Raw genomic sequence first — 60249 nt, 5'->3', positions numbered from 1 at the left:
AAACAGCAGTTATTTCAGCATTTGTGGTCTTTCTGTTAGCTTGAAGGAGTCTGCCCTCTCTGACCTTTCATTTGGGTCTTTTAGCCTACAGAACTACCATTCATTGGATGTTTTTGTTTATCACACTTCTCTGTAAACTGTAGAGGCTGTAGTGCATGAAAATCCCAGGAGGACAGCCATTTTTGAGATGTTGGAACCACCACGTCTGGCACCAGCAATCATACCACCGTCAAAGTTGCTTATATCACACATCTTCAGCCCATTCATATGTTTTGTCAAACAACAACCTCAACCAATTCACCATGTCTTCTTTATATATTGAGTTGCAGCCACAGGGCTAATGTTTGATGGAGCAGGCCATTTGTGTTAATTGAGCAGGTATATCTAATAAAGTGACCACTGAGTGTAGATAACTAGTTGTTATATTTCCAGTTTAAAACTCTAGATTTTATATTTCAACAAGTTATTTAGGGGTCTGATTATAAATAGATGGATATGGATAGATCATTACATTTATATCGTGTTTTTTTTCTAGACACTCAAAGCAGTTTACAGAGATGACAGGGGAACTCACCTCAACCACCAATGTGTAGCACCCACCTGGGTGATGCATAGCTGCCATTTTGCACCAGTACACTCATCACACATCAGCTGAAGTAGAGAGGGAGAGAACAATGTTTTTGCCAGTTGAATCCAGGTTGAAAGAGCCAGGTTGGGAATTTAGCCAGGACACAGAGGAACCCCTAACCCCTAACTCTTTGCGAGGAGTGTCATGGGACCTTTAATGACCATAGTGAGTCAGGACCTCAGTTTAACATCTCATCTGAAAGATGGTGTCTCCTACAGCATTGTGTCCCCATCACTGCACTGGGGCATTGGGGGTGATTTTACCAGAGGGAAGATCGCTCCCCCTTCTGTCCAACACCACTTCCAGCAGCAACTTCAAGTTTCCCATTCAAGTATTAAACCACACCCACTTAGCTTCAGCCATTTGGCAGGAGCTGGGTGCATGATGGTATGGCTGCTGGCCCTACCAATATATCAAATATAAAAATTATACTCATTAAAATTACTCATTGGTGTGTTATAAACTGTCCTCACTTAAGCTCCATATCTCCAGACAAGGGCAACAAAATAGCTGATAATAAATTAACAATGAAGCTAAGCCATGAATGAAAAAACATTATTCCACTCCTTATTTCTATATGTATGTTTCTATATAAGTATGTTTCCTCTGGGTTTGCTGCCACAGTCCAAGGTTAGACTAAATGGTTAGACTAAATGGAGATTGTAATTGACCTAGGCTATATTCCTACCTATATTCCTACCTATATTCCTATTCCTTTTCCAATACATGTTGGGATATGTTGGGTATGCACTTTGTTGTACGTCGCTCTGGATAAGAGCGTCTGCCAAATGCCAATAATGTAATGTAAATGTAATGTAATGGGATAGACCCACTCCCCCTCCCCCACATAGTGACCCAGACAGGTCTGTGTCCCAATCTTAACACTTACCTACTATCTTGTAAATCAATTGCTAAATGATGACGGTCAGTTATTTACGTATGAATAATTTCTCAGTTCTGTATATGGTTTTTCACACTCCCAAATCATGCAATAATGTTATTGAAGTCAGCTTCTAAAGGTAAAAATTGCATTGTACCAAATCTAAATCGTTCCACTGAGGATAAATACAGTATATTGATAATGTATGTCCTTTATTATGTGGAATAGCCAACAACTATATTGCAACTATTGAATAATTTGTATAATGACATAGATTGGAGAAACACCTGGGTTTTATGTTTTGTTACAAATAAGGTACATTAGGTGTATTTTGAGGTGCTGCACAGATGTTATCCAGTTAAAACAAACCTTATGAAAATTTCAATTGATATATACACTATACGCTAATTTTGTAATGATGCTGATGAAACAAAATTCATGTATTTTGGGAAAGCACATTGCCATATTTTATTATAATTATTTAAATATTTGTTATAAATGGTATAATTAATTGGGTTTGTTTTACTAAAAATGCAATGTGTGCTTGCTGGTGTTTCAGTAAATTAAGGTAAACATGAACAAAATTTATTTTATTAAGCTTCTCTTAATTTTAGCTAAATAAGAGCAAATTTGGAACACATGTACAAGAAATCCATTCCTGCAAATTTGAGGCCAAATTCTGTAGCATTACAGGCCTTTTAAATGTCATACTTGGAGCATAGCCCAAATTCTAATGCCATTAAGACCAAGACATTATGGGCCGTTTTTACAGACACAGATTATGTGTATAATAGTGTATAGTATACTAGGCTGGTGTCTCCAAAATTGGCTCATGTTTTATGATGGAAGGAACTCTTAAATAACTTTTTTAATTTCTAGAAAATGTGTAAGTAAGTTAAAAAAAAATCTGCCCATCTACTCTCCAAAGAAATTCAGCTTGACCGCCATTATATTCTCACAAATAGGGTTTCATACCAATCTGGCAATTACAATATTTTGCAGTTCGGTTTCTGTCGCATTTGCAATGGAGCGAAATGGCCCCAATATCGCCACTGGCGAACAAGCCAATGAAATCAATCTTCATCCTACCTCTGTCCAATGGAATGAATGTTGGGGAAGCAAAACCGATGAAACCCGCCTTTTTTTATCTTACAAGGCGAGTTAAAGGCGGGCACTGAAGTTCAAGTGACGTGTTGACAAGCCAATGGAATTTCAGAATGAGTGGCCCCAACTCTGAATGATGGCGCGCTACTGCAATCAAAAACCTACATTGGTGACCACGTTAAAGTATATAACACATTTTCACCGCGAACTCACCCTTTGTGATAATGTCGGCAGATTATGAAGAGAGGTAAGGAACGCATCAACTTTTAAATTAATTTTACGTTACATTCCCCGTAGTTCATGAAACGAAATTCAGTGTATATGTATATCTCGGATGTGAATATTTCCCGCCGAATCTTCGTGGTTTCGATCATTTCACATTTTATTTCAGCTCATTTTTAGACTTGGGTGACTATCTAGATGGCTAACGTTAGCTAGTTACCGAGCAGGTCTGCATTCTTTAGCTAGCGCTAACTAGATGGCTAACATGGTTTAGCATCCATTATTTCAGATAATCCTATGTGCGTTGAGTAACGGGGTTGTTCGCTTGGCAAGTTAACGAACTGTAGTTAACTAGCTAGTTCCGTTTTGCCGTCTCGTCTGATATTAACATGACATTCAAAGATTATGATTATCTAGGTTGCGGGGGAAAGCCGCATTTGCCATCTGTTTCGGTTAAATGGCTAGCTAGACAGGAGGTAAAGGAATAGCAAAATTGTGTAAGGCATTTAAATTTGCTAGCCTGTTTATCATTACTTGATGGTTAGGTATTATTAGTGAGCGGTTTTGGTTTGATATTTTAAGGTTGCGTTTATAGAACGGCATATTTTGGAAGTTCTCGGCGTAGACTTTGTACTACTTGTACTTGTAGAGACCATGTCCGTCGGGTGGGTCTTTTTATGGCTGTGTTACAACGGCATTTTTTCAGCCAAAGAATCGAGCTAGTTTGTGAACGTTAAATTAACGTTGTCCCAATTCTCACTATTGTACCACGTGTTGGAGATATTTGTACCTATTGCTAGTCTGTTTTTTGCTAGCTAGTTGAACATACGAGCCGTTTTATCGCTAACGGTTAGTCACTTCTGGCAAATGCAGTCACGACCACCTTTCGAATTAAGCAAGCTAACGTTAGCTACGTTGGGTAGGCGACCTCACTTGGTTCAGAAAATGGCATCGGGTGGAGCACATGGTCTGTAAGTTAGCGATAGCTTGCGAAACAAAGACGGAACTCAGACATAATGTCAGCTTGCTATCTTGGTTCCATATCTGTGAAATGATTTTGAGCGATATACCCAAGTAGATGCTTTTGTGGACGGTTATAATCGCTCTGACATCTCGCGGAAGGATTTATCTAGCTAGATGGATAGCTGCGATGGCGTGATACGTCGTGAGGTTCCAAATTGGGCCTAGTGAAATCTTTGTGCCCCTATTTCCTGTTACGTTGCTCTGGCTACGTTACTTGTACTTCCTATTACGTTACGTTGGTTCTTTTTTCTATTTTTATGCTGTGTCCACAATCTGTAAAAAATACGCGTTGGCAGAACACAATTGACGCTCGGGTTAGGCAATATTTTAATGTAGTTTAGTCATTATTTGGAAACGTGAATGTACGTTTTAAATGCGTTTAGATGGCAGTCGTTAGCCTTGGTACCGTGCCTTCAATATGAACATGCCGAGTATGCAATTTAATTCTGGTTAACTTTGGCTAATTATTCCCCGAAGATCTTAAAGTACCCATTGAGTTAACTGGCGTTCAGCATTCATGGCCCGTTTATATTATTTGGTTTTAACTTTTGAGAACAAACGTAAACGTTTGCTTTGTAAATACAGTAGGAGGCCAACTCGATTGTCGTTCTTTTCAGACCCAGAGACAATGGCCCCGAGGGCATGGAGCCAGAGGGAATCATTGAGGTGAGTCCCTGAAAGTGAAAATTTTGTATTGTAACCATTGTGGATTGTATGTACAAAATTGAGACGTGTGTGTGTGTGTGTGTGTGTGTGTGTGTGTGTGTGTGTGTGTGTGTGAGTGTGAGAAAAGCAATTCACATTCTATTCATTCTGGAAAGTATTGACCGTTTGTGCCCAATAAAGTTTTGCTGATTGAGGAATTAATAGTTTGTGCCCTTCACCCCTGTCACTGGGCAAGGCAGTACCCGTGATTTGGTTCTGAGTCTTATATCTGACAGGGGTATAGAAAGCTGTCCATATTCATCCCAGCCCACTCTGAACAGTGAGCAAGGGCTGGTTCATGCTATGGGCACAGAATCTTTTGGCACAGTTTCTTACTATAAAATGTATTGTCTGTTTTGGCATTGGCAAACCAACCAATCCAGTGCTGTGCTGAAAAGTTGCAGTCGTGATAATTTTCACATGGTGAAGTATCATGTGAAAGTAATTTGGATTTCCAACCATAAGGCTTTGGTAATTACAGAAAAGTAAGACTCATTATTTCCCCCCCACCCCTTGACTTACCTCAACAGAGCAACTGGAACGAGATCGTGGACAGCTTTGATGAAATGAACCTGCGTGAGACTTTGCTCAGAGGAATCTACGCCTATGGTTTTGAGAAGCCCTCTGCCATTCAGCAGCGGGCAATTCTCCCTTGTATCAAGGGTAAGTGGCCCTGGCTCTAAACCACCACAACCTGGCTAATGTGTGCAGCTACTGGTAATTAACATGGTAACTATGATTCACTATTGTTGCAGGTGATTGTATTGACGTTGGCGGTAAATGGGCATATTACCAAAGTTGATTGGAAACTTTCTGGCTGTAGTTTTCAGCTCTCAGGGTATTGGCCAGAGAAGTCGTGCCTTCCAATTGCTGTGTAGCTTTTCTGTGGGTTGTTACCAGTGTACTTTGTATTTTGTGCAAGTTCTCTGCTTTTCTACTACTAAACTGGTGACTGTCAGAACTTCATAGCTTCTTAATCCTATCCCTTTTTTATTAAAATGTACAAGGCTCACTGCCTTCACCCCCCTGTCATTGGGCAAGGCAGTGTCTGAGTGGCACTGAGTCTTATATCTGACAGGGGGAGAGGAAGATGTCCATATTCATCCCAGCCCACTCTGAACAGTGAGCAAGGGCTGGTTCATGCTGTGGGCACACGACTTCATGTCAGAATACACAGCAATGCACAGCAGAGTTTTGTAGCCAGTAGTATTCATATTAATTTTGTCATGGCAGTTATTTACATTTACCTAAATTGAACAGTAATGATATTAACTACAGTACAGAGCGACATTAAAAGCGATGAACTTTACAGGTTAGACTGCGACCGCAATCTGACCCCTTCCACCCCTTTGGATTGGTTGACTTGTGGTACTGGATGTGCTGCCCCTCCTTGTTGTGCCATCATATGTTCTAATGCTCTGTAAACCTTGAGTGAAACGTTTTATTCATAGATGGGCAATAAGTCCACTGCACCTTGATTGCCTGCCTGCTTTATCAGAGATTTCCAGTATTTAACCGCTTAAGCAGTGCAGCGTTGTGGTCCTGTTAACACGACATCAATATGTACACTTCATAATGAAAATGGCTCTCTAGGCTTAGAGACTGCGGCCAAGCAGCTCGACTTGATTAATAATCCGTCCTGTATCTGATCAATTACTTTTTAAAGAGCCACATGACAAGGAACTGAAACAACCTTTAAAAAATATTGCAAGTATTTGTTATTTTGAAAGTGCTGGGTGTGTGTTTCTACCATTGTTTTGAAAGGAAATGTATTTATCCTGTTAAGTTTAAATATGGGGTGGTTAAAGGGGCACGTATCACATTAATGTACAAGTATTCATAAACCTATGTTCCACGCACAATGCAACATTGAGTGTTTTTTTTGTACATAGGCTCTATCTTGTAGATTCTGTTAGACAAATACAAAATTTCCATTTACTCATGTCTAAGCTGTTTGGAAGTACTTGTAAATGGTCCCACACCTATTCGTGAATGCCTTTGATAGTATTTTCTATTCCAATCTGTGGTTTGAATGGATACCAAAGTTTGTGATATTGAAATTGGGTTTAGTATCTGGATGGTCCATTCCCCAGCTCTAATTGTTTAATGTGTTTTTCCGCAGGTTACGATGTGATTGCACAGGCGCAGTCAGGCACAGGGAAGACCGCCACCTTCGCCATCTCCATCCTGCAGCAGATTGACATCGAGCTGAAGGGCACACAGGCTCTGGTCCTGGCCCCCACCAGGGAGCTGGCTCAGCAGGTAGGTTGTCTGTTGGTTGTTTCTAATGTACTTTCTCTGCTTTGCTGCCACTAAAGTGCGGTCGCAACTTCATGGCTTATCCAGATTTTATTCATATGTACAAGGCTCACTGCCTTCACCCCCCTGTCATTGGGCAAGGCAGTGTCTCTGAGTGGCACTGAGGCTTATATCTGGCAGGGGGAGAGGAAGATGTCCATATTCATCCCAGCCCACTCTGAACCGTGAGCAAGGGCTGGTTCATGCTGTGGGCACACGACTTCATGTCAGAATAAACGGCAATGCACTGCGTATTGTAGCCGGTAATATAAATTTTGCCATGGCAGTTATTTACATAAACTAAGTCAACAGTTATGGATATGAATTAAGTAAGTGCAGTTGGCTGTAAACGCATGTTCCTCAAGCCTTGTTTTTAATGCGTTCCAATGAGTTGGGACTCCAGCCAGCCCTTAACCTGGACGTCCTGCTCCTCACCCCTGCAGATTCAGAAGGTGATTCTGGCCCTGGGCGACTACATGGGTGCCTCCTGCCATGCCTGCATCGGGGGAACCAACGTGCGGAACGAGGTGCAGAAGCTCCAGGCAGAGGCACCCCACATAGTGGTGGGAACCCCGGGCCGAGTCTTCGACATGCTTAACCGCAGATACCTCTGTGAGTACCACGGTCTGCCTGAAGGGCGCTGCTCTCGTACACCCGCCTGGGCTGCCCTGATCCCCCAAAAATCTGCTTGTGCTCCCAGTGCATAAAAAAGATGCTGCTATGTCTGTTCAACAGCGGTCTGCAGCTCTGGTGCTGGAGAGCCATTGGGTCTGCTGGTTTTCTTTTTCTCCTTTAAAATGTGTATGTACTTCAGCCCCAAAGCATTAGGTAAAGTAATTGCCTTAACTATTAGGAGCTGTTTTGCTTTCTGGGATAAAGGCTGAATATGGATGAAAACTAGCAGACTGTACAGCTCTCCAGGGCCCCAGCTTAGAAGCTGTGCCTACTGAATATTTTGAGTATTGCAGTGGTGGTTTTACTGTCATGCCAGTGGTAGAAAATCATTCTGAACCATATCTCCCATCAATAAACTTGAGAATTTCAGTGGTTTTCCAAGTTCTCACAATGACCAATTTCTCATTGCTGCCGCCTCTTGCCTGTGTAATGGAGGAATATCAATTTCTCTATCTGCATGCGTAACCTTTTGGATTTGTCTACGTAGGGCGGCAAGGCGACTGAAATGGCGCTTTGCCTCACAGGGCGGGTGGTCTGGAAAGGGAACTTGGACTGCCTCGTTGTGAAACTCTGCAGGCTGCCAGGTCACAGTGCGTTTTTTCACATCAACTGCTCTGAAGACCATGTGCCAAATCTCATGAATACTGCCACCGTACAGCAGACTGTGGTTGAAGTAAATTGATTGAAATTCTCTCTGCTTTATTGATAAGAGTAATCTGATTACCATCTTCCATTGGGTGTGAAGTAAAGCCACCATTAATGGCAGTTTGTTTAGGGCATTCCATGTGAGGCCACAATGAGTGCTCGCTAAACCCCTAAACTCTTAGATAGAGTGATACGGAATAAAGGCTATGCCGTTCACAACAAAACAATGGCAAGCCAGTCAAATTACTGTTTCCCTTGCCAGGGGAGTGAGTATATTTGTTTTGCAACAAATCTTACATACAGATTTTATTGAATCCTCAAGGTGATGGCAGACATGTTATAGTTTGTTAGAGCAGAACAGAATTGGTTAAAGTAGTGGCGTGTTGCCTGGTGACTGATCTGGACTGGTCTTGATGTCCCAATCTTGTCCTCTCCAGCATCACGGGCACTACCCAACCTTTGTAAGCATGTCTATAGCCCAGTGCAGCTCACATCCAGACCTGGTGAAGTGGATGCAATCAACATGTGGATTTACGAGAGATTTTTTTAAAGATGTGTGAATGTTGTCTTCTCCCAGCTCCCAAGTACATCAAGATGTTTGTGCTGGATGAGGCTGATGAGATGCTGAGCAGGGGGTTCAAGGACCAGATCTACGAGATCTTCCAGAAGCTGGGCACCTCCACACAGGTGCGAAACCTCAGATTTGCACTGGTTAACATATGTGAAGACCGCTTCAGGTGGATAAAGTCTTCAGCATCAGACATTACTGAAATGTTTTCAGTTTGACTTTTGTGCTGCGATTAAATGAAAGCCCAAGTTTTGAGTTTTCTGAAGGTTCCTGCTACAGTGAATCCTGTAATGTTTTGAAATTGCTTGTCAAACTGCAATGCTACCTCCCTGTCACCAGGTGGTGCTGTTGTCTGCCACGATGCCCATTGATGTGCTAGAGGTCACCAAGAAGTTCATGCGGGAACCGGTGCGCATCCTTGTGAAGAAGGAGGAGCTGACGCTGGAGGGTATCCGCCAGTTCTACATTAATGTGGAGAAAGAGGTTTGCTCTGCTTCTACTTTCACTTTCAGGCCATCATGCACACATTCAGACCTTACCAAGGTCCACAGTCAACTCAATTGGTGTCAACAACCAGCCTCCCGATACAGTAATACACGGTAACTACTACAAATGGATGGCTGGTCCAAAAGTGTTTTGCCCACCCCCCTGTCATTGGGCAAGGCAGTGTCTCTGAGTGGCACTGAGTCTTATATCTGGCAGGGGGAGAGGAAGATGTCCATATTCATCCCAGCCCACTCTGAACCGTGAGCAAGGGCTGGTTCATGCTGTGGACACAGATGCCTGCTGTTAGAAAAACCTTGTATTCCTCTTCGAAGACGTACTCGTCCATTTCAGTGCCTTTCCCTCAACTCTGAGCAACATCAGTTTGGTTTTAGGCTTTTTTCCCTTGCTTGCATTTGAATCCTACTTCTGGTTTTATGAATACATGCTAAATATTAACAGATTTTGATAAAGCTATGATGCATAATGGGGTGAAAGGGATTTGTCTAATTCTATGATGCAGCCAAAATGTAGTGATTATCCAGTGTGGCATTGATCAAGGTGTCACAGGACTTGGTTAATGAATCGTTTGAGTTGGTGCTCTTGTACGAACTGAATGTTTTCAGAGCTGTTTGTCCTGTCAGCAGTTTACTATGCCCATGTCAACCTGCAAGCTTAGTGGTCCGATGGTTTTGTTTAGTTACAAAGACAACCACACTTTTCTAGACCTCTGCCTTTGTGATGACCCCACAAACCAATTTCACGTAGCGGCTCGCCCGTGGAACAAAGGCATATTGCACATTTGTCTGGACGGCCTGTATTCTCTAAACCCCTTGCTCTGATTCCTCCCAAGAGAAGACCCAGGCATTCGGTTCATCTGTTACAACTATTTATTCAAAGTGTTTAGTAGATGGACTGGTTAAGGCCCCCTTGTGTGATAGCCTCTGTCGGGGACCTGATGCTGGGGCTGATGTCTTCCTGCATGTGTTTAAGGAGTGGAAGCTGGACACCCTGTGTGACCTATACGAGACCTTGACCATCACTCAGGCGGTCATCTTCATCAACACCCGGCGGAAGGTCGACTGGCTGACGGAGAAGATGCACGCCAGAGACTTCACAGTCTCTGCCTTGGTAAGAAACGCAAGAGCCTGCCATATTATTGAGGAAGAACGCGTTTGCAAAACCTAAATGTCTCTGTCTAGTAGTATTGGCTTTATTGTTCAAACTGTACAAAATTCTCATTTTCAGTCCCATCAACTTCAACTAATTAACAGAATCACACTTTACCCTTCCCCCACCCCCTGTCACTGGGCAAGGCAGTGTCTGAGTGGCACTGAGTCTTATATCTGGCAGGGGGAGAGAAAGATGTCCATATTCATCCCAGTCCACTCAGAACAGTGAGCAAGGGCTGGTTCATGCTGTGGACACAGGACCATCTCAGATTATATCCAGATATGTACAGAAGTGCTCTCATACATGCTGTGCTACACGGCAACCGTCTACAGTGTTTCGTGTGAAAGCAGCATTGGTGTCTGTCTTGAGCACGTGGCCCCATCCCTGTAACAAGCCCTCTGGGCTCTTAAAGTGAAGTTGTTCTTTTATAAAGTGCTCATCAGGTCCCGATCCCAAGACATTGAGCTGAAATGATCAGGAGCTGAAATGATCAGAACCTGTCTGAGCTGGCATGCTGTTGCATGTTTCTACCATCTGTTCATTGCTTTGTTGTAGCTGTTTTATGATCACCATGGACTACCTAGTGCATTTAAGTTGCTAAACCCCTTATGATTACTAATGTGTTGCTTAAATTGTCTGCTCAGATCTAATTCTAATTTGTTTTATGTGCAGGACTGAAATTGTTCTATGGATATGTACATATTCACAGAACGCATCTGTCATTTACATTTTGTTTATTTATACATTGTTATACGTGATTGTGTTAAACTAAACGGAGAAGTTGTAATTTATGAATGTGGAGTCAGGTGGTGTAGTAAGTAATTGCACTGTTACAATATTGGAAAGTTATTTTTATCTGAACCATTGCAGAGACGGTCAAAGATTAGTGGCTTAGCGCCGCACCAAATGGTTTTAGTTTAGGAGTAACTAAACAACGTGCGCCATAGTTGGCCCTAAATGCCTCAAAGGCGAGAAACCGGGTAAATGTTCGTTCTTCATTGGACATTTGCAGCTTGATGTCTGACTGTTAAATTTGACGAAACTCCGCTACCTTCTGCCTGCAGAATAGTGAGGGATCCGATCCTCAGCCATCTACCAAAGCTCTAGCCAGGTAGTGCCCCATTGCTTCCTGTGATGTAATTAGCTCATAGTGGGGCTTTTTTGTGTGCGGCTACGATGGATATTCCTGAAGTCCATTTTCTGAAAACCAAGGCATAGTCCTAATAGAAAGTAGGGCTGGGCGATAAAATGTATTGACAATTATGAAATGTGCCTCATTGCGGCGATTATTATTGCGTTTAAAAAATGTAAAAATAGAAAGAAATAAGAGGGGGTGGGTGGGGAGAACATTTGATCCTTGATATGGTTTATTGCCCAGCCCTGATATATTGCATTATAATATATAGTGTGTCTGAATGCATGTGCATGTGTAAGAGGGTGTGCATGAGGAGGACTGTGTGCAGGTAAATGGAGGATTGCTTTCAGATGGTGTTTGAGCTGGGACAGCTTGGTGCTCTCGGTGGGGTGTGGTACCTGGGCTCTCCTCGCGCTTCCAGTCTTGAGATGTAGCGGAAGGGTGCCTACGGGGGTCTCCCACGCCTTGGTGTCTTTGGGTTGTGTCTGCCTGGACCTGCGGTTGACCTTTTGTTTCCGTTGCGCAGCATGGAGACATGGACCAGAAGGAGCGTGACCTGATCATGAGAGAGTTCCGCTCAGGGTCCAGCCGAGTTCTCATCACCACTGACCTGCTGGTGAGTCCGCACCCTCTCCGGAACTGACCCATGACTTTTCGTCCCATGCAGACTGTCGGCTGGTGGGACACGGTTTTGTTAGTGATCCTGAGACCTCTGTGGGTCATGGGTTTAGTTTAGAGTTAGGTTTGGTAAAGGAATGTGTCACTTGAAGGAAACCCGATTCATTTCCATAGAATGTTGCCAATGGGTATGCCTTGACTTATCAGTTTCTTGGAAGAACCTGAGGGAGTTGTGTACACATTTGGCTCGATTTTACATGCTCCAGAGTACCCTGTCCCCCCAGCTTGTCTGTGCTGAAGGAGGAACGTAGATCTTTGGTAGATTAACTGTGCTGCTCTCCACAGTGTCTGGGTGTCTCTCTCCCCTCTCGCTACTATAACGCAGCTCACAGCCCTTAATTTAGGAGGCCCCTGGCTCCTTTAGTGTTCTTGCTGAATATGCAAAGCTGCTCTGTACATCAGTGCTGGTTCACTCCAGTATCAGGACACCCCAGCAGTATAAGGCTGCATTTCCTAAATGTCCTGTGAAATGATTGAATTGTCCAATTCAGTGTTAACCAACCCTGTACCTAGAGATTGACCTTCCTGTCGGTTTTCATTTCAACCATAATTTGGCACACCTCATTATTAACAGCTCAGTGCCGAGCTTTAGCTGTTGAATGAGGTGTGCTCTGTTGGGGTATGAGTAAAAACCTACAGGATGTTAGATCTCCAGAAACGTGGTTGGTTACCGCTGGTAATTTTAAGAGCAAAAGCTGGCATGACAACCTGAACCGGATTGGCCCTACAGCCGTGTTGGAATCCTATTCCTCGGAGGCTGTATTTGTTTCTGCATTCCATGAAGATGTTTGTTCATTCATGTGATCTGACATTTGACATTAATATATTAGTAAGCTCATAGGACTAAACTTGAGACTTCTTGTTCTTGAGATGTTCGACTGCAGGGATGGTCATATCATATGGCCTTTGAGGGCTGAGGACTCCCTCCCTCCCTTTTCCTGGGTGTTGGGTTTGAAGACTGAACCATTACTAATTCACTACCTGGGAGAAAAGAAATCCAGGGCTGTATTTTGGTTCAAGGGCCAGATTTGATCTCTGTTCTACGGTTTAAGTGAGCTTGCATGGGTGTAATTGTAAGTTCAATTTGCGTAAATGGTGATCAGTGTGTACCCTAAGAAATGTCATTTACCCTGGTTTACAGAAAAAAGGTTACACTTTACAGAGCTTGGTCTTTTACTTTAATTGATCGCTGTCCTTTATGAAATGGATGCTAACTGATCAACCTTTCGTCTTACCAGGCCAGAGGAATTGATGTGCAACAGGTGTCCCTGGTCATCAATTACGACCTCCCTACCAACCGTGAAAACTACATTCACAGGTGAGTTTCAGGTTCTGCTAATGTTGTGGTGAAGTCCATGCTCGGCCATGTTTTGTATGTACTTCTCTAATCTCCGCTCGTGTCTGTTCCCTCAGGATTGGCCGCGGGGGCCGTTTCGGCAGGAAAGGGGTGGCCATCAACATGGTGACTGAAGACGACAAGCGCACGCTTCGCGACATAGAGAGCTTCTACAACACCACCGTGGAGGAGATGCCCATGAACGTGGCTGACCTCATTTAGAAATGTCCACTGAACCCCTCAAAAGGAGGTCCCTCCTCTCCTGCCCCCCTACCCACCAGACACAAACATCCTTTAACTTCTCCAAAGACCTCCTCCCTTCTCCAAATTTATGCTCCAATGCAAATGCAGAAGCCATAAATGTCTCCCTTGGGACTGTGGATTCTATTGCACGCGGTTGCCGTTGAATAAAATCCACAGTTCTCCAGGCTGGCATCAGAACCTGGCCAGTGTGTTCATACATTACTCCTTAGTCACCTTGCCTGTCCAGGACTTTTCTTTCCTCGCCTGAAACTCTTCATCTCCATTTACCCCCTTCCTACGCATTAAGATTGCGCAATTTCCAGCACCCGACGGAGCCGTTTGAGACTCCAGGTGGTGAAAATGAAAATGGACACCCTTGTAGGCCAGTAAAAGTGGTATCGCTTCCCCATAATGGCTCTGATGGCCGCACTTCGGTGGATCCACTGCCCTCCATTTTCTCTCAACTTCCCCAACACTGAAGTGTTACTGTTGCAACTGTCTGGGGGCTGTTGTAATGGAGGGAAAAATGGGGTCCTTGCACAATGTTTTTTTTTTTTTTTTTTTTTTTTCCTTTTTTTTTTTTTCAATATACATATGAATGTTTTTACAGTATTCAATAAATGATTTAAAAAAATGAGCAGTGAGTCAGTTTGCTGTGCAAGATTATAATGACAAGCAAGTATCAGACTTGTGCATTCGCATGGTCCAGGTACCGTTTTCAATTAGTGTTTATCTAAAAGTTGTACAATACGATTAGTAGATTGGTATTGGGGTGGGGTGCGACTCAGAAATGGGGCAGTGGACCTGCAGAAATGTTGTCATCAGGCACTCATGGAGGAAATGCTGTTTGAGCTGTGTTTACGATGGTTACTTTAGTTTTGTTTACTTTAAAGTATGAAACGGTGACCGTGTAGTATTTCTGCTTTTGATATTGTATAGTTTTAAATAATGTCCCAAGATAAAAATAGAATTTAAACAAATTTACATTTGAAATGGACACTGCTCACTATGGAGGAGGCTGCTTTTAGTGGTCTTGAGATTTTTAGGGGTTGGGGTCCTACATCTGCACTGTGGAAGTGGTGGTCGTTTGACTTTGCAAGGTTGTTGGACTTACAGCAAACCCATATAAACATGCACACCGCCACAATATTCACATTTACATCATTTTACAAATTTGCGGGTGGGGTGCAACTTCAATAAAACTGCAATGAACAAATAAACTATGAATTGGTTTGTTTATATAACTCCATCCCCCCCCCCCCCCTCAGATCTGTGTGTTCCAGTTTATTACTTGTGCTGTTGTAATGTGTTTGTGTGTGTGTGAGCCTCAGGGGGAGGAGCTAAGCTACCCGAACCAATGAACTTTGGGCGGTGGTGTATAAATCCCATCAACAAATCTTGCTTGTGACCCTTGTTTTTGGAGTTCTTGTGATTGAATGTGTGTTCTGCAGCGATGATGAAGACGGAGCTCCAGTGCAAAGGGAATGGGGTGTGTCACCTTGGTAACCTACCTCAATATGACGACGTTGGAGAGCGGTCTGCTATTTGGACCAAACTGATTATTAGTATTGAGAATTTTTTCCTCTACAATTTTTGCTTTAAAAAAGAATGGGTGGGGACAGACAGAGTTTAATTTAATTTTTTGTGAAAATGTTTAACCATTTTTTTTCGAGACAGAAGCTATGTATTAATTCATTTTTCCTACATTATATTCTGTATAGTAGTTAGAGGTCTTACAATAAAAATTACATCCTCTTTTTCCTTTTTAGAGTTAAAATGTTTCTGTAACATCTTTGAGTCTCTGCCTGCCTTTACCCCCATTTGGTTTTTAAGACCAAATGCTATGATGCTGGCTGAGAGGAAGTTGGACCTAATTGGACGGGTTTTCAAGCAGTGTTTGTTAGGGTTCCCTCTCAGAGCAGTAGGTACCTGCACAGTGGTCTGGCTCCTGTTGAAATGCCTAAATCTACCACCTACTTCTTGCACACTAAACAGGTGAGAACATGTTTATTTGCTAACACTTGTAATGAATTGTGAAAACTTTTGATCCAAAAAGCAACTAGACATTTGGTATGGTGTGTCTACTGCTATCTTGGCTAGCTAATTGCCAGAAATCAAGATGGTACATGATCTTGGTAAGTGTGGGTTGTTTTGGTCACTTAACCCATCCTGTGGTCAAGTGTATAATTGCTGCCTCGGGGATAAATAAAGGCCATTCCCACAACTGCTTCGTTGAGTGGCCAAAATCATGAGCTGCACCTGAATCGTCATGCCAATGATGGTTGGATCATGCTCTTGTCTACTGTAAGTAGTGGCTTTGAAGGTGTAAACGTTAAATTCCTCCCGCACCATTGTGGTTCAGCTGTGCTCATTACAGCGCTGTGGGTACTCCTGGGAAGGTTGGCCAGGACCAAGGGCGACATTGGCTCAGGTGATGAGAGCAGTCATCTGGCAGTCGGAGGGTTGTTGGTTCGATCCCACCCTTGGTGTGTCAAAGTGTCCCTGAGCAAGACGCCTAACCCCTAAATGCTCCTGACAAGTTGGTTGGTGCCTTGCATGGCAGCCAATTGCTGTGAGAGTGTGTATGAATGGGTAAATGAGTAGCTTCAATTGTCCCACGCTTTGGATTAAGGCCCTATATAACTGCCAACCATTAACCATTAAGTGCCACAGAAAAGCCAGGCTTTTGAAAGACTTTTTCTAGCAAGCGTGATTTGTTTTTTGGCTAGAATCCACACATTGTTATCAATGTCTTAATTGGCTGCTGGTTCAAAGTAAACCACAAGTGCCTGCGGACACTGCTGCCCTCCGTGAGTTTGAGAGCCCTTTTCTAGCCTGTATCTGGCTCATGGCTCATATCTGCATGTGGAAAAGTAACACATGCAGTAGGTGCTGGTTGGCCATCAGTGGCAGAGAGATTCAGCAAGTGGGAGGCGAGTAAAAGGCCTGCCAAGGTCTTTCTGCCCTGTGACGGATGGCGATGAGGCCGCAGTCATTTACATGACAACAGCAGAGGAAAGGGAGAGAGAATGGAGTGGTATTCAATCAGTTTGTCAAGAACCTTCTCAACAACCCCCATCTGTTTTTGTTTTCTTCAGCTATCCCCTTTCTCTCTGTCTCCAACCTTACTCAGCTCATTTTGCCTTGTCTTCATTTTTTTTCCCAATCTATCATTTTCAGTCTCTGCGACTTTTTTTGTTCCTGAAAAACATGTATTCTCGTCTTTTTCTTCTAATTTGAATTTGATAGCCAAAAACTTTAGAAAGGAATTCAAAATTTTCCTTTTTTAAAGTGGCCTAATGAAAGTGGCACTCATTTCATACCTTGAAACATTAATTTAAAAATGCAGATATAAGATTTCCTTTGTCTATGAAAACTATTGACTGTGAATACAAGCAAAATATGTTTATGTTTTCAAATGTATAAACTATCGCAATGTATAAACTTCTAAATCATAAACTAATCTTGTTAATGAAATTAATCGCATCTAGAGATGCTTGAAGCAAGGGACATTTGAGTTTTATAAGTATAATTGTGCATGGCTGTTTTGAAAGGAAAAATGAAAATGGAGAAAAAGCTGAACAGATCAGACAGATGAAAACAAGAAAGTCAATGAGCGAGAGTCAGATCGCAGATCTCAAACAGATCTTATCACCAGGCTGTCATGAAAATAGGAAATGGGAGAATGCAGTTATGCAATCCCTTGGGTTGAAAGGCATTAGGGCATAACTGTCACAGAAAGATACACAGAATGCCATGTTCAAGCCTGAAACATGCACCCACATATACCTACCTGAGCACCCACACCTGCTGCTGTTCACTCACTCCACAGGAAGGGCAGCACATATGCAATGCATGCACTACAACTTTGCCATGTTAGTTGGAGATGGTTGTTGGACAGCAATTTTCATGTCATCCCACAGATCTTGAATGACATAAGTCTGGGATTTGGCTGGGCCATTCCTGCTTTTACAGAAAGCCATTCCTTTGTAGTATTTGCTGTGCGCTATGGGCCATGAAGCTTTGCCCTAAATGTGGATCTCTTGTGGACTCAAACTGGTTCTCTTCAATTATTTGGCTGTATTTTGGTCCAACCATTTTGCCTTTCATGGCAACAAGTTTACAGTTTAAATCCAGTAACATTTTTATGAACAAGGCCCCAGGTTTGACTATGTAAGCCAGGGGTGTCCAATCTTGTCCAGAAAGGGCCGGTGTGTGTGCAGGTTGTTGTTTTAGCACAGGACTAAGACAGCTGATTCTACTCATCAAGGTCTTGATTAAAGACCACGATTAGTTCATTAGTATAATCAGGTGTGTTACTGCTGGGTTAAAACAAAAACCTGCACCCACACCGGCCCTTTTAGGATAAGATTGGACACCTCTGATGTAAGCCTTTCTCAAAAAATTCCATCTACCCACTCTTCCAGAATCTCTGGACAGTTTCGCCCATTTCAGCCAATGACATCTGCAATTATGTTTTTATCTTTTTTCCAGAGCCGTTTGCCTCCAAACAACTTAATCTCAAATTCCACAACAGTTCCTTAATGTGCCTGTTTCAACTGTGAAACCTCACATATTGATTCTGAAATCATTCAGTGTGATCTCTCAAGAAAATGGAATACACCAAGCCCAAATTCAGTTGTTAATACAAAGGCGGTGAATATTTATTTGTGAAATAATTCAAATAATTTATATAATTCAGAGGACATGTATACTGTCTTTAATTTTCACATTATATAGTTACATACACTCACTGAGCATTTTGATTAGGTAGACCAGTACACCAGCTTGTTAATGCAAATATTTAATCAGCCAATCATACGGCAACAACTAAATGCATAAAAGCATGTAGACATGATCAAGAGGTTCAGCTGTTTTTCAGACCAGATTTAAGGGACTTAAATGATTGTTGGTGCCAGACAGGGTGGTTTGATTATCTCAGAAACAGATTTTCACGCACAACGCACAGTCTCTAGAGTTTGCAGAGAATGGTGCGAAGAACAGAAAAACATCCAGTGAGCAGCAGTTCTGTGGGCACAAATTCCTTGTTAATGAGAGAGGTCTGTGGAGAAGGGCCAGACTGGTATAGGCTACAGCAGCAGACCAATAAGTCTATAAAATAAATCTATTAAATACCTAAAATACCGAATTTAGTGCTCAGTGAGTGTATATAGGACCCAAAAAAAAAAAAAAAAAATCCAAGAAAAACCTGAAGTAATCAATGAGTGATGAACGGCACTGTATCTGTCTGAATTATTAATCCACAGATATGCCAGTCCTGAGTTCTGATATAGATAAGTCATGATTTTCATGTACTTTGTTTCCACCTGCAAAATACAATATCAGCTTGCCTATAGCCTTATTGCCTACTTTAATAGTATTATTAATTATATTAGTATTTTAACAAATTACTGTATATTCAACTCATTTTATTCAATGGTGGTATAGCAATGTTCTCTGAATGTTACATGAAAAACATCAGTTTATTTTTTTGAAAGTTGAAAGTGCTTCTTAGTACTACCTGAAACAAAACTTGAGCTTGTCCAGTCCATTCTTCTGCTTAATGGCACCTTATTTAAAGTGGAGAGGCGTATTGATGCCGACAGAAACTAAAATGTCTAACTTAATGACTCGCTAAATAGGTGTTACCAAGGTGCAAATCAGGTCTTGCCTTCTGAAGGCATACAGAAACTAGGCCTACCAAGCACAGAACTGTGAGAGAGATATTATCTCTTCTTTCACCAGCCCAGAGATACAGTACTTGCAGACATGTGGAATTATTATTGAATATATGAACCCATGAATGTGACAGTGTATTGCACACATTATCACATGCACAAGACACAAGCACACATTTTAATGTGCCGCAGTGGCAGCTACAGCATACATTTTTCTCGTTGGTATTATCCTTTTTTGCAGTTTTTTCAGAAATATATCTTAGTATGCACACAAAATTACAGGAAAATGTGTTGAAGAATCCGGAATATATCTTCGTAGTTATACACATAAAATTACCCCCATCACGGCCCACAGACCCTCACTCCAACTTAATTCTCCAGCTCCTGCAAACATGATTAGCTCGTTGCACTGAACATACCGTTGAAAGTAGCTTTCTACACTTGTTAAAGGGTAACATTATTTAACTGAGATATAAACACATTCAAATAACCACGATTAAGCAAATTATTGAACTGTGAATCAACGTTTTGCAGGTTGTTTCCCCTCAAAGCTAACTTCGTTTTAATTGTAATTGACCCTCAACTATTAAAGCACTGTCTTGATAATATATCACAGGCAGGATTGATCAGAATATAAGGAACATGTCGGGTAATGTTATTTTAATTTATTTTTTTACTTAAAATGTTTCTTACATCCTTAGTAAATTAATTGTGATAGCGGTGACGTTACTTGAAAACAGCAACAATAATCTATAAGAAATGAACTTTCCCCCAGTCTAAACCGAATGTTGCCATTCAGATCTCCCTTGATGGCCGGAGGGGGTACAAATTTTTCTTCCTCCCTCTTCACGAGCTCACCGCGCCCCTCCTTTAGTGATGCAAATGAGTCGAAGCAAGGCCATCGCGGGTGAATGGGTTTGGAGCTGAGAGGAACGCTGGACTATCATTTCTACGAGCCCCAGCAACACTGCGAAGGACTTTTTTGTTATTGCTGCTGTTTAGAAGTTTGAACAGCACAGGAATTTTGGTGAAGGCAACCTAATGTCATACAAGTTATCGCTGACAGAGTGAGTTAATCTGATCGAGTTTATGTTTAAGTTTGTTTTTGTAAACATATCATTTTAAAAAGTATTTTTCTACTACGCAAGGAAAGTGTAGTGCAGCCTAGTTGGTAGCCAAAGCTATGAACCCCATGCACAGCTGACGTATTTGAGGGTCAAGCTCCACAGAAGTGTTAGAACCAATATAGGCCTACGGACAGTCTTGTTTGCTATTTAGTCTTTGTTGCCTTTTTTGAAGTCCAGAGGATGTATAGCATGGCCCAATACGAAGTGAAATCTCCGGGTCCCCATCTCGGCCCGGGGATGACTCCTGTGAACGGGAGCGCGCATGGCGGAGATCAACCTGGGGCTAAGACACCTGCATGTCCAACTGGAGGCGATCCCATGGACAAGATTAAGCGACCCATGAACGCTTTCATGGTGTGGTCGCGCGGCGAGCGACGGAAGATGGCACAGGAGAACCCCAAAATGCATAATTCGGAAATTAGCAAGCGGCTCGGGGCGGAATGGAAGCTGCTCACTGACAATGAGAAAAGGCCCTTCATTGACGAGGCCAAACGCCTGCGCGCGCAACACATGAAGGATTATCCAGACTACAAGTACAAGCCCCGTTGCAAGAACAAGCCACCTATGAAGAAGGACAATCCAATCGGCAAATACCCACTGACGGCCGGCAACCTGTTGACTGCGGCAGGTGCACAGGGACCTGGCGGAAGCCCCCGAATGGAGAGCTACGGATGGGGGTCCGCTGGGGGGTATGCGGGGATACAAAGCATACAGAACGAGCCCCTGGGTTATAATCAGCATCTCCAGCGTTACGATTTGTCGGCCCTCCAATATCCTACTGCCATGGCAACCGCAAAGACGAATGGCGCCAACTTTTACAGGTGAGAAAATTCAGTTTTCATTCTCATGTTTATAGTGTCTCCATTTGAATTCGAGCCATGTACCAGATAGTCCATACGTGTACGATTTTATTTCAAGGACTGGGGAAGTAACTGAAGTATTGTATCATTATTTATATATCTGAGCAGCGCACCTGTTCTCATAGATTGTTGAATTATCAAGATCATTTATATCTGGGCAAGATTCATTTTGTTTAGAATAAACACCAATTTTGAGCCTTGGTAGCTTTTTCCTGTAAGCACATCCAATCTTATATGAAGAAAAACCAGACCTTTAATAATTTGTTCATTAGTCGAATCACATGTCCTTTGGGGCTAAACCCTTCTCATATGAAATTAATCAGCTCTGGTACAAAATAATTTGAAAGTAAGTTGAAATACCAGGGACCAATATTACTAATATTGCCACATCTGCCAAACTCATGAGAAATTATGAAATGTCTTATATTGCTGCTAATAATGGAATGATCAATAATTAGTGAGCAGTAGTTATTCGTAAGGCAGCACAGTTTTATGACTTACTTGTTGTTATGGTTTACACCAGGCAATAAACTGATGAGTAATAATGTCCCCCCCTCCCCACAGCCCCATGTCATACAGCAGCAGTGCCCAGCAGCCTGCCCCGGTGATGTCCATGGCAAAGGCAGAGCCTGTATCACACTCCCCCACGGCCCCCCCGCCTCAGCACTGGGGGGCCCTTCAGGGGGACTTACGAGACATGATTAGCATGTATATCCCTGGAGGCGAGACGAACGACTCACAGAGGGGGTACCCCGGAATCCAGCAGCAGTACATAGGAGGGGGGGTGTCCCACCCCCACATGTGATATGATGACGTGCGCCGAAAGATACAGACAGGAATGCTGAGACACCTGTGCTGGCACCTGCCTCCCTCACCCGAGTCTCTCGAGATGTGCTCCCTCTGCGCATCTCTACGGGGACCCCTCTGTCTTTTGGTTATATTGATTTGGTGATGTGTAAGAGGCGCTTATTGCTGCCGAACAGACCACTTTGTAGGGTCTATGGCAGTGGTTCCCAAATTGTGAGTCAGGACCCACCGGTGGGTCTTGGAAGGGAAACTTTTGGAAAACCCTGGTCTATGGTCATGGCCCTCATCCAGAAAGGGACATCTTAGCCCCTGGACCGGGGCTTGAACCCATCCAGCCTGATTGTATTTTTTATACTAGAATTATTTTCCAGAAAATCCTTTTGGTTTCTGTAACCTCCTCCCCTCCTGTCCTGATGTTTTATTTGCTTGTTGTAATGATTGAGCCCCCCCAAGAGACTCTCAATCAGTAGTTTACTTCCTAATCTCTTCTGTATTTGGTGTAAATTAGACATGTTGTATATTGACTTCTCTCTCTTTCCTACAGTGCTGGTGCAACTCCAGAAATGTTAGAATGTAGTTTATTTTCTTATTAATGAGTGGCAGTAAGAAGATGTGGGAGCAGTGGTTTAAACGCGCTCATCTCATCTTGGTCACCAGGGTTTAAAATTGGTATCTATCTCAACACCGAAATTACTCAGAGTACAACTGTTAATTCTCATTCCTAATAGAGAAAAAAAAAAAAGATTGTGACTGACCAAGTTTGTTTTGAGTAGTGTAACAATGCCTAAATCACTTGATGTTATTTTTGGAGAAAGTGTTTGTATAAGCTTGTTTTTCATTTAGTTGCTGGCTATCAGCATACCAAATTAAACCATCTCCAGTATCAGAAAAAAAAAAAACCTGAATCATGAATTATTTTTGTGCAGTTGCTATTTGTGGGAGGAATGGAGTATTGTGATTGAGGAGACTGGTATGCTATTATACCTACACTGAAACATAATAAAGGAGAGGGACACCATTTTATTGACAGAATTATATTGGTCCTGATGATCGCTCCTGTTGCACTCAACTCAAACGCTTCTTTCTATGTAAAAATGTATGTCCTTCTCTCTAATGTTCAAATCAAAATGGTCTACTGTAATGCTGTAATTTAAAATAAACAGTCAAGATGTTTTATTCTTTTTGTTTGTTTCCATTGTATCTTCAGTATATTTATAACATTTCATCATTATAACATATGATCAGAACAATCAATTAATCAATTATTGTATTGACACATAATGCACTGAAATGTGTGAGATGGATGTTTCTCTAAATTGTAATAATTAACAATAATTAATTAGCCACACATATTAACATTAACACCGTTATCTGATACATGGTCTATTTTTGCAAAATGTAAACAATGAGTGTAACAAACAAAATGTGATATTCCACATCTTCAAGGCATGCAGGTTGTACCTGTGACATTATTACTGGAAGATAAGAAGAAATACAGTATGTTTAATATTTGTTTTTAAAGATATTGAAAAGTGGAAAAGAAACAAGGCACATTTGGAGGGGGGACGGCAGCAAGAAATGAAAAGACAACTTTGCTGGAGGAAAGTTGCTGGCACATTGCAGGCTCAGCTATAATTTGATGGTGTATTGTCCAGTGCTTTAGTGCACTGAGGCACACACTATCAAGCAAAGTTTTTTGCAGCACCCCCTGGACTGCTTTGTCCCCCCCCCCCCCCAATTGGACAGAAAAGTAGAGCTTCTTGGTCTCCCTTTTTCTCCCGATCCATCTATAATCCTTTCCCCTGTTCGCTGCTATTCTCATGGAAATGTGGAGGCAGCACTGGCTAATCAGAGGCCTGATGGGGGGAAGGGAAGGCAGGGGAGGGGGGTCGAGGTTGAATGGTGGGGTGTCTTGAATGGGGTAGTTGTAAACACAGCCTTTGTGGCTGAATGTGGCCCCAGATGTGCACGGTATTGGGCAATCAACTTCTCACACTTGGCAGAGTTTCTGCAGGGAACAACACTTGGGCTCCTTCCCTTTTCCCACTTTATTATATAATTATTAAAATGTTCAGCATTAATGGAATTCTAGCAATGACCTCAGTACATAGTACAAGTGTTCGGTGTTAAATCAAGTCTTACAGTGTTTATGCAAGCCAACTATAATCAGAGTGGACTCATATAAACTCTGTTGGAGTTGAATTAACAATGGATATTTTACTTTATAGTGCTCAAAAATGGTCTGCAACAGCAAAATTACAGTTCATTTAACACTAAACACTAAATGTTTCTCCTGCTCCTATTTCACATCACATCCATGGCTCTGTTGATGACTGCACTTGTTATCTGAGCGAAGAATGTTGGTCAAATACATCCAGAATTGATGGACCTAGTCTTTTAAAAGTATCCCTTAATGCAATATCTCTTAATCCTAGTTCTACAGACCCCAACATATATTTAGGTTTTCACTCCATTTCAACTCTAAATTATAGTTGTTCAAATTCACCGAGCCATTCACTAAACACAACTGGGTTGAACGCAACAGCACTCAATTAAAGCTAATTAACTGAAAGCATGGTAGGCCATGGTTGATAAAGACCTGTCCTGACAGGGACTATGGCCTAGACCCATGTCTATCAGTAGGACATAGTGTATAATTGTCATTTAAGACCCCCATAATGCAGTAGTATGAGAAATACCTCATAATCCCATAAGGGATGGTATGCTTTTTGGCAGACATGACATAAATCATTAATGCGTTCAATGGAGATGATAGACAGCGTGACAAGTGTCTGTGGTTGAAAACTTTTTAATTCCACCCTTCCCTTTATTTCAGAATGTTATATTGGAGGCATTAACAAAACAATTGTATGAATATTAAAAATGCTAATGTTGATTTATGCGTGCCCCACAGTTGGCCCTCCCAAGCCCCTCTCCACCTCCCCCTTTCTCATGGCTCAGCCCTACCCCCACCCCCAGCACTGGATTCTTGGCCTCCTTCCCCCCAACAATTAGTCCTCCTTCTCTCTCCCCTCCAAAATGTACAGATAGGTCGACATAAACATATGTTGACAGATGATTGATCAACATCACGTAAACTATTTATCACAATTGAAATGCACTCATTATAACACTTTCAGTAAAACTTTGATTTAATTTGTGCATTCAAATTTTACATTTAAGGCCTTGATATCTTGGATATAGAGTTGTAGGGTGAATTACTTTCGGCAGTTCACTGGTTACATAAAAATTCCCCAAGAAATGTTCAACATGATATTTCCTTTTTTGTGGTATGGGCAAAGGACAGGTGGGGGAGGACTAAATCAGTAACAAGCCAACTCCACACTAAAAGCTCCTGACCAATATATATACATATATATTGTGTACCAACAGTGTACATAAGGGCACATCCATTTTGGGATGTAATGCCAATGACTGCACTGATATAGCAGTGAATAAGCTGCAACTGTTACATTCAGCATTGTAGGAAATGAAGCCAGAATAATTGGTTGGAACTAAAACCACTTTCAGGATACATACTGGCCCTCCAGGAGTTGCACACACCTAGTCAACAGAATGGCAGTAAGTCCTTGGTCCTGCATCTGGATGAGTGGGCTATCCATGTCTATTCTTCCTTCCCTTTAACAGAGGGACTACGGTTCCAATAACACAGGACCTGACCTGCAATGACAGCGTTACAGCAGGATGCAAGTACACAGGTCAGGGTCATCAGAGAGTCTCCAGTATCCTGCAGGCACATGAGGAGGGAAGACATTTCCATTACATTAAGCCCTTTAGATGTTCAGCAGGCACTCTTATCTAGATAAGGCAAAGTTTAGATATGATATCAAATTCTCAGTGCCACGACAACAATATGAGTCATTCGACAAACTATAAAACAAAGTGCACACATAGGTGACGCAGGAGATTGAAGATGTAGTGATTCCATTAAACAGCAAAATCTTAGTGTCAATTCAACTCTACCATAAGAGTCCCCAGATTTTGCTGCGTAGCAAATAAATGTGAGGGTGTAGAATGAAGATAAGTATAGCATAATTATGGGTAGTCAAATGGGAGTTCAGTGTTTATTGAACCAATAAACAGGGTAAACAGGGTGAAACCTGTCTGTGCGGGAAGATAGACAGCGACTCTACTATCCTGCCTGTTGTGGGAAGCTCATTACACCACTAGGGGTCGGAGTGGAGAATAATACAGGGTAATGTGACAGTAATAGCACAGACTCATGTTGCTAAAGCATAACTGAATATTTGACTCTGGGTTTCATTCCATGTTCAGCAAACAATGGAACCAGTCAGTTCTGGCCATAACGTTACTGCACTATAAACTGGAGTGATCACAGTGGCCTTGGGTTGTCTACCTTTGCAGAGATGTGAATGCGAGCCAAGGACCCGAAGAAGAGCAGGAAGACAGAAACGGCTGAGAGCTGGCCTGTGTGACCGTTGCGATAATTCATCCCTGACTGAATGAGCTGGAAACACAAAGGAGCTATGATTAGCAATAATAAAGGCACAGCACTATTCGAGTCCTAGCTTAAACACCTTATTTGAAAGATGTTAACCCAGGGGAGGGGAAAGAAGGCTGTACATTGACTAGATGGAAGCCACCCTTGAGTAACAGTTTGCCAAACAACATTTAAAGGACTCTGAGAGCATGAGGAAAATGATTCTCTGGTCTGATGAAACAAAAATTGAACTCTTTTGGGCAGAACACCAAGCACTATGTCTGGCAAACACCAGTCACTGCTCATCACTTGGCTCATACCACCCGTATGGTGAAGCATGGTGTTGGCAGCATCATGCTATGGGAGTGCTTCTCAGCGGCAGGCAAATGGAGACTGGTCAGAATTGAGGGAACGCTGAATGCAGAGTGCATGCGACCAAAACCAAAGCCCAGACTATAACCCTGTAGAATATCTGTGGCTAGACCTGAAGATGTTCACAGACGCTTCCCATCCAATCTGACGGAGCTTGAGAGGCTCTGCCAGGAAGAATGGGATAAACTGCCCAAATCCTGGTGTGCAAAGCTTGTAGAGATTTACCCAAAAGGATTTGAAGCAGTAATTGCAGCCAAAGTGGCTTCTACAAAGTACTGAATTTTATCAATTAAAAGTAAATCTACAACACAATAAATTGTGCAAAAAAACTGAAGGGGTCTGAATACTTTCTGAAGAACTGTATCTGTATGTAAAACTGGCTTGTCCACTTACAAACACCAGGGTTATTTATAAATTAAAACAATTATTGCTCTTCACGTCTCATCTCTGCACACTAGATGCCACCCCATAATTTCTGTTGTCACGTACCTGGGCAATTATAACAGCAGGCATATATGAGGACTCCATCAGTATGACAACTGACCAGGGGGTCAGAGGGGAGATGAGAAGAGACAGGAGGCAGCAGTAAATTAAGACGAAACCAACACCTGCAGTAAACACACAGGATAGATGTATCATATTGTTACCCTTATGTTTTAATATTTATATTTATTTGACACATATGACACAGTTCTCCCTCCTGACTGAATCCTTCCCTCATTGGGTGGTGCTATGGCCAATAACAGACACTGGAACAGTACCTTAACAGCAGCCCATCAGTATGGCTGAACTACTGCCACTCTGATGGGAAGAGTCACATGCAGCATATGTAACCAGTGGAACAGTAGAACAAGAATTGCCTGTGTGACAGTGCATAGTGTTCATGTACAAACCATGGGCCCCAGGGAAGACGTTGGGGGGCCAGAGGTAGGTGCTCACACAAGAGGGGGGCAGGCAATACCTTTGAGGGTGCTTCCTCCAAAGTGCTGAATGAGGAATCCAATGGTCAAATTCTGGATCACTATGAACAGACTCTCACCCCAGGCACTGTACAACACACAACACACAACACACAATACATGTATTACATACAGATTCATTTTTTGCTGCCAAATTAATATACCAGTAAGTCATTATTTGTGAGCAATTATTTAAGGAAAGTATTAAGAAGTGCATGAATTCAAATGTAATTTAATTGTTCTTGCAGTTTTAAGACTTGCCTACCACTGTCAGAACAGCAGAATCCCTCCCCCTATTTCGACGCAGACTCAAAACCCACCTTTTCAAACTCTACCTTAGTCCTCCCTCCTGATTTCCCCTGCCCCTCCTTTCTGATATCCCTATCCTTGTCTAACCCCCCCCCCCCAAAAAAAAAAATAAAAAAAATAAAGAAAATGCACTTATGATGACAACTATGTTTAGAACAGCATTTCATGTGTATTTTGCTAGTTCTGGATGTGATGCTTTGACTTATGGTAGAACCTATGCACTTGTAAGTCGCTTTGGATTAAAAGCGTCTGCCAAATGACTAAAATGTAAATGAACATTTTAGTCACTGGCAGTGGCTGACAGTTGACAGTCCAAATGTAATGTAAAGGCTCCTGGGGCCTTGAGGCATTTTTTATTCTCTGTACCCGATGGGAAAGTTGAGGCTGATGCAGTAGACCATGCTGCCAGTGATGGCGAACAGCTCGAAGAGAGAGGAGACGAAGCTCAGGCCTTCAGCACCCCCGGCCCTCAGCAGCTTACAGATCTGTGGCAGCTTCACTGCAAACACAGGCAAAGTGAGGAAGGGACAGGTAAACGAGGAGAGAGGGATTTACTTTCTGTTTGGTGATAAACACAGGAGAACCACTCTTCGTAGTCATGATGTAAATTCAAGCATTAAAATATAATTATGAATGAAATCACTCAACATACTATCACAATTAGACAAAAGGACAAACACTACTGCTAAAGAATACAATATAGGAAAAAGTACTTGATACAAAGAAGGCCCAAACGAAATCAAAAACTGATTTTGTCACTGAAGTATTGGGGAAATATGGTTTGGAAAGTTCATGCAGAAAAATCTGAAAGTGTGTATGAATTGTTCATTAATCCTTATTTTCCACAATTAACTATCTGCTTTGCGTAACTGTTTTTTAGCCATATAAATAGCAGTCCTGTGTGGTGAGGTATATGGTTCTTTGCCTTTCCAATAGTTTTTCCCCATAGGATTTTCTTCCTCTAGTATGTCCATCCATCCATCCATTATCTGAACCCGCTTATCCTGAACAGGGTCGCAGGGGGCTGGAGCCTATCCCAGCATACATTGGGCGAAAGGCAGGAATACACCCTGGACAGGTCGCCAGTCCATCGCAGGGCACACACACCATTCACTCACACACTCATACCTATGGGCAATTTTAGACTCTCCAATCAGCCTAACCTGCATGTCTTTGGACTGTGGGAGGAAACCGGGGTACCCGGAGGAAACCCACGCAGACACGGGGAGAACATGCAAACTCCGCACAGAGAGGCCCCGGCCGACGGGGATTCAAACCCAGGACCTCCTTGCTGTGAGGTGGCAGTGCTACCCACTGCACCATCCGTGCCACCCATTCCTCTAGTACGTGCACATTAATATATCATGAGCTGTAGAAGAGAGAACTGTAAAGGACTGGGCAGAGGACACAACCAGAGAGGTTGTTTTATTGGTTTTTATAATTCCATACAATTTAAAATCTTTTTTCCTTTTTTAACCACAACCAGAAAGGCAACAGAACGGAAACAGAAAAGGAGAAGAGCGCTCCCTGAGCAGGGGATGGGAGATAATGAGGAGTGTACTGAGGACACAGTGAGAGGAGGGCGTGAGAAAAGGAGATGGTGGGACAGTGGGCGGAGAGAACAAGATGAAGAAGGAAAGAGACAGAGTGGTGCTTTCTCACCTACAACAGTCCCAAGCATGATCCAAACACCCAGGATTTTACTCAGAAAAATATTCAGACAAGGCACTAGGAAGCAGAGGGACAGAGTCAAAAACCTGCCCGTTCCACTAAATGCTGACAATAATACTGTAATAACACAGTCCACAAATATAAACTTATTATTTACAAACTCACAAACTTATTATTTGCTGACATTGTAGTCACACAATTAACAATTTCACAAAACATTGATTTAAGCATTGATCATACTTTGACCAAGGTTACAAAAGAAGCCTTCAACTTCTGGCAAAGTAATTTGGCTATATGGTTATATGCTGTTATAAATCTCGGTCAAGAGTAATTCTTAAGTAAGTGTTTCAAAGGGCCGCAACGCCTACAGTGTAATCCTGCAGACGTCACATTTTCCTTAGATAAGAATTTGCGACGTGATTAGACCTCGACCCAAGACCAGCCCTGCATTAAATCGTTGGTAGATAGATTAACAAAGAAAGTGGTCGTCTCAAACAGCTCCAATCGGTTTTGATTTCAGAAAACACCGAAATTAAACAAGTAAAGACGATAATGCAACTGTGGAAAATATACCCTTTTAAAGTGGTAATTTAAATTATTTCACTCCAACTCCTAATGACAATACCGGTTATGTAACAAGAGGCCACGCGACCCATAAAATGCGTTCCACAATATTGACACTGCAGCCCATGTATTAATAACGGAGGCGCTGCACCTCGGCTGAATGCACGAGCAAACATCAAGAGAAATATCAAGAAAACCTCAGATCTCAATGTAAGGGGAAGTGCACGAATAAGCTATTTAACAAAACTGGCATTGTTTTCACCAGGTCAGGTGTAGGCTGTAGGCTACCACAGGCTACTGTTTGGAGCTCGCGTTAGTCCAATAGCTCCGCGATGTCAGCCACGCTGATTCAACGTACTTTTCGTTTCCTTTTACGATAGACAGGTAATAATCGCATATTTTTATGCATCAATTTCAATATGTCATATCCCCCACATTGTAGGGTGTAGATACCTCACCGTGTATTAAGTTAAAGTTGTGAAAAAACTCGTTGTAACATTTCTCTGGCATATAATGCGTCAACAAAAAATCTTTAAAAGGGTTCATAGTGTCCATCCTCTTCGTGGAATTCCGAGACATGGCGCAACGTGCAGCTGGGAATGTTCTCCCTCTGCTTAGAACATCTGTAAACCAGTTATTTAAGTTCCAGAACTTTCTTGTTTACGTAAGTCTAGGCAACCTTAAATAAGAATAACTCTCGAATGGGTTTAACTGTTTACTGGCTTATTTTCATTTGTATTGACATCTCATGTAAAGCGATTTCATTCAAATTACAAATAAATAGGTTACACGTGTATAACAACACGGAAACAGGGACTAGGTGCCTTGAGGCTGCAGAACAGAGCGTAGTGGTTAAGGTACATGACTGGGACCCGCAAGGTCGGCTCGATCCCCGGTGTAGCTACAATAAGATCCGCACAGCCCTTGAGCAAGGCCCTTAACCCTGCATTGCTCCAGGGGAGGATTGTATCCTGCTTAATCTAATCAACGGTACGTCGCTCTGGATAAGAGCGTCTGCCAAATGCCGTTAATGTAATGTAATTTAATTTAAGTGCAAGTCTCAAACCGTGAACTTGTGTCCTTGAGAACAGTGGCCCCTGTGACGTAACGGTATACCGATGACGTCTTATAGTTCGAATTAATTCTTAGTATTTATATTTCGCCGAAAGAATGTAATGTCATTCTCTTACATTCTTCATTCAGTGTACATGCGTTTAATATGCTTACTTCAATACAAGTACTAGTGCGATCATCATGGCTGGATGCTTTATTAGATTCCTTCTGTTTATTTAGATTTTGCGATTTTGCAACCTCAACATCAAAACGGCACGTATTATGTATGGTAAGTAGACTACGTCCAGTTCGAATAATTTTCTATGGCAGTGAATGAAAACAAATAATAATGAACATATCGTACATTGTTTTATAGCCTCCTTTGCAGAAGGTGGCGCAGCTGAATCATGTAGCTTAATGTCTTCGAATGATCGAACGGGGTGGGGTACCAGGATATGGGTCCCTCCTCCTCCCGCTTCTGTAGCAGTAGTGTCGACATGGTGCCAATACATCACTCAACATCCATTCTTTCACTCACAAAATTGTTGGGGGGGGGGTGAGAGAGGGGGAGAGAGAATGAGAGAGGAGGAGAAAGAGGGAGGGAGATAGAGAGAATGAGAGAGACTGAAAGAGAGGGAGAGAGAATGAGAGAATGAGTGAGATAGAGAGGGAGGGAGATAGAGAGAATGAGAGAGTGAGATAGAGGGAGAGAGAATAAGAGAGGGGGAGAGAGAATGAGAGATAGGGAGAGAGAGAATGAGAGAGTGAGATAGAGGGGAGAGAGATTGAGAGGGGGAGAAAGAGGGAGGGAGATAGAGAGAATGAGAGATAGTGAGATAGAGGGAGAGGGAGAGAGAATAATAGAGGGGGAGAGAGTGAGATAGAGGGGAGAGAGAATGAGAGAAAGGAGAGTGAGATAGAGAGGGAGAGAGAATGAGAGAGGGGAGAAAGAGGGAGGGAGATAGAGAGAATGAGAGAAACAGAAAGACAGGGAGAGAGAATGAGAGAATGAGAGGGGGAAAGATAGAGGGAGGGAGATAGAGAGAGAATGAGAGAGAGTGAGATAGAGGGAGAGAGAATGAGAGAGGGGGAGAAAGAGGGAGGGAGAGGGAGAGAATGAGAGAGAGTGAGATAGAGGGAGAATGAGAGAGAATGAGAGAGGGGGAGAGAGGGAGGGAGACAAAAAATGAGACAGAAAGAGAGGGAGAGAGAGAATGAGAGAGGGAGGGAGATAGAGAGAGAATGAGAGAGTGAGATAGAGGGAGAGAGAATGAGAGAGGGGGAGAAAGAGGGAGGGAGAGGGAGAGAATGAGAGAGAGTGAGATAGAGGGAGAGTGAGAGAGAATGAAAGAGGGGGAGAGAGGGAGGGAGACAGAGAAAAAATGAGACAGAAAGAGAGGGAGAGAGAGAATGAGAGAGTGAGATAGAGGGAGATAGAAAGAGAATGAGAGAGTGAGATAGAGGGAGAGGGAGAGGGAATGAGAGAGGGGGAGAAAGAGGGAGGGAGAGGGAGAGAATGAGAGAGAGGGAGAGAGAGGGAGGGACACAGAGAGAAAATGAGAGACAGAAAGAGAGGGAGAGAGAATGAGAGAGGGGGAGAGAGAGGGAGGGAGAGGAAGAATGGGACAGTGTTCTGCTGCAGTGCCAATATAGGAGTGTATTTTATGGTCAGAGCAGTACCAGGTACAGGGTGGTAAAAGTGTCACAGTGTTGGTTTAAGGGACTGTAAAATGCTATTTATATTGAGTAACACACCTCAGTCTGTCCTCTTTAAAAAAGCCAACTGCCACTGTTCATTGTTTTTGAATTGCAGAATTAAACATGGTATTTGAAATTTAAGGAACAATTTGAAAAGAAAAGGGAGGATGATGAAATGGTAATGAAATGGTAATATTTGGTCACCTCATCCTGATATAGTTCACTGGGGGGGTCGTTGTCCTCATAAACGTAATGCAGGGACCCCAGCAATGTAAATACCACCACCAGCCAGCATTGCCATGCCAATGACTGTATTTCTACTGTATCATCAGCTGCCTGCCATCCACCAGCTCTCTCACATGATCAGATGTGTTCAGATGAGGTACTCAAATCCAGAAAAAATGGGAAATGTGCATTGTTGTATTGAACAATACCTAAAACATATAAACAAAAGAGTCAACAAGAATGTGTAGCTTTACTTAACTTTGCTGGTTATGATCAAAGCATTCACCCAAATCATTCTGATTAGACTGTATTTTTGGTATGGGTTTTGCTATTGACCAAATAAATTCCAGTTACCAAAATATGTTTTAAATAAAATGTCCCTGAATTTGCTCATTTGCTACTGAATGAGTAAAACTATCTTTGATTTAATAGCTTGTTTTATCTACCAATGAAATCTGTGTGCAGTTTTTAGGGGGCAGGACTAGTTCAGTATATTCATGGTTTCTTAAGATGTAATTCCATGGATTTCTATTATATAAAGCTTTCTTTTATTAAATTGTACACCATCATTATTTAAACATGCACTTCTCCCCTCCTTTTCTTGCCACTCCTGCTTAATGCTAACTTCAGCTTTTTTTTGGAATTGGGACAAAATGTGTTACCATAATGTGCTACCGTATACTTGGTGATGGTCTGTTGTACAGTTACAGTAGGTGTGTATGTGTACACGTGTGTGGGTATTGGGTGGGTCAGGGAATTTCCAGGACATCATCACGTTAGTCAATCCTCATCTGTTGAATTCTTGTGATTGACTCATACCACCTACAGCAGTGACATCATCTTTCACCCTGAAATGGAATAGTTGTGGGTTCACAACTGCAGTTGGACTTTGACAAGTGTTTTGTGTACTCCAAACTGCTTCTCACTGGAGAGCCAATCATGACCAAAAAGCTGTTGCTGCAGGTTGCCACAACAACATTTTGTCATACTGCTTGGACACTTGTTTGTTATTGATTACACTTGTTCAGGTTTTTTTTTTTTAAAGCAAGATACAGATTGATACAGTATGTACAGTACATTTACATGTGAACAATTCAATAAATTACTATAGTCTGTATTTACATTACAATTTACATTTCAACAGAAGACTGCAGTAGTTGATGTGTAACACAAGTGTATAAAGTGTTCATAGATTCATTATAAATGTAGCACTTCAGTGCCATTGATACCCTATGTACTACTGGTGTCACTTTTTCCATGGTTAATCTATTAGGTTTCACCATCACTTATCTTTTCCACCCTGCAGGGTAAGATACAGTCCAAAGTTTGAATCTATTTGCGTGCACGCACTCACACATACATGCATTGCAAATATCCGCCAGACCTTTGTACCACACAGTCTAGAATTCTTCTTGCTTATAAATGGCCCAGAATGAACTAACGGATGAATGAATATTTCATGAATGTATTTTATATCTGAAACACTCGTTACTTACATATTTACAAATCAAATCAATACACAAATAACTTTAATCAATTGCCTTATGCGCATGTTACATAAAGATGTTAATTCTTAATAATGATAACATTCCAAAGATATGGGAGTGGTAAAGCACTTATTGATGACTTAAGTAATCAAGGACAGACATGAAGTAATATTCATTTTATTGGAACAGCCATATCTTGTTGATCTTTACAGTTTGATCGCAAGTCCTGCAAATATGCACAATATAATATGGCCTTCCATTTCTAATGAAGGCTTCTTTTCATCAAGTAATATGTAATACAACGAATCTATCTTGTGAGCTGTATCTTGGGACAAAATAACAAAATTCTTTCTTGATTTGGCTCTGTACTCCACAATTGTAGATTTATAATCAAACAATCACTTTTTATACATAGCTGACCCCCCATTTCACGGTACCATAATATGTGGGACAAATGGCTTTAGGTGTTTCCTTTTAGTCAAGTGCGTTCAATTGCTTCCTTAGTTCAGGTATAAGAAAGCTTTCAGTATGTAGCCCTGATTGTAGACATTTTGAGTCTGTTATTGGCTGTTACTGTCAACATGAGGACCAGCGTTGCGCCTGGTCTTCATATTGATTCGACAGACCAATGCAGGTGTGCCCCTGAATTAACTTTGACTTCTGGTTAGATTGCTGTATGGTTTAGGAACCAATTACTGCTTAAGGCAGTCTGGCAGTCTGCTTAAGGCAGTCTTAAGGCATCTCTGTAATTTTCATCTTTTTGGTTTGCTATATTTCAGCAGCCTCCTCTTTTGTGTATTTCAAAAAAGAGCCTGATTTTCATCTGTGTTTTAAATTTCCCCAAGGAAAAATAGCATAATTATGACATTTATGCTTTATTCTAAGGCCTCTTTAACACTGTGCCACCTTCATTCTAAATGATAAGAATAGAGGCATCTCCGTGGAGTAAAGAATGGAGCAAAAAAATAAATTCTCAGCCCACCTGTTCCTCTCCCTCATAGTAAACACATGAATGCAATAAACTGAACAGCATTTTGTACACTCCTATGCCAATAGGACAGATGAATTGTAGCTTAGAGATGCAGAGGTGGGTTGGTCAAATCATAAAACCTTATCATCACCCTCCTACACAAACACACCCTCCCACGAGGCATATAAAATCTTCAGGTCGCACAGACAAAGAAAGAGAGAGAGAGAGAGCTGGGGGAAAAGATTGTGTGATTTTGGTTTGTGGAGTTTTTTTGCTGCTCGGTCATTAAGCTTTGAGACCTTGTCTTTGGGAATCAAGACATCAGAAACAACGCATCTTAATTACCAAAAGACGTTTAAAAAAAGAAGAGGATTTTGGATTGTTCTTACAAAGCTGTAAAGAGCAGGAAAAAAAACATGTGTACTGGAAAGTGTGCCCAATGCATTGGGATCACGCTGTATCCCTTAGCACTCATCTCTGTCATTTGCAATATTATACTTTTTTTCCCTGACTGGAAAACACAGTATGCAAAAGATGAACGGGACGGCCTTGGAAACCGTATCACAGAGGAAGTGAAGTACATGGGAGGGGTCATTGGCGGGGGTATCATGGTAAGTGCCTATATTCCTACAAACTCAACATTGGGTAGCTGTAACTTGGGGTTAAATACTCTTATCCTGATATATTATTAATCTGCTATTAATTAATAATAATAATAATAATAATAATAATAATAATAATAATAATAACTTTATTTGCATGCCACCTTTTGTACAAAACTTGCATCACAAAGTGCTTCACAGACAAAAATGAAATAAAGGTACTAACAGTAAAATTCTAATTCATAGTAAAATGAAATGTCTATAAAAGTCAGTGGATAAAACAAATAACATACATAAAATAAATTTGGTTACAATAGTCAATGGTCGAACACAACATTAGATATATTAAAACGGTTGAGCACTGATCACTACAGAGTGGCAGAAAAGAAGTAGCTGAGCATATTCCACACAGACACACACATCCACCAGTGTGGGTAGAATAATTATGATAATTCAAGGGAGAATTCTTTGAATGACTCCTTACCCACCTCTCACTTCCCCTCCTTTCCCTGTATTTTCGTAGGTGCTGATCCCAGCGATTCACATTCACCTCACAGGAAAGCAAGGTTGCTGTGCCAACCGCTGCGGGGTGAGTCCACAACTCTGGGGGGGTGTTCAAAATTTGGAACAGTCCACACTGCTGTCTGATGTTAAGCACTCTCTGTATGTCTGTATCCATATCTCTCTCTGCAGATGTTCTTGTCTGTTGCATTTGCTGGAGTTGGGGTGGCAGGGGCACTATACAGTTTCATTGTTGCAGTATTGGGCCTGACCAATGGTCCCACCTGTTTCACTATTACAGGGTGGACTGCACCATTCAGAGAGTGGTAAGAGACAAAATTCCTACTGTTAAATCAACTCTTAACAATGTTAACACAAGTCCAATAGGGACTACATGTACTCTAAAAGTTCTGGGCGGTTCATCTACTGTTCATCTATCAGTGATGATTGCGGCCACCAGCCCTGCAGGGCAATGAGTAATTGGGCTGTAGCAGTTTTCAGAGAGGGGGATTCAGTCAATGGGAATGGTTGAGTCCCATGTCTCATTCAGTCTCACTAACCAGCGACCCCTGCTGGCCAATCCGGCACCCACAGTCTGCCCGCCCATGCCGCAAATGAAGCATCTTCCTCCAATCTCTGAGGATTGTATGGGCTTGTCTTCTCCTGCATTGATAGACAAGAGTGCAGAGTGTGGCTGCTGAATGCAACTAGGCAATAAGTATCTCTCTCAGACTTTACTCTGCAGTAAATATATTCAGTATCGAGAACCTACTGAGAAGCAGATACAGAAAACTAGATACACAGACAATGACACATAACGACTGTCTTCTCTCATTTTCTGCATTAGGGAGAATAGTTACCTGAACAAGCCGGATTCCTGGAAATTGTGCTTGGCGCCTGAGAACGTGGTGGAGTTCAACCTGGGCCTGTTCGCCACATTGTTGGTGGCCAGCAGTCTGCAGCTTGTATTGTGTGCCTTCCAGATGGTCAATGGACTGTTTGGCTGCCTGTGTGGGACCTGTCGGGACAAAACGGTAAGACAACGCAAACGCCAAAATGGGTGGAGCTAAAATAAGCTGTCAATCATTTCATTGTTTCCACCCATTTTTGCCTGCTACTGTACAATCAAAATAAGAGGTTAAATTTAAACCTGTGAGTCACTGATAGCAGACATTGGCTCCACCATCTTTGCTGCTGTGAAGCCTGTCATCTCTAATCGAAAACACTTGTTACAACACACAGATGACGGTATGAACAATACACACCCGTGGAGGGGCTCTGGATTGAAGTTCTACATAGCATGTTGCTGACGGACTGGCACCCCCTACTGGAGAGACAGAGGCACCTCCATTACAATCTTTGTACCTTTGACAATTGTTGATTTTTTAATAAGATGGTATTTATTTCATCATAGAGCAGCATTTCTTAAACTATGAGTCGTGGCCCAGGTTGCAGGAGTGCATGAGCTGGGTCCCAGAATGAGTCAGTATCCCGTTGGCTATGCTGGTATGTGAATTCAATGGGTCCCTGAAAGGTAATACATTTATACATTTATAATTTGGGCTCACGATATTAAAATGTATTTCCAATTTGGGTCCCGATATGAAAAGGATGAGGATGCTTTATTATATGGTTGTACTTATCTCTTCATTTTTGAGGCAGGAATTTATTATTTTGATTCCTTTATGTTGCTGTTTTTATATATCAGATTGTCAGTTAAATCTACTCTTACATAAATATAATATACTACAATAGGTTATTTGTATGGACTTTTTGGAAAGTATGTCATATTTATATATGACATGTGAAATATAGATTGTCACATCTTTCACAGCAATAAAGTTTTTATTTAGAAAACGTGAAAAAATCTAACAGCTATGTTTTGTATATTTGCTCATATATTGTTGTGTATCGCAATGATTTACTCCGCTCTTGACAATTTAATTTCAGTATATCACAGTATATAAAATTTCTAAAACGATTTATCTTTTGCATTTTTGTATGCCTTTCCCCCCCAATATAATAAAGGAGTTTCCATTCATGTTACTTTTTTTTTTGAGTTGCTTGAACCTTTCAGAATAACATTTCAGTTTATTTTTGTCTAATTGATTATACCAGACAAACCATAGAAACAATAATTATTTCTTCATTTCATTAGAATGAATGCAGAAATACAATTCAATAAATATTTTTTTTTACACACAGCATTTAACTATTAAACCAGGGCTGCAAATAATTTCGAAACCTGTTTTTTGGGTATTGGGTAAAAAAACAAAATTAAAAAAAGAATTGAAAATGTTAACTTCTGTTGATTCATTTGAATCGTTAATAAAGCACACTACACATGTTGGAAAATAAAGTTTATGTCAATACCAGTCTTATTTTAGTTTACAGCATATTACTTCCATATTTATGAAGGTTGCTAAACATTTTGGAGTGTATGTTAACTATCAACAGGATCTCAGAATGAGTTGTTACTTTACATTAACACTGAACTAATATCCAGTTTATATCAAGCTCAACACTGGACACTCAAAATAAAGTGTTACCCAATACTCACATTTAATATATATTATTCCAACAGAAATAGCCACACAACTCAAAAATAGGTTGATGTTGAATTTAAGAAAATGGTGACAATGAGAAAATTCGATAGGGCAAATGTTAGCAATAAGAGCAATAAGAATATCAATGTGGCACTCCATAATTCTGAATATTCAATCAACTGCACAATTGCTTTGAGCAAAGTGTTTTACAAAACTAAACAAGTAATTTAAAAAAAAGTTAAAAAAATATTAGTCAGCCTCTTCACAAAACTACTGCATATTGAAATGGAGCAGAATGAGCTCATGTTTAGCTTTGTGGAAGGGTGAAACTCAGATTTCACCACAGCAATATTTACAAACCTCAACTACTTCAATTTGAGAAATGGTTGTGGCAATCTGTAAAGTTTAGGGTAATCCGAGAATAAAAATATTGTACCTGTAATTCTGTCCATACAGAAAACACAATATTACTACAAACCTTGCATGAAGCAAGGCACATCAGTTGTAATGAAATCATCCGTTTCATTTTAACTGAGAGGAGTAGATGGTCCCAGACTCCTAAATCCATTAACAAACATCCACAAAGAAATGAAAGAAATGAAAAATACAAAAGGATGATAAATAAATTAGTTAAAATGAGTTGTTCTGAAAGTATGTCCTGGGCCAGTAGGGAAGAAGGAGGAAGAGAGAGATCAGCTGTCCTCAAACTGTTGCATCATCATCTTGCGACTGGCCTCGTAGGCCAGGAACAGAGCGCCATTGGCCGGGAAGGTCCGGATCATGGTGGGGGTAAGGCCTGAGTACAGCACTTTCACACCTGCATTAAAGGAATCATAAATCTGTATTATCATCTCTGAATACAAATACAAATACAAATACCCAGAGCACAATACGTGCAATTCCCTTTACAAGCGAGCATTCCTCAGATTTTCCACAAATCATATTGGATGGCGTAGGCTGGAAGATCCTCGCTCCTGTATTGCATGGAAGTACGGTTGACATGCAGCCTCTAGACATTAGCTTTACAACATCAACATTATCATTCTCACGTATGGGTACTCTGTCAATCAGGAAATCTGATGCATCAACATGATGTTCCCACCGTCATCTTGAAAGATAATGTACATTACGCGTTTCCCTTGCCTCAAGCTCCCACAACTCACTTTGAAGGGATTGTCTATCATGTCTGACGTGTTGGTGAAGTGCACGATGAGAATTGCTTTACAATACCAAAATAGAAGCCCGGTGGTTTGATCCCCGGGATAGCCACAATAAGATCCGCAAAGCTGTTGGGCCCTTGAGCAAGGCCTGTAACCCCACATTGCACTGTCCCCTGCTTGGTCCCCTGTTGGGCCCTTGAGCAAGGCCTGTAACCCCACATTGCACTGTCCCCTCACTTTGGATAAAAGTATCTGCTAAATAACATGTAATGTAATAATAAATGACTAAATAAATGACAGTAAACATACATAACACAGGGATTAAACTAAGGGAGGAGAGGAGATGGACAGCCTACCACAGGAAACATACATAACACAGGGATTGAACTAAGGGAGGAGAGGAGATGGACAGCCTGCTGTAGAATCGCTGCTCCGTCCCTGCTGGACCGTGGCCTCCAGTGTCCTCACCTTCCGTTTGCAAGATGCGCATGAAGGTCCTGAAGAAGCCTGCCTGCTGTCCCGCCATGGAGAGAACCTGGATCCGGGACTTGACACAGTCCATGGGGTACACCACCAGCCAGAGGCATGCACCCCCAAACCCTCCGCTGAACATAATTGGGACCACACCTGCGAGAGACAGCCCGCATCATCACACATACAGAAAACCACAGAATAAACAGAAAAGAGCCACGCTTGTTTAAAACAGCTATTTTTACTCTATAATTTGGGAAGTATTATTTATTTAGTTTTGGGAGTTAAAAACATGTTTAAAAAAAAAGAAAATTCAATTTTAAGGGCAAACTGCAAAACTGCATAAATAATGGGTTTTGGCCAATCTAGCAACCCAAACACATTATAACAGTAAAGAAACCATCAAGAAATAACCAAAATAATATCCTCATAAATGGTCTTGCACACACCCAACATTTCAAAAAATACAAAAATGAAAATAAAATATTATTTTATATATATATAATAATAAATAAATAAATCAAAGAAAATAAAATTCTTTCCAAACACACCTTGAAACCAACCCTCTTATGTAGCACAGTGACTTGGTAAAGGGCCACAACTACAGTGATTACAATCACTCACAGCTGTGTCCATACCTGTCTGTAGGGCCGGTGCTGCCATCTGGTGGACAGAACCTTACAATTTCTATCCTGGCGACACACGGAATAGTCCCCAGTGATGCATTATAGGTTGATATTGATATCAATAACTCAGCTAGCTGGGGGGATGTCGGGAAAATCTATACAGCTCTGCTACACAAAAAGCCTCCACACATGCTCCTCAGTTCTCAATCAGAATTCAAATAGTGGATCAGATGGATATAACTAAATTGGATATATTTGAATTCTAATATGCTCCCAGACAAATAAAACCCTTAGTGAATGTATTCTGGGCTATTCTATACTTTAGTGTAGGAGATATCAAATGCCACGTATAACCTTCTCAGTGGTCTGGGTGGGCTGTACTGTTATCCAGAATTCACTTGCCAATCCAGCTCTATAGGATTGGGCTGGTGTTTGACTGCCTCTGGTCGGCTTGGCTTTGAAGTCAACAATATGCAAATTCCTAGCCAAAGCAATAGCGGTAACAGAAGGGGGAATTTGAATGCTGACATTACTGTACGCATAAAAGCCCTGTAAGGACATTGTCAGGATGTTGAAATTACGCATATCCTGGAGGCATCTTTGCTGACCTACAGGGGACTCAATGGAAATAGAACTTGACTGCTGAATGAGTGGACAATTCCTGCTGACGACTCACGCATATGAGAGAAGGAAAACCAACCTCTTGTCCTGGTCCTGCTTAACAAAGAACAAACAAAGAGTTGCAGACTCCTCCTCCTGCATGCATTTCCCACCATACAACATAATTGTAAAGTGGGCTGAAAGAGAATGAATGTTAATGTTATGAGAATGTTCCAGAAGTTCTGCCTGGGAAAAATAGATGTAAACTGGCCGATCGTGGGCAGCACGGATGGTGCAGTGGGTAGCACTGCCGCCTCACAGCAAGGAGGTCCTGGGTTCGAATTGCGGTCGGCCGGGGCCTCTCTGTGCGGAGTTTGCACGTCCTCCCCCTGTCTGCATGGATTTCCTCCGAGTACTCCGGTTTCCTCCCACAGTCCAAAGACATGCAGGTTAGGCAGATTGGAGAGTCTAAATTGCCCGTGGGTATGGGTGTGTGAGTGAATGGTGTGTGCGCCCTGCGATGGACTGGCGACCCTGTCCAGGGTGTATTCTTGCCTTTCGCCCAATGTATGCTGGGATAGGCTCCAGCCCCCCTGCGACCTTGTTCAGGATAAGCGGGTTAGGATAATGAATGAATGAATGAATGAAATTGGCCGATTGCTAACTGGTGAAATTTAACAAAAGTATTGCTATTTGTCCCATTGGAATAAACCCAATAAACTAAAGAAAAGTTATTGACAGCATTTCTGATTGAAAGGGTTGAAGAGTTTTTGCAGTGGAGCGTAAGAGCTGAAAGACTTGCATTAAAAGGCAAGGAATGAAGTGCACTCCCATTTTCCTGTTCTGAAGCTTTGAGCTTTCCACTTTGACTTTTATTCTTAATACACTGACGATGGTCTGTTCACTGAAACAAATTATTTCTTATCTTCTTATCATCTTTGAAACTGTGCTTTAATTAGGGCACTGATCATCAGTGTGTAATTTCAAATATTGTTGATGTCAGTAACGTTGCCTTCTTTGGGAGAATTTGTACTGGGGAATATGGAATGTATGCAAGTGCCCTTCGTGTCGGCCCATTTTAAGCAGTAGCAAAGGGGTGAGCGCGGTACCTATGTCATCCTTGCTCTTGCTCATGTACTCTGCAAAGGCGGAGCGGCTCAGCTCATAGCCCCCGAAGAAGCAGAAGTACCCAGGCACCTCCCGGGCAATGGTGGTGGTGAGACCCTGGAAGAAACCCAGTACTCCCTCATTCCGCATCACCGAACGCATCACTGACCACAGTGTACTGGAGAAAGAGACAGACATCAAATTACAGTGTGCATCTGTATTCAGAGCAATGCACACACCTTTCTTACTTTTTTTTTTGTTGTTGTTGCATTTTAGCATTTTAAAAGCTGGATACACACTGAAGCAATGCAGGTTAAGCCTATATCTCTTGCTCTCCTTGCACACTTACTTCTTCTGCCCAGTAGTGATCTTGCCTGATGACTCCATTTCATGCATGGCCTGTAGACGGCACTTGACCAACTCTGTGGGGCACAGCACCAGGGAAGAGAAGATGGATGCCACTGACCCTGCACACGCCTTCTGCATGTCACTGAGAGAGAAAGGTAGAGAGAGACAAAAGCCAAGGGTTAAAACAGTTAACAGCGGACTTTCGTATGATAACAAAAAAACTGTTACGAGCCATCAGGTCTCTGTATAACCAAAGTGAGAGCTGTGTCCGCATCCTCGGCACAAAGTCAAGCACGTTTCCAGTGGGTGTTGGACTCCGCCAAGGTTGCCCCTTGTCACCGGTCCTGTTTGTGATATTCAAAGACAGGATCTCAAGGCGCAGCCGAGGTGAGGAGAGTGTCCGGTTTGGTGACCTCGGAATTGCGTCTCTGCTTTTTGCAGACGACGTGGTTCTGCTGGCTTCATCGGACCGTGACCTTCAGCATGCACTGGAGCAGTTTGCAGCTGAGTGTGAAGCAGCCGGGATGAGAGTCAGCACCTCCAAGTCCGAGGCCATGGTTCTCTGCCGGAAAACGGTGGATTGCTCCCTCCGGGTTGGGAACGAGTCAGTGAAGGAGTTCAAGTATCTTTGGGTCCTGTTCACGAGTAAGGGTAGAAGGGAGCGTGAGATCGACAGGCGGATCGGTGCAGCGTCAGCAGTAATGCGGGCGTTGCACCGGACCGTCGTGGTGAAGAGGGAGCTGAGCTGGAAGGCGAAGCTCTCGATTTACCGGTCGATCTACGTCCCAACCCTCACCTATGGTCACAAGCTTTGGGTAGTGACCGAAAGAACGAGATCGCGTATACAAGCGGCCGAAATGAGCTTCCTCCGTAGGGTGGCTGGGCTCAGCCTTAGAGATTGGAGCTTGGACATCCGGAGGGAGCTCGGAGTAGAGCCGCTGCGCCTTCGCGTCGAAAGGAGCCAATTGAAGTGGTTCGGGCATCTGATCAGGATGCCTCCCGGGTGCCTCCCTTTAGAGGTTTTCCGGGGTCGTCCAACTGGGCAGAGACCCCGAGGTAGACCCAAAAACCGGCTGGAGAGATTTTATATCTCTCATAACCTGGGAATGCCACGGGATCCCCCAGGAGGAGCTGGAATGCGTTGCTGGGGAGAGGGACACCTGGAATACCCAGCTTAGTCTACTGCCACCGCGACCCGACGGATAAGCGGGTGAAAATGGAAAATGGAAAATGGAAAATGCTGGTCTGGGACTGCGTGTTTTTATATGTAAACTCATGTTAGAATGTCTGGGGCAATTCAAGCACTTGACTTACTTGAAATACATTTTTCATACAGTAGAGATTTAAATCACAGTCTATCAGGAGCTATGTGTCTGTTAATAGGCAAAGTGTTCAGTGAACTCCCCCAGGAACCCCCGCCTCACCTGAGTGCAGCTCCGCCAGATACCCCATACACCATGCGCACCACCTCCTGACAGAAGCCGTAGCTCATGAACAGCACAGAGTTTTCAGCAATGTTGGCCATCAGTGCCGGCGTGGTGCCCTGGTACAGACCCCGCAGACCCGCCTGCCTGTATGTAGTCAGGAAGCAGTCCACGAAACCCCTGTACAGTGAGGGAAAGGTCTGCATTTTCACCTTGGCGGTGTCCAGGGGCTGACCACTGAACACGCAGGCCGTGCCTCCTGAGGGATCATGGGAAAGAAGAGGAGAGACCACAGAGAGGGGTAGCGAAGGGGCAGTCAGGGAGAAGGGGGATGGGAGGTGAAAGATTTAAGAGAATCAAGAATAAAAATGTAGCCTCATTTCTCTGAAGAATAATGTGCCCTCAAGTAAATGTTGCAGTAAAGAACCATTTCCATTATCATTCTCTGCCTTCTCCCCTGCCCAATACATTTGGCATTGCAGTGAAGTTTAATTGCTTGTACTTACATTTAATCTACAGAATTCAGTTTGCTTACATACAGAATAGTCACTTCAACTCACAGCTTTTTTGTCAGGGGATTTGAAGGGCACGGTGCGTCTTATTCCCGTTATTAAAATTTTAGAGAAAATGTTATACCCTAATCAGTTACCTAACTGACGCAGAAGAACCCAGACAACCTGTGACTCCCTATGACAGAAACCGACATGGTTGCTATACGCCTTTTGTTGTGCAATGTACAAGAAATTATCATTACTAACTGGGTAAGCAAGGGGACACGCACACAACCCTGGTTGGTGACATACAAGATTCCCAAGGATCCCTCAAAGCGGGCTTTTGAGAGGAAATGAAGCGTAATGCTGTCTGCCTGTTCAGCCGTTGAGCACTAGAAGCCAATCACTTGTGAAGAGTGCTGACCACTGCAATTCTCTGATGGGGCAGCTAAGGTCTGAGAACAATGGGACACCGCTTGGGACCCTGTACATGGTCAGTCAGCCGCTTATGGCCTGTGCCACATGTGCTGCCAGTCAAAAATCATTTGAAGTGAAAATGTAATTGCAACATAATTCTTATGACTAACGTTGGAATGTGAATGCCTCAAATTTAGTTTTCTTATATTTTTCATCTGCAACTTCAACTGCAGCTTCCATTAATTAAAAAAAAAAAATTCTGTACAATGGGGGAAAAGGGGAGATGTAATTTTGGGGTGAGACTCTGTACCTTTTCTTTTATGTCTGCTACACTAATAAATGTGCCCCAGTTTAAATAAGATATACTTATTCTTAAGGTTAGGATCAGGATATTAAACGGTTAAACTTTATATCTGAGGAAAACATATTAGTGTTTGTAGGATTAGAGACTAGCCTATAGTGAAAAGGTGGTGTGTACATTACCTATGGCTCCAGCAGAGAGGTCGATCACAGCCTGCACTACGGGGTGCGGAGCCATGGTCGTGGGGGTCAGGAATGTCCTCCTGTGGAATTCTGGGTAACTTCCAACTCCCCTTCCTACAGGGTAAATTGCAGTACTCATTTTCATGTAAAAAATGAGTACCCCAAAACAAAACAAAGCAGAAGCTTCCAACAAATTCCCTCAAGGCACTGAAGCTTTTACTCAGCATGGTTTTTTTAATCTAAAGCAAAATACCTGCGTAATTAACAATATGAACCCTTGTTCACTTTGTTACCTGATGACATATATTTCCAAGTAGAAAATTCAGAGTTATTCAGTTATTTTCACAACCTACTTAAAAAACAATAATATGCTATGAAGCATTGTGCCTTGCTCAATGGCACAACAGGAGACTTCACCTGGACGCATATCCTGCCCTTACTTACAAAATTAGTTTTCAGAGGCCTGTGATATACATTTCCCTACCATATGCATTGAATGTTACATTTCAATTAAAGTACATGTGACTGAAAAATAGAAAATGTTTGCCAAGATAAAACAGCTATTTCACCAGTGTCTAGCCTATATGACAAGGGGCCCCACCCAGTTCATATTCCATTGATTATATATATAAGTTATACAAGTAACTACCCCTTAACTTAAATGTGTCAAGGGAAAACAATCATTCCTGTTTGGTGGTAAAAACGATTTTACTTCATAATTGGTGTAATATAGGCCCATATTTCAACTAATCAAAAGACAAGGTAATGAAGGCAATAGTCTAAATGCCTCACCGGTCCAGCTATGCACCCGACAAAGACACTCCACGCGGTGAAGGCTATAGAGACTTGAAGCACAAAAAAGTAAAATAAACAGCAAAATGTATTTGTAGTATTTAGGCCTATTACCTCAGAATGACGAATTCGTTGCAAAATTAGTAATTTAAAGAATTACGACCAATTGCCTCATCTTTGAAACCGGCGTAAAAACCGTGAAACAACGAGCTAGCTGCCATTTGTGCTGCCATTTCTTGTTACTTTCTTTAAAATATATATATACATAACGATATACAATACTTACTTGAAATCTTAACTACAGAAGGCAGCGTAGGATACGTCCCCCCAACTCATTATTAAAGCGATAAAAAACGATAGTTATTCCGGCGATGCTATAGTAACCTTCTCTATGATGACTACGTTGGCATCCTTTGGCCGCCGCATCTATTTCTCTGGAGTCAGCAGGCACACGTACATTCCACTTAAGCATACTGTCTTAGTGTCAGTAGTGTTCAGGATTCAATATACAATGAACTTCATTATTAATGGCTAAGTAGCCTAAATAAACGTGTAGGCTATTTACCAAGCCGGTAAACAACTAAATGCATCTGTTCACATTTATTTTGAAAACAATGAGCTAAGATACTGATATCTTGTTACCTTGGACTATTCGTTTCGTATGTATTAGACTACATATACGCGTTAGCAGAGGCATTTTAATACATGCACATAATTCAATAAATGACATAAAGTAGCCTAATAAAATGATTCATACACACTGATATAGAAGATTTCTTTGTTGACATAGAAATGGATTTCATTTACTTACAATTCCATTGTCACCAAGTTGGATGCCTATTTTACTTGCAAAGGTAAAGCTTAATTAGCGTTATTGTATTTTACCAAGTGCTACGTAAAAGCTATATTACAGCTATAGAAATGTCTGGAATATAATTTGGCGTTTAAACTTCATTCGTTTGTTAATTAAATGTGTAGAAATGTTCACTGTGCGTTTAGATTTATCTTCACTGTGTAACACGGAACTAATGTTGATGCAGGGTTTCCCTATCGGAATGTTTCAACGTTGCTCCTGGAAACAGACGGTGTGCCCGACTGCCCGTGCGACTTTGAAAGGACAGCAATGTACAGAAGGTTATTTTTTGTGGTTTCGCAGGGCCGAAATACAATTTTATTCTCCGAAGAAGGTGGCTTACTCTTTCCGGCAACTCTTTCCATTTACAGGTGAGATTACGAATGTTATCTGCAATATTCAGGCGACTACAGATTGCTAGCTTGATCTAGCAAACTGGCTATGGATATCTTGGCTTCTCGCTAAGTTAGCCAAGTTAGGTAACTTTAAATAGCTAACAAGTTAACTACATATTTCAGACATTCAGGGACGTTAACTAGATAAATATATAAATAAATGTTCGGAAGAGAACAATGCATTCATAACGCACTCGGTTTGAACCTAGCTTGCTTGCAGACTACACACTTTAAAAGATAGCTAATGTATTTCCCATGAAGATCACATGTCACAACCTTTTGCTTATTTCTAAAAGGTAAAATGATGAATACGCCATTTTTATGGTCCGCTGGTCCACTGGTAATGCCTAATGTACATCAGGGAAATAAATTAAGTCACGTTGAGCCATTGGGGGCAAGCCTAAATAGCCAGACTCTGGTTTGCACGAATGATGAAGTGCAATATGTTGGCAAAGTAAACTGAAGAGCAGCAGTTACACCCTCCACAGTGCTATTATATATCTCGCCTGTATAGATCAGCAATCCGAGGGGGGCAGAAGTCCCTGGGCACCAGTGCAGTTGCCTGCAGTGAAATAAAAGATGCCCCTGAGCTTCCCAAACAAGAGCAGAAGGTGGAGGATGGAGAAAAACCGAAAGCAGGGAAGGAGAATATTTTAGACCTCCTTACATCAATGAAGGTGCAGGTGACCATAAAGAAGGAAAAAAGAAAGGAGCCAGTGTCCCAGAAGGCCATGGATGAGTTACCGCCCCAAAGGTTTGTCAACACTCCCATTTATTTACTACACACTCCCTATTATTTACCATTCATTCACTGATTCATGTTGGTGCACATACCACACACTGCATTGCAGGTATCCATGTCGTGAGATAAGGCGGGTGGGATGGAAACGAATTATTTACTGTACAAATATTTTGTAACAAATATTACAGCTATATCAACACCAGGCAGCGGTTATCAGTTGATGCTGAAGAAGGCTAACTAGTCGAACAGCATTAATTACATTTTGTTAATAAAGTGTGAGGTCTTCCTTCACCTGTCCAATTGATAATTTTTCTTATACCTCCTAGGGAAGTTAAGTTGCTCTTGCCTAAATCTTCATGTGTGCATTTTTACAAAATTTGTCTGGATATACAATTACATTAATAAATGTTGATATCTAATTTTCTGGCGGTGATAAAGTGTTGTAAGCTGTTGCGCTATTAGCTGCAGTTTCTATGCACTGATGCTGGGCTGAGACTGTGTGTGTGCTTTTAAAGCCAGGAGAGCCTGAGCCCAGACCTTGTGGCAGCAGCTTCAGATGCAGTTTCCTCCATGCCTGATCCTAAGAAGGCCACATTGGAGCTCTTGATGCAGTTGAGGAAGCACGAAGCCCTCCCTGAAACAGAGAGAAAAGGCGATGGGAACAGCATTGGGTGAGTATGGCTTAAGAAAAAGGCCCCTAACAATTTAACCCTATTCAGCAAATTAGCTTGTTAAAGTATTACCTGTCAGTTGATAATTAAATCCTGTAAAAGTGTGTAAAAATGCAAACAACAACATTCTTTTTCTAAAGCAGTCATTTGTCATATAGCAAAAAAGTCCTGGAAAGTGAATATGGGACACTTATTCTTCATGGCCTGCGTACAGTAGTGTGCAAACATTTGGGCATCCCTAGTCAAAAGCCTCTTACAATTCAAAGAGATAAAAAGTAACACTATGAAAGTAAATGACAGATAGCATATTCCTTGTTTGCAATAACGGCCAAGCCTGTGACCCATTGAGATCACCAAACTGTTGCATTCTTCTTTTGCGATGCTTTTCCAGGGTTTTACAGGGTCTTTCAGTTGTTTGTTTCGGGTTTTTTTCCCCATTCAATCTCCTCTTCAGGAGGTAAAATGCATTCTTAATTGGGTCAAGGTCTTGGTGATTGGCTTTCTAAAACAGTCAGTCAGACAATATAAAACCTTCTACTTTTTCTACTTAATGAAGTCCTTTGTTGTGTTGGCGTTGTGTTGGCGGTGTGTTTGGGTCATTGTCTTGCTGCATGATGAAGTTCCTCCCAATTTGGACGGCTTTCTCTGTAAGTTGGCAGACAGAATGTTTTTGTAGACTTCTGAATTAATTCTGCTGTGTCCATCATGAGTTACTGATGTTGGACCTACTCCAGAAACACCCCAGAAGCAGCCATGCAAGCCCAAGCCATGACACTTCCTCCACCGTGCTTCACAGATGAGCTTGTATGTTTTGAATCATGAGCAGATCCCTTCTTTTGCCATACTTTGGCCTTTCCATCACTTTGGTAGAGGTTAACCTTGGTCTCATTAGTCCATAAGTCTTTGTTCCAGAACTGTGTGTCAGATGTCTCTTCTGTGTACTTCTTTGCAAATTGTAATCTCGCCTTCCGATTTTTACTACTGATGAGTGGTTTGCATCTTGTGGTATGGCCTCTATATTGCTGCTCTCTATGTCTTCTTCAAACGGTTGATTGAGATAGTCTCCGCAGGGCAGGGGTGAAGGTGTTTGTCATGTCACTGACTGATGTTTTGGGGCTTTTGTTCACAGCTCTCACAATGTTTCTGTCATCAGCTTCTGTTGTTTTCCTTGGTCGACCTGTTCGATGTCTGTTGCTCAGTATGCCAGCGTTTTCTTCCTTTTTCAGGACATTCCAAGTTATTGTACAAGCTATGATTTCCCACTGTTTTCTAAGCTTCAAAATGGCTTGCTTTTCTCCAAAAGACAACTTTCTGGTCTTCACAGGCAAAAGCCAAGGCTAAAACCAAGAGTAAACAGAACTAATTATTGTATGATTTTTTTGTATGATTTATTGCAATCAATCTAACAGGACAAATGTGGGCCACAGGAAACACCTATCAGTCACATGTTCCAATATGTTTGCTCACCTAAAGATTGGGTGGTCTGATACAAAAGGTGATATATTCTAATTTGTTTAACAAATCTTGATAAAAATACCATGAAATAAAAGCTGAAATTCAGATCTGTCATCTCATTTACACCCTTTGACCTTGCTGTTCCAATACTTTTGGCAGGGACGTTAGATAAATTTTAACAGACATTTTAACCAGAGGTGCCCACATTTTTGCACCCCACTGTAGTCATTTCTGATGTGGTTTGTGGTTTTAAGAGAGTCAATCTCCATAAAATCTCAGTTGATGTTAAGATGTCTAATTAAAAAGACTTAACAGGTCTACAATATAGGAGTTGGAGTTGTGGTTGGAATCTAAACCAGTAAAGCCAGGACCAAGTCTGTATTTGTCTGACAACACAGTAGAGTGTGTATCTGATAACTGTTGTTTTTATCTATCATGAATAGAAGCATCATTGCACATATGAAGGTGGGCAAACAGAATAACTTCAGACCGAATAAGGAGCCGGCCAAACAGATTAGCGTTGATAATGGACAGGGAGATATCGTTGAAACCACACCAAAGTTCAAGGTAGCTGAGAAGAGGTAAGAAACCTAGTGTCATTTTAGTGGACATAACTGAAATGTCAAAAATTTTGATTTTTCAATATTTTGTCTGGTCTTGGAAATTGAAATTTCATGTTCTAAATAAATAAAGATATTAAACTGAGTATGCTTGCAGTTGCCCTTGCAGTGTCCCATAGTGAATTTTCCTTTTTAGATACCAGGCCACTCACTCACTCACTTTTTAAGAGGCTGAAGATTCTCCACAAGGGGAAGCTATTAGCATTCAAATTGACTTGCCTTGTTCTGTTAGGGGAAAGTTCTTCTCCCTAAATTGAGCTTTTTCTCATTTATAGGACAGGCATGTTTCGAGCGAAGAGACTCAACATTTTCACTCCTGTCCACGAGAGTGAGACTGAGCAGGATGCTGCAGTAACCGGTAAGGAATAAGCACAAAAAGTATGAAACTGCAGGCTAGCCAGGATGCAGCATCCTCCGTATATTGTGTTTGTATGACAGCGTAAGGTCCAGCAGGATGGCAAATTGTTGGCATTTATATAGTGCTTTTATCCAAAGTGCTGTACAATTGATGCATTCTCATTCACCCATTCATACACACGCACACATCAACGGTGATTGGCTGCCATGCTCGTCAGGAGCATTTGGAGGTTAGGTGTCTTGCTCAGGTACACACCCAGAGCGGGATTGAACCGGCAACCCTCCAACTTTCAGACGACTGCTCTTACCGCCTGAACCAATGTCCCGCCTTTTGAGGAGAGCCAAAACTTTACATCAGCAGCTCATTGATTTAAGTGAATCGACAAAACCAACAAATACCAGTTGAGTATTAAAGATGCTATCATTATTATTATGATTATTATGGTTATCAATGTAAAGAATTACTATTATAATGGGTAGTGTAATCACACACAGATACACTATCAACATTGAAAAATATATTAGCAAGTATAGATATTATGCTGATATTTTGCGCTTAAAATGATTTGGGCTTACTTATGTGGGCTTGCAATCTTTTATGATGTAGATTGGGCATCCTGTTTTATTTGTGTGATCATGTTTTATTTTGCATTCCTCATGTAAAGCGCCCGGTGTTAGAAACATAAAAAAAATGCTGAGAAAGAGAGGAGATGTAGACGGGAGAGTTTAGACGCAGTCGCATTAGTTGCAGTCACTAATGGTCTTTAGACTGGGCAGCCCAGGGAACGCATTACCAGTGGTACAGAATATCTATGCCTGGAGTGAGCCCAACATGATCATGACCTTGTGCTATACACACACAGATGTTCCATATTCAGAATCTTCCACTGAGGCAGCAAAAACAGGATTAAAGAAGAATTTAAAAAGTAATAAAATGAAACAGTTCAGTTGAAGGCCTATGTAAAAAAGAAAAAGCTATGTTTTGAATTGCAATTTCCAAACTGGGACTGAAAGGGAATCTGGAGAAGGCCAGCAGTAGACAAACCTTAATGTTCTCTGGGTGGCAATGTATCTGGTTTGGGTGGCCTGTAGCATAGTGGTTAAGGTAAATGACTGGGACACCCAAGGTCAGTGGTTCTAATCCTGGTGTAGCCACAATAAGATCTGCACAGACGTTGGGCCCTCGAGCAGGGCCCTTAACCCTGCATTGCTCCAGGGGAGGATTGTCTCCTGCTTAATCTAATCAACTGTACGTCACTCTGGATAAGAGTGTCTGCCAAATATCTGTAATGTAATGTAATGTATGCGTCTTGTATATATTTAGGTGTCATCCAATGTTTTTCCTTAATATCCAATAATATAAGTTGAAAATCTATTTTACTGGAAGTCGGCACAGTGAAATATCTATCCAGAAGCCCCTGACTACGGCGTCTGTATATGTGATCTGTCTACCTATGCGTTTACAGTGCCCACACTCTCCCTTTGGGACTTGAAATTCGCCAAACATCTTGCTTCCGTAATCGATACCCGGCCCCGCAATGGCTTTGAGGAGATGATCCAGTGGACCGAGGAGGGCAAGTTATGGGAATATCCAGTAGACAATGAGGCCGGTGAGTTTTGGTACACAGTTATGAAAAAGCGATTGTTGCGTTGAGAAGATGAGTGTATATATATGAGTAGAAGTGCAGACTGTCGGTGTTAATTTGAGGGTATTTACACCATATTGGGTGATCCATGTGTAGGAAGGGCTGTAATTCCTGCATGGATCACCCTATATGGATGTAAATACCCTCAAATTAACACCGACAGTCTGCAAGAAGAAGTTAAAGCTGGCAATCAACACTTTCCAATATCAATGTGCTACAGTACAAAGCCAAAACAAAAATAAAGGAACCTTACGAATTAGGAACCTTACTTAAAAAAAGCAAGCAAACAAACAGAGTCTTATATTATGCATTCATGCAAGAGCATATTTAAAAAGTTTTTTTTGTTTTTTTATGACTCATCTGTATTATCAGTCACTTCTGTGGGATTACTCCCTTCTGTTCTATTCATCTTCATTCCATCCAGTCTCATTTCTGTTCCATCAATTCAGGAAATGAAATCCATTATTTTCTTGTATTATGAAAGGTATCATGTTCTTTGGGTATTTTTTCAGCTCATGAATTTAATTTTCCTGAAATGAAATGGCATTGAGCCGTTAATGGACTTTTGCACCCACTGGCCAGGGGTGAGTTTCCTGACTGTGACGTGTCTTGAAAATGCACAACATACTTCATACATAATATCAAGACATCTGTTGAAAATTTCACGTGCGTTTTGAGTTTTTCAAGAGTAACTGTGAAGAGTTACTTGAAGATAGCCTTCCCTTCAGTTAACTCTAGAAGTGTGTTTACAATGTGGAATCAAAATGACATGAAGACGTTCATGCTAACAAATTGGACTTTCTTCCACATAATTGGAATGACAGGCTACCCAATTTATTGAGGCAGTTGTAATAGCCGTTTTAATCAAGAATAATTAAATGGAAGAAATAAAAGACATTCTTACCGCAACGACACGCTTCTGGAAACTCACCCCATCGTGGATTCTAAAATTCAAGGCCATTTTCAACAATTTATCAGCCGTATTCCCTTTTATGTTCTAACACAAACTGGCTGGCTACTTTCCAAAATGGCTGCTAGAGTACAGAATCATGACAGTCAGTATCTCACCAGCATCTGGTGGCTTTTAATTCCATACCCTGGACGGCGCTCTAAACGCTGTACGTTTCCTGTGTTTCTGCCCGTTCAGGTATGGAGGAGGAGGCCAGGGTGCCATTCCATGAGCACATCTTCCTGGAGAAGCACCTGGAAGAGGGCTTCCCCTCTCAGGGCCCCGTGCGTCACTTCATGGAGCTGGTGGTGGTGGGCCTGTCGAAGAACCCCAACATGACTGTGAGGGAGAAGGTGGAGCACATTGCCTGGTTCCGCCAGTACTTCCAGCAGAAGGAGGACATCCTCCGGGAGGCCGAGGCCCATCTCAACTGACCGGGCGAGGGCGCGGCTTCGGTCTGCTCTCGGTTTCCGTCATTGAAAGCGGCATTTAAATCGGGGCAAAACTGCATTCCCAAGGTCACCGCAGACCTGTACCCCAGCCCCCGTAAAGTCTCCTTTTCCAACAGAAAGACTGATGCCTGAAATGCAGTAGAAAAATGGACAAAATCTGTGAAGATCATCCATACATTTAAGTGTACATATTGGTACAATGGCATTTGACAGCCACAGCATCACATATTGGAAGAGCTACAGTAGGGAGTGAAGCATGCTTACACTCTTCTGTGAATGTGCTAGATCTTAAGCATTTATATTGTAAATGAGTTTCAGAACCTTAATGTGACATTTATGAATATCCGCGATAGCTTTGTCTTTAATTGTGGTAACTTGGTAATGAGATTAGGGTTTGACTCATTTCAATGACTGCTGCCTTGACTGAACAGATTTTGAGTTCAATGCACAACATCAGGTGTACTATACGCATTTATGTTGCTATGGACGATTATGGTAGGGAAGAAAAGTTACCATTGTGTAAAAGTGGTAAGCATTTCCTTTTTACTTCTGTATTTGCTTGGAAACAGGCAGTGACATTGCAAAAACTATTGTTTGTGATGGATAAAAATACTTGGCACATTTTTTACTGTTAATCATTTGGCTTTCATTCCATCTATTTTGTAAGAGGGGTGGGTTGTCCTCACAAAAGAAAAGGTATTCGGCCAACTGCAGGATAAAGGACAGGGAGGAAACAAAAATAAATCTGTTCAAACGGTAGCTGCGTGGACTCGGGCAAAGGGCCCATAAGAATGTCTTGCTCTTCTGTTTCCTGTACTGACACTTCTGGGGCCACTCTGTCTAGGCCCTGTGTAATGCACTGACACTGTTGCAAAATTGGTTCACGGCACAAGTTACACATCTTCACGTCTGCCAGTATTTACCGTAATGTGGCTTGGAAATGGTGGGTTGAGACTGCCTAAACAAGAATATTTCATGAAAAAGCACTTCACTAACCAAACATAATATATAATATAAATGATAAAATGATTCCAGACCTAATTGATTACATTTGGTTGGTTGTCGTCCCTGGTTTGCCTTTATGATTCTAGCCCTACTACCTATCAGTCGTTCTGTTTACAGCAAATTTCATTTTTCAAACCACAGTGGGGTGAAGATTTAATTCCTATACAGTTATGGTTGAGGGTAATGAAGGCCCCATGGTTCTATGGAGTGCACTGGTTCTTTAAAAAATGATGAGCCTTAATTTGTGTAGTTCTGATGGAATAGGGCTACAAAGTGTGAGGGTTTGAACCCTTTTAAAAAAAAAATTCAAAATCCTCTTGGAAGGAACAGTTTAGTTCTGGCACCCTTATATTGTAAACCAATTTGTTAGTGTAATTTTAATAATGTCAATTTTAGACATTTTAGACAAAGAGGCATCTTAAAAAAATGAAAGCTGGGGAGTGATAGGAATGGAATACAAACAAAATGAATCGCTCACTATGTGAACATTGAGTACACTTGATTTCTGTCTACAACAACAAATTGAACAGTTAATACCGGGTGTACAGTCTAAAGGTAATTGAACATTGTTGTGCCCAGAAATGCAGATTGGACACAAGGTGGCGACCTTGTCCAGGCAGTGTTCGGCCTCAAAAAAAAAGAAAAGAATGTCCAGCAAAACTTTTCTTGATTGTTAAACATATTTTCTGAAACAATGCAATAAGCACAGCATGGTCAACTGTTCCTGGAAGACATCTGAAATCTGTCTAAAGGTAACACTGCATTCAATTTACAGTGCACCTGCCCCTCTAATTTTAATTTTGCTTCCATATCATACACACACGCTTCACCTGAACAGACCTTACTTTCATGTATTACACATGGGAGTGACTAATTAAGGATTCTATTATGAGCATCTGTATGCTGTATGCAGTGTTGTAATATACAACTAACATAGTAGAGTATACTATACATGTCTAATGTGAGATTGAAAGAAGCAAAGAAGATAAAAGGCTGGAATAGTACTGGGAGATGAGTGAAAACAAATAATAAAATGAATCATGCAGGTTTCTGTCTGTGCTCTTCATCAGGCCACAGGCTTACTTACAGTTAGGCTGTAGCAGAACTACAGTGTCTTATGATGTGATGCATGCCTGCGTGGAGTGACTGATAGTGTGTGCAGCAGGGGTCATACCCCTTCCACTGCCATGCTGGGAAAAACCTCACCTGTTGGGTTTAGGAAAGGTGAGTATGGAGGAGGATTGGGATGAGAAGGGCTGGTTTACGCTGGACCGGTTGTGGACCAGAGCAGCCCTGTGGAAACTCTTTTCCCAAATGAAACATGAATGGGCTGTGCTGGCCCATCTGGATCTGTTTGGGGCGGGGTGAGACCAAAATGCCAAAAGCATCAAGTAAATGAGCGATGCATCTAGTGTGGACCTACATGTTCTTGCAGTGTCTTCTCTACTATGTCAAATCGAACGCAGCCTCATCAATAAAATGTCCTCGTCTAATACTATCTAGTCAGTGCATACACACAAAAGGAATTAACCATATCATACAACATTACAGCATCAGAAAGTGATCTCCAGCAGTCAATATAGTGAAGAACAGCAGCATTTATATTAAAATTACCACAAAGATTGAAAAAAGAGCCATTGAATTTTTATTGTGCCTTAGGAATTTGACAGAGAATGTCCAGTACATTATATGATGCACACATAGTTTGTAAATTACAGGGCTAATTAAATTAATTAATTAATTAAAGGGGTTGGACTAAATACTGGAAAACGCATAATAATTGATGAATATCAAGTATCTAATAAGGAGTAGGGCCACCCTTTGCGTGTAGAGGGATAATCCTCAAGAAAGAAAGTCTAGTTCTTTGAGGGAAACTCCAGTTTTTGTGTTCCTCATACCTCATACCACAAGAAGGTTAGCTTATTGTATAATTACCCCAATACTTTTAACTGTACAAGTGATTTCAAAATGGCATACTTGCTTTGTGAAGCTCATAACATACAGTCGTGTTGATTCATAGTGTTTTGAGGTGATAGTTTGCTTAGCATCTGTCTTGTTAAGTGTGTGTCTATCCTTGCTGGTGAGCATCTATCCCTGCTTCTTGATTCCAATGCATTTTGTGCATTTTTGACACACAGCGTCATAACTTAATTGTCTTTGTGGCCAAATGCACCTGCAACTCCGACACCAACTAGGCCTAATTGGAACTCTGTTTAATGCCTTCTGTTTCTTTTATTTGTATCCTAAAATCATAACTTGAAAATAATAATTAAAGCAGTTAGTGCTGCTCTGTGAGGATTATTAAGCCTATGGTTAATTGATAGCCTAATTGAAGTTTAGCATTTGCAATGGCAGTGTTTCCAGGCGAACACAATACATTTATTTTCTGAAGATTGAGGAGATATGTGTAGGACATAAAAAGATAAATTGTGTTAAATCCATAGACTATATACAATTAAGTGGTTAAGTGTTTTGGAAATGGAAACAACTGAAATCTGTTTGAAAACAAGCTAAATTTGCCTACAGTACAAATTTTTGTCGCATGAGTGGACAAAAGTGACAATTGCTAATTACCCAACTCTTAATTAGCTAATAAAGTTAGGAAATAACACAAATTAATCATAAATGTCTAAAGTTCATTAGAAGCTAGCAAAATGACATTTCAAAATTATTACTAAATGTTACAGCTTGATAATGATCAACAGGCCAGTTTTGGCCGGACAAAAGTCTTGTCGTAATGGCAAACTCCAATTTCTAGGCCACAGTGAATAAGGAAGTAACAAACAAGGGGCTTGATTAGTCAGCTGTAGGTGACTTTGAGTTATAAAAGCCACTTTAAGCCATCAAATTCATGCTCAACATTGCTTCTGTCAACATGCCCAAGATCAAACCAGAAACCAAAGTGCTGATCATCAAGAATCTGAAGTCCAAGTCTCCTGCTGAAGTTGCAGACATCTTCAATGTGTCTAAACGGCAGGTGGAGAGGATTCGCACTACCAAGAGACTGGCGACGTCCATGAAAGACTGAAAGGCAGACCGTGCAAGACAACTGCTCGAGACGACAGCTTGCTGGTCTGTTCTGTCAAAAGCCAGCCCCATGTCAACTGCCTCACAGCTCCAGGAGGAGTGGACACCAGCAACACCTGTTTCGTCAAGAACTGTACGTTGGATTCGGAAGTCTGGACAGCAGAAAAGTGGCAAAAAATTGATTTTTACGATGAATCGTCAGTTGAGCTCCATACCAAGTGCCGCCAATATTGTCAATGACCCTCTGGGGCCCGTCTGGAGCCACGGTTCACCCAGAAGACAGTCAAATTTGGAGGTGGAAAGATTATGGTTTGGGGTTACATCCAATACGGAGGTGCCAGGGAGATCTGTAAGGTGGATGGTAACATTGACAGTGCCAAATGTCAACAGATTCTTGCCTCCCAGTACATTCCCAACTACAAGAGGGGTCAGATTTTTCAACAGGATCGAGCTCCTTGCCATACCTCAGGT

The 60249-nt window shown here is 41.7% G+C and overlaps 6 protein-coding genes across 13 annotated transcripts; 4 read left to right on the top strand and 2 right to left on the bottom strand.

Moving 5' to 3' along the window:
• Nucleotides 1–2773: 2773 nt before the first annotated feature.
• eif4a1b (eukaryotic translation initiation factor 4A1B) lies at nt 2774–15016 on the top strand. Of its 2 annotated transcripts, none has more exons than XR_009709132.1 (11): nt 2774–2859; nt 4475–4523; nt 5093–5225; nt 6685–6824; nt 7304–7472; nt 8758–8867; nt 9088–9231; nt 10225–10362; nt 11469–11515; nt 12066–12155; nt 13456–13540. XR_009709132.1 is itself a non-coding variant. In XM_061247830.1 (11 exons), exons 1-11 carry the CDS (start codon nt 2837–2839, stop codon nt 13773–13775), a joined length of 1221 nt encoding a protein of 406 aa, XP_061103814.1. In that variant the 5' UTR covers nt 2774–2836; the 3' UTR covers nt 13776–15016. The 2 variants fall into 2 exon arrangements, 1 of the variants encoding a protein (XP_061103814.1); XM_061247830.1 differs by lacking the exon at nt 11469–11515 and adding an exon at nt 13631–15016 and having other exon boundaries at nt 13456–13535.
• Nucleotides 15017–20720: 5704 nt separating this feature from the next.
• LOC133132707 (transcription factor Sox-19b-like) lies at nt 20721–22448 on the top strand. The gene is made up of 2 exons (XM_061248360.1): nt 20721–21422; nt 22026–22448. Exons 1-2 carry the CDS (start codon nt 20782–20784, stop codon nt 22264–22266), a joined length of 882 nt encoding a protein of 293 aa, XP_061104344.1. The 5' UTR covers nt 20721–20781; the 3' UTR covers nt 22267–22448.
• A 2818-nt stretch (nt 22449–25266) lies between these two features.
• On the bottom strand, nt 25267–32495 carry LOC133133083 (mannose-P-dolichol utilization defect 1 protein-like). Of its 4 annotated transcripts, none has more exons than XM_061249061.1 (7): nt 31064–31210; nt 30033–30098; nt 28737–28869; nt 28064–28149; nt 27592–27710; nt 26647–26757; nt 25267–26016 (listed from the first exon to the last, which is right to left on the bottom strand). In XM_061249061.1, the coding sequence occupies exons 1-7, from the start codon at nt 31182–31184 to the stop codon at nt 25894–25896; spliced, it is 759 nt and encodes a 252-aa protein (XP_061105045.1). In that variant the 5' UTR covers nt 31185–31210; the 3' UTR covers nt 25267–25893. The 4 variants fall into 4 exon arrangements, with proteins under 4 accessions (XP_061105045.1, XP_061105046.1, XP_061105048.1 ...); XM_061249062.1 differs by having other exon boundaries at nt 25267–25949; XM_061249064.1 differs by lacking the exons at nt 30033–30098; nt 31064–31210 and adding an exon at nt 32108–32495.
• On the top strand, nt 31815–39182 carry tm4sf21a (transmembrane 4 L six family member 21a). 2 transcript variants are annotated; one of them, XM_061249065.1, is made up of 6 exons: nt 31815–31947; nt 36563–36649; nt 37164–37229; nt 37334–37467; nt 37989–38175; nt 38384–39182. In XM_061249065.1, the coding sequence occupies exons 1-6, from the start codon at nt 31825–31827 to the stop codon at nt 38393–38395; spliced, it is 609 nt and encodes a 202-aa protein (XP_061105049.1). In that variant the 5' UTR covers nt 31815–31824; the 3' UTR covers nt 38396–39182. The 2 variants fall into 2 exon arrangements, with proteins under 2 accessions (XP_061105049.1, XP_061105050.1); XM_061249066.1 differs by lacking the exon at nt 31815–31947 and having other exon boundaries at nt 36233–36649.
• Nucleotides 39183–39488: 306 nt separating this feature from the next.
• slc25a15b (solute carrier family 25 member 15b) lies at nt 39489–48438 on the bottom strand. 3 transcript variants are annotated; one of them, XM_061249059.1, is made up of 7 exons: nt 48418–48438; nt 46815–46928; nt 45424–45682; nt 44001–44141; nt 43654–43829; nt 41316–41474; nt 39489–40504 (listed from the first exon to the last, which is right to left on the bottom strand). In XM_061249059.1, exons 2-7 carry the CDS (start codon nt 46867–46869, stop codon nt 40380–40382), a joined length of 915 nt encoding a protein of 304 aa, XP_061105043.1. In that variant the 5' UTR covers nt 46870–46928; nt 48418–48438; the 3' UTR covers nt 39489–40379. The 3 variants fall into 3 exon arrangements, with proteins under 3 accessions (XP_061105043.1, XP_061105041.1, XP_061105044.1); XM_061249057.1 differs by lacking the exon at nt 48418–48438 and adding an exon at nt 47893–48030; XM_061249060.1 differs by lacking the exon at nt 48418–48438 and having other exon boundaries at nt 45424–45603; nt 46815–46874.
• Nucleotides 48439–48630: 192 nt separating this feature from the next.
• On the top strand, nt 48631–56370 carry mrps31 (mitochondrial ribosomal protein S31). The gene is made up of 7 exons (XM_061249157.1): nt 48631–48830; nt 49369–49608; nt 50112–50267; nt 52166–52303; nt 52618–52700; nt 54166–54309; nt 55493–56370. The coding sequence occupies exons 1-7, from the start codon at nt 48730–48732 to the stop codon at nt 55726–55728; spliced, it is 1098 nt and encodes a 365-aa protein (XP_061105141.1). The 5' UTR covers nt 48631–48729; the 3' UTR covers nt 55729–56370.
• The last annotated feature ends 3879 nt before the right edge of the window (nt 56371–60249 follow it).

The sequence above is a fragment of the Conger conger genome, chromosome 7, assembly GCF_963514075.1.
Source record: "Conger conger chromosome 7, fConCon1.1, whole genome shotgun sequence".
In the NCBI taxonomy this organism is placed as follows: domain Eukaryota; kingdom Metazoa; phylum Chordata; class Actinopteri; order Anguilliformes; family Congridae; genus Conger; species Conger conger.
Note: the sequence above shows the minus strand (reverse complement) of the source record. Positions and strands in the feature narration are given on the sequence as shown.

What these genes read in the sequence shown, in the direction of transcription:
- eif4a1b (XM_061247830.1), top strand. Translation starts at nt 2,837, where the DNA reads ATGTCGGCAGATTATGAAGAGAG. An exon ending in AGCCAGAGGGAATCATTGAG is followed by an intron (nt 4,524 to 5,092) that starts GTGAGTCCCTGA and finishes TTACCTCAACAG; the next exon opens with AGCAACTGGAACGAGATCGT. An exon ending in ACATTAATGTGGAGAAAGAG is followed by an intron (nt 9,232 to 10,224) that starts GTTTGCTCTGCT and finishes CATGTGTTTAAG; the next exon opens with GAGTGGAAGCTGGACACCCT.
- LOC133132707 (XM_061248360.1), top strand. Translation starts at nt 20,782, where the DNA reads ATGTATAGCATGGCCCAATACGAAGTGAAATCTCCGGGTCCCCATCTC. An exon ending in AATGGCGCCAACTTTTACAG is followed by an intron (nt 21,423 to 22,025) that starts GTGAGAAAATTC and finishes CCCTCCCCACAG; the next exon opens with CCCCATGTCATACAGCAGCA.
- LOC133133083 (XM_061249061.1), bottom strand. Translation starts at nt 31,184, where the DNA reads ATGTCTCGGAATTCCACGAAGAGGATGGACACTATGAACCCTTTTAAA. An exon ending in CATGCTTGGGACTGTTGTAG is followed by an intron (nt 28,870 to 30,032) that starts GTGAGAAAGCAC and finishes CTGTGTTTGCAG; the next exon opens with TGAAGCTGCCACAGATCTGT. An exon ending in GCATTCACATCTCTGCAAAG is followed by an intron (nt 26,017 to 26,646) that starts GTAGACAACCCA and finishes ATGTGCCTGCAG; the next exon opens with GATACTGGAGACTCTCTGAT.
- tm4sf21a (XM_061249065.1), top strand. Translation starts at nt 31,825, where the DNA reads ATGCTTACTTCAATACAAGTACTAGTGCGATCATCATGGCTGGATGCT. An exon ending in AACGGCACGTATTATGTATG is followed by an intron (nt 31,948 to 36,562) that starts GTAAGTAGACTA and finishes TGGAAAACACAG; the next exon opens with TATGCAAAAGATGAACGGGA. An exon ending in GCTGTGCCAACCGCTGCGGG is followed by an intron (nt 37,230 to 37,333) that starts GTGAGTCCACAA and finishes CTCTCTCTGCAG; the next exon opens with ATGTTCTTGTCTGTTGCATT.
- slc25a15b (XM_061249059.1), bottom strand. Translation starts at nt 46,869, where the DNA reads ATGGCTCCGCACCCCGTAGTGCAGGCTGTGATCGACCTCTCTGCTGGA. An exon ending in TCTGGCGGAGCTGCACTCAG is followed by an intron (nt 44,142 to 45,423) that starts GTGAGGCGGGGG and finishes TTTCTCTCTCAG; the next exon opens with TGACATGCAGAAGGCGTGTG. An exon ending in GCGCATCTTGCAAACGGAAG is followed by an intron (nt 40,505 to 41,315) that starts GTGAGGACACTG and finishes CCTTTAATGCAG; the next exon opens with GTGTGAAAGTGCTGTACTCA.
- mrps31 (XM_061249157.1), top strand. Translation starts at nt 48,730, where the DNA reads ATGTACAGAAGGTTATTTTTTGTGGTTTCGCAGGGCCGAAATACAATT. An exon ending in TTCAAGGTAGCTGAGAAGAG is followed by an intron (nt 52,304 to 52,617) that starts GTAAGAAACCTA and finishes TCTCATTTATAG; the next exon opens with GACAGGCATGTTTCGAGCGA. An exon ending in TCCAGTAGACAATGAGGCCG is followed by an intron (nt 54,310 to 55,492) that starts GTGAGTTTTGGT and finishes CTGCCCGTTCAG; the next exon opens with GTATGGAGGAGGAGGCCAGG.